At 41.3% G+C, this 72,089-nt stretch overlaps 3 protein-coding genes across 4 annotated transcripts; all 3 read right to left on the bottom strand.

The window, feature by feature from the left end:
- Positions 1-14,957: 14,957 nt before the first annotated feature.
- On the bottom strand, positions 14,958-19,577 carry SPTSSA (serine palmitoyltransferase small subunit A). The gene is made up of 2 exons (XM_056346241.1): positions 19,269-19,577; positions 14,958-16,815 (listed from the first exon to the last, which is right to left on the bottom strand). The coding sequence occupies exons 1-2, from the start codon at positions 19,369-19,371 to the stop codon at positions 16,712-16,714; spliced, it is 207 nt and encodes a 68-aa protein (XP_056202216.1). The 5' UTR covers positions 19,372-19,577; the 3' UTR covers positions 14,958-16,711.
- Positions 19,578-22,369: 2,792 nt separating this feature from the next.
- Positions 22,370-28,138, bottom strand: EAPP (E2F associated phosphoprotein). Its single transcript, XM_056346240.1, has 6 exons — positions 27,990-28,138; positions 27,279-27,460; positions 25,935-26,033; positions 25,447-25,570; positions 24,477-24,596; positions 22,370-22,969 (listed from the first exon to the last, which is right to left on the bottom strand). Exons 1-6 carry the CDS (start codon positions 28,061-28,063, stop codon positions 22,705-22,707), a joined length of 864 nt encoding a protein of 287 aa, XP_056202215.1. The 5' UTR covers positions 28,064-28,138; the 3' UTR covers positions 22,370-22,704.
- A 209-nt stretch (positions 28,139-28,347) lies between these two features.
- On the bottom strand, positions 28,348-57,755 carry SNX6 (sorting nexin 6). Of its 2 annotated transcripts, none has more exons than XM_056346661.1 (14): positions 57,649-57,755; positions 57,443-57,490; positions 51,968-52,072; positions 51,029-51,139; positions 49,354-49,475; positions 47,262-47,385; positions 45,858-45,953; positions 44,439-44,544; positions 41,335-41,410; positions 40,004-40,043; positions 38,737-38,823; positions 37,635-37,794; positions 36,506-36,591; positions 28,348-30,193 (listed from the first exon to the last, which is right to left on the bottom strand). In XM_056346661.1, the coding sequence occupies exons 1-14, from the start codon at positions 57,652-57,654 to the stop codon at positions 30,140-30,142; spliced, it is 1,221 nt and encodes a 406-aa protein (XP_056202636.1). In that variant the 5' UTR covers positions 57,655-57,755; the 3' UTR covers positions 28,348-30,139. The 2 variants fall into 2 exon arrangements, with proteins under 2 accessions (XP_056202636.1, XP_056202635.1); XM_056346660.1 differs by having other exon boundaries at positions 57,443-57,493; positions 57,649-57,710.
- Between the last annotated feature and the right edge of the window lie 14,334 nt (positions 57,756-72,089).

The raw sequence follows: 72,089 nt of genomic DNA, 5'->3' as shown, positions 1-72,089 counted from the left end.
ACTTCAAGTCAGGATTGAATCATCCTACCAAAACCACAGAAAATTAAGATGCATGGTTATTTACGACTGCCAATCACCCACAAAGTATAATAAAATGTCAATTCTGAAAATGTAGTTTCTATCTCCAAAATAAAAGGCATTAGGAAAATGTTACTTTTTTTTTTTTAAGAAATACTTTGATTTCCACAGGCCAATAAGAGCCAAGAAGTCTATACGAAAGACATGTTCACACAAAGTATCAAAAATTTACACCATCCTTTAGAAATGCCTTTGTTCCTTGGAGGAAAGTTTTGAATACTCCTCAGCTTGAGGTCCCACTTTAACCCAACCTGGAACACAGTTAATAGCAGCAGAAGGAGAGAAGGCACGGAACTAATTTGATTGCATTACCCAATTTTTGGCCCTTCGTTAAGCCAAAAGAGATTGTGTTTAGCACCGGTATAGACCTGCAAGAATTAAAAATATCAGATGTTTTTCCTTCTCTGTTATCCCTGGTTACCTTCTGCTTGCTCTGCTGTTGCCAAACTCCCCATTAAAATTAGAGGGAATTGATCTGCAGACAATGGTAAGCAGTGGAAACCTTTCTCCCTAATTTTCTAGGGCACGCCCCGGTCTCACTCTAGTTGCGTACACAGTGCCAATGGGGTAGCACCATCACCAGTGGTGTAGCACGGAGCTGGTGGTACAACAAACACCCTAGCTACATAAGGGCCAGGTGGAGTTTTATATGATTCCGAGGGTGAAACAGTGTCGTAAAGCTAATGGAAGTAAGTCCTACTCGAACATCTCTGGAGGGAAAGCAAAGAGCCTTTTCCACCCAACTCCCTAAGCACAGCCTAAAGGGCAATATAAATTGTAAGAAGGTTTTTAGGCAGATCGCCAGAGATACAGACTCATTACGAAGTACAGCAAATGGGCTTGCATCAGAAAATGTATTTTAATTGTATTCTTCACTGAAGTTCAATGCACCTAACTGCCCTACAGAAGTAAGGTAAAAAGCAAAACAAACCTCCCATGTTGCCGCTCTGTGCTGCCACAGAGTGAACTACATCCCATGCTGCAGTCAGGCCAGGCTGCCCGCAGATCCCGGTCCTGTGCAGAGCTGAACCGTTCGGCCAAGGATTTTGCATCAGCAGTTCCCTGTTGATTTGCCTTGAGGACAGAGAGCTCCAGCTTCCGAGACTTCAAACGGGCACACTTTGTCAGGGCTAAGTCCACTTCACAGAAGCATTTACACCGAGTCCAAGGCAAATACAAATGTTTATGCTTTGGGAAGAGACTTTTGCTTGTTTTTCACAAATATTCAGCTCCAGTGGGTTTAGGTGGCTTAAGGTTTGCATTTTAACTACCGACTTATGGAGGGAGAATAAGCAAGGGGTAAATACACTGCACTCGGCACACCACACAGTGAGGCAGCACAATCTTTCCAAACGGTTCAGACGCACAGAGGTGAAATCATAACACTTGGCACATCCGCAACACGGATCCCACTGACTCAATCGGGGCTGGGATTCCTCAGCGTTTTGGCCAGGCTAATTACTACTCTTTACACCAGAGTGACCTAATCCCTGCACTATCTGAAGACAACGAGGAAACCGAGGAGAAAAGGCAGTAAGAGCACTGGCTCAGGACAAGCGGAGGCTTGTCCTCTGCTCGTGGCTTGTGGTGATGCCATCACCGCCGAGGCACGGGGCTCAGGAGGTCCCAGAACCCCACTCCCTGCAGCACAGCTCCCGCAGCCGCGGCACCCGACCTGCCGGCAACGCGCACCAAGCACAGGCAGAAAGGAGCCAAGGGGAGGCAACGGGCTCCACCGCTCCTTAGAAGCACCTGAAGTGCCAGGCTGTGCCCCTACCAGCTTCAGCAAGGTTTCAAAATGAGCTGCATGTGTTCCCTAGTGAGAATCTGAACAAAATCTTCTAAAGAAAAAGAAGAGTCACAACATTATTATCTGCTGCTCTAATCCATACATCCTATGCTACCATTTCTCCCCCCTTACTCAGTTTCCTTTTAGTCACCAAAAAGGGGGCTTCCACCAGGCAGCATCAGAAGACCACCCAGGGGTTCCGTGGAATTTGTTGGCTTTTCAAATTTCGACGACAATCTGACAATCTTCCCAGCCTCAGTGTGCAAAGCTCTGCTCTCCACTCCGGCCAGCAGCCCAGTCAGCGTTCTGTGCCCCTCATCGGCCTTCAGCTCCATCACCTGTGTCAGGCAGCCTTAGGCAGATACGCTCGCCTTAAGGAACACTGAACCGCCTCATTTACTTAGGTCAAGAGAAGCCCTGCAGAGAATGTGTTCAGCTCGGGGTTTCTCACCAGCATGCCAATGCCCTCCTTATCTTCCCCCACCGCTTTCCATCTCCACTTTTCCCCTGCTCCACAAAGAACACATCCAGCCTCCGGAGATCTCAGCCTTGGCTTTGCCCTTTCCCAGCTTTGCCGGCTCAAAGTAAACATTGCACAGTTTTTATGCCTGCCAAGGAGGACAGCATTTGGGGGGAAGAAGAGGGAAGTACTTTCCTGGGGGCGGAGAAATTATTATCTCTTCCCAAACGTACTTCATAGTCACCCCAACTTCAATTTTGAAAAGCGCTGCTTTAATTCAGGGCTCCTGCCATCCTTCCACCACTGCTGTGCTGCATCTCCCCTTTAAAAGGAGGGTAAGGTGGCACGGGGCGCAGCACACAGCTCAAGATCTCCTCCTTTTCTGTACAATGCAGGCACTTTACTAGCTCAGGATGCAATCTGCAAACACTTTTAAGTTGCTTTTCTTCAGATATTGCACAAAATTGCTAAGATGCCTGTGTAATAACCTAGGGTGGGAAAACAGGTCCCAATCAATATTTCAAACCTCAGTGGCTGCAGTGCTGCGAGGGCCAGAAATGATCAAGCTTTATAACTGATTAGGCCACATGATCTATCTGATACATATTCAGTGGCCTTATGACACATGTCCTACCCTCCTTAATAACAGATATGCATCTCCTCTCTTCCCCGTCTCCTGCTCCTCCCATCACCTGGTATGGGTCAACACTGCATACAAGAGCTGTACGTGGCTCCACAAGAGTATGGAAGCATCTAAGGAGAGGTACTGCTCCACCAGCCATATGGTTTGCTCTATCATGTGCACGTGAATGAGCAGTTTCTTCTGGAAGGACAGGTAAGCTAAAAAGAAAAGAAGTTGCTGTCTTATTTTGAGAATGCTGCAAGGTCTAGACCACCTCAGGCATTAAACCTGCCCTGTGGTAACAGTGACAGCTAAAGAGGAAAAGAAACACAAAGATGTCACACCAAGGATTGATTACAGTTGCATGGATGAGGCTCACCACAAACACCACCCCCACCATTGGCAACGTCACCCCAGACACAGTAACAGCAGGGCATGACACCCCCAGGCTGCTTTTGGGAAGGGAGCACAGCAGGACACAGCCCTGTGGATGGCCCTCTGACACAGACGGATGGGACAGGAACGGGAGGAACGTCTGCCAGAGCTGGTGCTAACGTGTAGGCAGGGATCACCTGGGAACGTAAAGGTGACAGCCATCAAGGAGCGATGGACTGAGTGATCCTTTGGAATGCTGAGGAAAAGATATTAAGAAAATTACCCTCATGACAAGGTAAACTCAAAGAAACTTGGCTGTTATGAACCCCTACTCTGTATCAAAGAGGAAGGGGAAGGGGGGGGGGGAAAGGAATTAGGGTGCCATTTCCTCAAAGAAATGACATAAAAGCTCTTTATTGATCTCAGATAAAACCAGGGAAGTGTACGGAAAACAATCTAGGTCATACTACTGAAGATGAATATAAAAGAAAAGCAAGAGTGCCCGGGGACAAAATCAGGAATGACAAGACAATGTGAGATCTACCTAGGAAGGGACATTAACACAAATACTCCAGCAGATAGACGAACAGGAAATTCAGAACAGGAATTCAGAAAAGAAGATATCAAAAACTGGCACAAATCCGAAACATTTAATGTCATCATACAGGAGTCTTCACTGGAAAAGTCAGGAGCATGCAGATGGTTAATACAATTAACACCACCAACAAAAAGAGTAAGATTATATACAGCATGGTTACTTAAGTATTTCTTAAAAAAAAATTTTAAAAGTCATTAAATAAAAGCAGATTCACAGATTGCTTGATTTTTTAACCCAAAAGCCCCAATAAGAACAGGTTATAACTTGACCATCCTTCTCATATTTGTTGGGTATTATGTTGTTTGTTCTAGGATAATTAAAAATAAATAAAAAAGAGGAATTAATCCCAGAAGTGTTTATGGTCATCCTGAAGAACTCATAAGCAGTTTCTGGCAGACAGAAAATCTACCGTGCCTCTTACACGGGGAGGAAAAAGAGGAGCTGGAAATTAAAAACCTGTCATGTTCAATTACCAGAAAACGACTAGAATAAATCATACCATCTGTAAACCCACCAAAGGTACTAAAGCAGGTGTACAGTAGGGAACAAATCATACCAAACCAATCTAATTTCCTTCCACAACAGCCCAACATGCCTTATGGACAGGAAAGAAGCAATCGATGTCAAAACTCAGGTCTTTGATGTTACCTAATGTGACAGTCTCACAAGTAAGCTGCAGGAACAAAGATTAGATGAAATCACCACAGGATGGCTGCAAAAGTCATCAGAAACTATTCCTAAGGGGTAATTCCCTGTCAAATAGGAAAGATGCATTGAGGTGGATATTTCATGGATAAATGCACCACTTCCAACGTCATTCAGTGCCTTCACTAATAATTTGGACAATGGAATAAACCAGCTTATTAAATCTGCACGTGAGAAAGTAGGGAGAACTGCAAGTATACTGGATGGCAAACAGAGTTCAAAATAAACGAACTGGAGAAGCAGTTGGGAAAAGGAGGCAAAACGAGCAGAAGCTGATGGCAAGCATTGCATTTTCACAGTAACACCCCCTGAGTGACTTTGGGACAGGAGATGGCTGGCGAGGTAACAGCTGGTGAGACGAGGGGGAGGTCACAGGTATCAGCCAAGGCAAGTCAACGGAATGCCCTTGTGAAAAGGCAGACATCCGACAGGGATCTATGAACAGGATTCTTTCAGGATGTGTCTTTCAGGATGCAATTTTTCGACTTTAGTTGGCACTGATAAAGCCTCAGATGAGAGAACATCCAGCTTCAGAAAAGATTTGGCGCAATTTAACTTAAAGAAGATTGTTAATTCCCCACCTCATCCCTCCAGGCCTCAAGTATACAAAAACCTGTTGCAAAGAGAAAAGGAACAGTCATCTTTGTGCACGGTGGGCAGGACAGGTAGCAATACATGGAAGCAGGATTATGGTTAGAAATGAGAAAAAAATCTTTGTAATCCGAAGGGTAACAGCCCCACCCCACAACAGATTACCTGGGTTTGTTCCTTTATTTGTACAAGCATATGATACATCCAAAAAGCATCTTGAAAAGACATGTAAAGACAAGAAAATCAGAAAACCTTTTGGCTCCCAGAATTGTGGATGACCCCACTGATCATGAGAATAGACTCCCTTCTCTTCAAAACCATGCGCTGCTTTTTGCTGTGCTAGCAGTCCCCAGAACGAATTCCCAGTTGGAACAGAGCTCTACAAAAGCACACAGCTGGGAACAGCTGGGGAATCAGCCACTTCCAGACAGATGCCGTTTCCTTTTCACTAGTGCAAACTTGCCCTCTCACTGACAGCATCCTCGTCAAAGGATAATTCTTGGGAGGTTGTTGTTGGTTGATGGCTTTGTGAGAAGGTTGATTCGACTAAAAACCTTAAACTTGCAGCTCGTTTTAAAGCATGGCAGTTGTTTGATGCTTGCAATCCACTTGACATTCTAGCTTGTTATACCAGTACATCAAGCTGGTATGACAAACAAGCTAATTAAATGGAGAGCAGGGACTGTTTTCACAAGCTTCACCCACACCACAGAGGTGAGCTCTAATTCCTTGAGTGCTGTCACTTAAAACAAGTTGTTGCCAGGAGGGTTGCAGGGATCAGGTGTAGTTATCTTGACACATCAATTGAGTTGTCAGTGGGAAATCTCTGTCTCGTTCCAGGAGTGAAATTTTCAATCAGGTATAAAAAAAAGGCTGGAAGCTAATGCACTTGGGGCCAAACACATAGTGTAGATCACGGGATACCTAGCCCAGACATGTGCTAGTAAGGATGCTACAGTCTCCCTGATACTCTCCTAAATTCATTTGGATGTGAAAGCAAGGACTGGAAGCTGGGTTCCCCCGGGGGAGTGATCATGCATTTCAGCTATGTCAGTAAAGCTGATGCTACCCTCGGCTAGCAAGGGTAACCACATCTCTTAACCACTGAACCAGACACAGCAACAAGAGAAATTCAGGTGACACAGATCCTCATTTTTGCCAAGATCTCAGAGCCCTTATAGTCCAAGGAAGCTAAAAGTCACCTCTCCAAGAGCACGAACTCCCTCCCATCCTTTTCAACTACTGAAAAATGACACAAAATAAAGGTCTAGTCTCTGACTGAAGGCACCTGAGGGGCACTTTTTAAGTGTTCTGACAACAGCAACAACAACAAAAGCTCATTACAAAGTGCTTTTCTTCTTTGTGATGAACATCTAGGACTGGGAGACAACAAAGCATTCCTTTTTAACAATTCTTAACCACACAGCATTCAGGAATTCACAAAAAAAATCAACAGCAATTCTATAATAACCAAAAGGGAAGAAAAAATTACTCTGTAAATACTGACTGCAAAAACAGGCTTGTTTTCCCTGGTTTATAGTTTCAGGCCTTTCGTGAGAACAACCAGCTCCCATAAATAAGCTACTTTCAAGTTCCACAGGGAACAGCCTTAAACTGCATTAGTGGAAATTAGATTCTTTTTTCTGTTCCCTTCCAGGAACAATACTTTACAGAAAGTGGAGATGAGGCATTTTGATTTCTTAGCAGCAAAGTCATTCACGACTATGACATGTTAAGTCTCAAGTACAAAAGTCCTCGGGTGTGGATAAGGATGAATCAGCCTTTAAACCCAGAAGACAACCCAGGACATGCATTCCAAGGCAAAAACCCACACCATTAAAGTGCCTGTACCAACAACAACAAAGTACGGGACAAGTCCATGAGACACCTATTCTGAAAAGAGAGCTCATGAGAAGGGTAATAATTCTGCTCAGCTCACAAACTTTTCCGTTTTGGAGGAAACAGACTTCTGAAATATTGCAGCACAAGCCTCTCCTGATTCTTTTTCTCATTTCAAGCTCAGAAAGCAGTGTTTTCCATGCTGTTTTCAGTTTTGTTAACTATAACTTTTTATTGCCTAATAGCATTGAGGGAAATGCAATGCTGCTGTAAAGATCATCTTGGGCCCCTGTCACTACTGTCATCTCAGCACCTTCCCTGTACTTTCGCTCTGTCATCCTATGAGTTTCTAACGCTTTGGGTTCTGTATAATTCTCCTAATGCTTACTGCTTCAGTTGCTGTTATGATCCAGGTGAATTCTTTGGTATTAAGTCCTTCGCCCAACTTTTTCCCCTTAGTCCCTGAAGAACAGAAAAGCTGGTTCGAAGGGACTTCCAGAGATCACCTAGTCCAGCCTCCCACTGAAAGCAGGACTGTTGCCAGCTGCAGTTCCTATCAGCTTAATCATGGACTTGCCCAGCCAAGCCTTGAAAACCTTCAAGGACAGGGATTTCACAACTGCTCTAGGAACCCGTTCCTAACTCCTAACCATCTTTGCAGCTTCTTCCAGATAGTTCCTCACCATCTTTCTGGAACCAAAAAGCCCCAAACCAGACACAGTATTGCCGCTGCAGCCTCAACAGCACGAAGAAGACAATCGTTTCCCTCCATCTGGTGGCCACGTTCTCCTACTGTAGCCTAGCATACAGGCTGCCACATTTATGTTGTGAACTCATGTTGGCTCATGTTCCACACACGCCACTAACTCCCAGGATCTCTCTCAGCAAAGCTCCTTGTCAAACTGCATGAGGTTCTGCCAGACAAATCCCGAAGCCAAGCTCTACCTTTCAGCGTATTAACTCCCTCCCTCATTGATGAACATGGTCCAATAATCAGGGTCATCTATGAAGATACTGAACATCAGCCCCAGCGTCACCTTATAGAGCACTCCACTTTCAGCCACCTTACAAATGAACATTGAGCAGGTGATTTAAGCCCAGTGATCCGATCAGTCCAAACCAGCAAACAGCCCACTGGCTTTACTCATACCTCCCCTGGTCCAGATGAAAATGCTGTGGGAGATTGTGTCAAAAACCAATCTAAAGTCAAGGTACAAGAATATCCACCACTGCCCTCATCCACGTAACAGGTCATTTCATCATTTGCTTGCCTAGGCAATGCTTTTAGACATCTCCTTTGTAGCCTGCCCTTACTTCTTTCTGCTTCCACGCTCTTTTCTGGCCTCCTAGCTCACGAACAAGCTCCTCGTTTACACACGTAAGGTAAGCCTTCTGCAAAATAAATTAATTCTTTTCACCCTCACAGGCAGGAGGTCACAGCAGACCCTCGCCACAGCATCACCAGTGTTACTTTCCATGTGTTGCTCTCCTTCGTTACCATAACTCCGTGCTTTACACTTGGTAACTCTAGTCTCCCGCTGGCAAGACACATGTGGTAACGCAGCTGGTGAAACGAAATGGACACTGAGCTGTTTCTGTTCCTCCTGGCTATGTTTCCTCTTATGTCAACCATCCTTCTAATCTAGAACTGAAACTTTGTAAGAAAGTATACAGTGGTTGAAACCACTCTAATGCACAACGCAAAGGGTTTGTCAGTACCTGTATGGGGAGTTCGAATGTTGCTGAAGTATCAGGCAAAGGAGGTTTTCCCAGCAGGACTGCTTCTTGCAGTGGGTAAAGACATCCATAACACTGGTATATCATGGGATGCATGTATGTTGGCTTTAAAAGGAATAAATATTATCAATCAACTTAAATAAATATTATCAACTCAGAGACTGCCAATCAGTGCAGCATCTGCTCCCCAGACTGCAGGCGCCAGCCAAAGGAGGAATGGAAGGCTTGAACTACGCTGGCCACTCATCCGAACCAGCATTATGATTTTTAAAAGGCACAAAACAGAACGTTTGTGCTCACACATGCACATCACATGGAGCAGACACAGCACTGAAAACTGAGATGCCATGCAATGTCTCAAGGCTGCCTGCCTTCTGCCATGCAGCGCAGTGCAGAGACCAGAGCCAGCATCTCTGGGTGCTCCAGCTTGTGCAGGACTCCTCACAAGCATTCCCAATCTTTTCAATGCAAGCATGCCTTAACGTAACTCTCTTTGGAAGGAAACGCAGGGAAGTTGCCTGAGCCCTTCTGCAGGGTACTTTTGGATCTTAGCATTAGGCACCATCCCGTTGTGCAGGCATACCCTGCAGTTGCGTCCTGACCCAGAGCACCTCGTTCCCACAGCAGCTGCGTCCTGTTCTCTGGGTATAGACAGCCCCTTGATCTCTTTCCAGTGGAGCCCACCTAACCATTTGATCAGACGCCAGGAATGCAGCAGGCTGTCTAAATATGGTCCCTGTTTCTGTGGTCTAATACAGACAGCCTGGGCATGTTATCCTCGGTCACTCGGATCTGAGCACTGTACAAACACACAGGAGGGGGTCTGCAGATGTTTGGGGGTTTTTTTGAAACAAGGCTAACGACAAAGAAATAATTTCATATAATCACCCACTAATTCAATCCTGAGTTTGGGAATTATCTGCTAATTCTGATTAAAATTCAGCAAGTATTACCCAAGCATATAAAATTCTCAGGTCTTGAGATGTGATACAGGGGGGTTTCTCTCCAAAATGTTAGTTTTGAGCCGGTAACAGAACATAAGCAGAAGAATAAGCTGTCACGAGTCTGGCACCTGTAACTAGATACTCAAATTCAGACCAAGCGTGCCTTTGGGTAACTCCTCAGATGATCTAGGGGCACAATGCTATTATGTCAGCAAGAATATTACGCAAAGATGTCTTCCAGAATTTCATAACCTTAATGGTGTTATTAAATAACAACACTGAAAAACATTTTCTGAGGCATCACTTTCTTGATTTTTTTTTAAGTATACAAAGCAAGAACATCTTGGAGGAAAAACAATCCAAATGGAAGAGAGTACAACAACTAATCATTACAGAAGCTAGAGAGGAACACAAACCTCAGCAAGAGGATATTCGGTTTCAGTTCTTATGTGATCATAAATACTTAAGTTTTTCTCCCTAGGTAGACCCAAAACAAGCAAACAGAAGTCACAGAAAAGAAAACTAAGATCAATCATTGTCAAGACAAATTTTTTTAAAAAAAATTATTTGGGGGGCTATGTAGTACATCATCTTGTCATCGTGAAACATGGCCATGAAATATGCTGTCCATCTCAAAATGCAGGGAGCACAAAATGCAAGATATGCCAAGACAATTCCACCTGCAGATATGGGCATGAATAAAACCCACACACGTCAGATATGAGGTCATAACTGTATGGATATCAGTGAAGTGTTGATCATCTGTTAGTTCCAACTATCAGACAGCTCTTAGAGCAAGGAGCTTGTACAGAAACATTCAGGCTTACAAAGATTCACTTCCAAGAACTGTCAGTTTTAATGAGAAAGCAACCAGCTACAACGGCAAATTGAATCTTGGGCTTCTTCGTCAAACATTATCTGGGTAAGCTCTTTAATAGGATTAAATACAAGAAATACTATGATTCTTTTTTTTGTGGGCAGATAGCAGTAAGCTGTTGATTAATCACATGCTTCATTTCCAAAACTCAAGCAATAAAGACTGGAAGAGCCACCAACAAAATCAGTCAACTTTTCACCATTAAAACACCCTCAACGTAGTCCAGCCTAAAGAAACTTATTGCTGTGACCAGACTGATATTGTACACCACACACCCTTCAAGGTTAAGGGAGAGCAATAAAACAAAAGAAAATTAAAGGGGAGGGGGGAGGCCGTGGAGAAGTCTTCTGTTACCCTACAAAAGCATGTTTCAGCCAGTAACAGGCTGTGGCAGAAAATCACCACCCCAATCACCGACACGGAGGATGGCTGTTCCCTGCACAGACACATCATCTTTCCCGAGGTTCTTACGTTTGGTTTGTAGCTTCAACTGGTATGCCCTATATCCAATTTAGCAATTACTGCTCCGTGATTATCTGTCTGCAGCTGGCACATCCTATATCCAATTTGGCGATTACTGCTCCACAATTATCTGTCTAGCTTAAGACAGGTGTTGAGGCCGCAGGGTTTTCTATCAGTTTATTTCATCAAAACATCCGTTTATGTAACACAAGATATAATAGTAAAGCTTTTAGGATGATCGTTGAATCTCTAATCCCAAACACCATCACTCCAAACCTTTAAATAAATAATTACCATCACATCCTACCAGTGCTAGCAGGTGCCTTTATGGCATGAAGGATCTCCAACCCACGTGAAAGCACGGGTTCACATGCTCCAACCAACCAGTCTAAATCCACACTCGTACTACCAGGGCAGTACTCTCACCCCTTAAACCAACCCCTCTGTAATGCAAGGCTCCTAGCTTGATGTTATATTTACATGAAATATTTACATTCTTCTGTCTAGAACATTTTGGGGTTTAGCACAGGTATCAGCTTCAGATTTGAAAATAAGGCTACACTTTCTGTTTAGGGAAATGACTCCTACATTTCTCAAAACAGAAAAACTCATTTCATAAAGGTTTAGGTTTCACAGAAACCAGAGGCTTTCTGTAAGAATTTTCATCCCTCAGTTCATCCTGTTGTCTGTCCAAAGACAAACAAAATGAACATTTCCAGCCTCTCTTCCTTGGTATCAATTCCACTTTATACACCTGCTGTTTGATTTCACATAATGAACCAAATTGAGATTAGAAACACTGTAACTCATTTAAAAATTCCTCCAGAATGAAGAATGCCATTAACAGAGGGTCTTTTCCACACCAGAAAGTGGAATCTCTTTAATGGACTCCAAAATGCCGAGGAGGTACATGCTTCCAGGTCCATAAATCTTAGCGACAGCAAGACATGGGGAACCACTGTAAGTGTAAAACAAGTCTCCAGTACTTGAAGGGGCTCCTTCCAAAATAAAGCATGCTTCTGTACATTCGTATTACAAAGTCTAAATACCCAATCCATAAACAGATGCAGCTTATAAACTGTACATGTGCATCATCATCTTATTCACTATTAAAATAAGCAATACCTACCTACGAAATAAAGTGCTAGCCAGGCCTTAAAATCAGTTTGGTTTGGGCTTGTTTGTGGGGATTGGTGTTTGGTTTGGTTTTTTTTAATATGACCAGAAGTCCACCGACGAATACAGTGAACGCTGTGAAGTGCACATGCCGGGTCGCTCACAGAGCGCACAGGGCACTGCATGGCAGTGCAGCAGCAACACCTGGGCACAGCCTGACTTCCAGCCAAGGCCACCTCCCAGCTTTTGTACATCGTGTTAAACATTTAGCAATAAGGTATTGTGTAACCTAATTCCCTGTTTTATTTAACCGTAAGTACTTGTAACATTTGAGATAGAGACCTGCTGCCATTGCAAAATCACTGATGAAAAAGCTCAACTTCTAGCAATGCTTTATACATCGGATCAACCTTTGGGTCAGGTTTACATCAAGCCCTGTTCCACTCTTACCTGGCTAAACTCTCGGGGAGTGGATATGGGTAATTTCTTAGTCTTCAGCCATGCAAGGACAGTTTAGACGGACTGAGGATCTTGTGATGATAGACCGAAGGTTACTAAAAGCAGAGGAGTTTCTCCTGAAATACCACACTGGGGTCTACATCGGACGTACAGTGTCATCTCTCCCTATTACACAGAGGGGAAGTTGGATCCAGCTCTGGACTATGATGCCAGATTTTCCCCTTAAACTATCATTACACAAACAAAAGGCAGAAGAGACAGCAGCTGTTATGGTCAGTGATGACTGCTGTTTAACACTGACCTAGCAGATCAAACAGAGAAACAATGCAAGCCACATGGAAAGCTTCATGCTTTTGTCTTTTTTTAAAAAAAAAGAAAAACAAACCCAAAGCAAAACAAAAAAAACCCTGCTGGTGTCAGGATAACATGTCAGCAAGAGGGGAAGAAAGAAACTGTTTTCCTACAGTAGCCATTATAGAAAATACGGGCAAATTAGCAGGTGAAAGGATCTTCTGGCACTGAAAACCTTGCCTGGGGTCACAACTCCAGCTCAGATCTGTCAAGAGGATGGCTGCTGTCTTCACAGCATTGTGCACAGCCCACTAATCCCATGGTATCAGATCCCTTTAAGCTGTGTCTCTTCACCTCAATATAACCTCTGTTTGTTGTTAGCCAGCTGCAGGTACCCCTTCTTCAGCATTTGTGATGCACACTTCATTACTGCACCTGAATGAAACAAAGTCGTACCAGCTGCACCAACGTGCAGTAATACAAGGCACATCTGTCATGCACGATTCACCTCTACAGTGCTATGCTCCTTTCACACCTATTTCTTTTTAATACTGAATATTTACATAAATGCACAAATGGTTTTCTTGCTAAGTTTTGCCAAGAAGCTCTCAATTTAGGATCCCCTGGTGTTTTTCCTCATAGAGTAGTTAAGAAACCAGAAAAAAACCCCAAAACACTGCACCCTCTGTCTCCAAACTAATTGCTACATAGTGATTTCTGACAAGAAATGAACAGTTTATATACGTGTGTGTGTATATATATATATCAAAAAATATAACTGATCCAGTACATGCATGCAAACACGTTCTTCATCTGTTCCGGGCTCCCGACTGCCTTTCTGCAACGCTGTGCCCGTTTGCTCTTCTGGTAACGGCAGCTCCTCTCCAGGTTGCGGCAGAGGTTTCCCAGGGTTATTTCTGCAGCACCCCCGCCCCGTGCCAGCCGAGGTGCCCCCGCAGAGCCGGCTCTGGAAGCCAGCAGGGCCGCAGGCTACGCAGGCTCCTGCCAGGGCGCCCCGCACAGCCAGCCCAGCCAGACCTTGTGCCAGCCACAGGCGGGGGCTGGCTGATGGAAATGGTATTATCCCTCGTGCTATAACACAGTTAATGCATTTTTAAAAGCTTATTTCTGATGACTCAATCCAAACCCCAAGAGCTATTACTATTAAAAGACTAACAAAAAACCACTTGCAGGGCGCTCAGATATTTTTTTTTCTCATTTCTCACGATTATTTTTTCCAACTTTATTTAAATTATTGATGGCTCAATTATTATCACCCAGTTTAAACAGAAGCATAATTGACCAGCTGCCTCCAAATGGTATTTAAACTGCCTTCCACCTCCAGCTTGCACAGGAAAAGCTTACGGTTCTATCACTAGGAGGGTATGATCCCCCCAGCTAACATGGCAATAAAGGAGACTGCACTGAGAAAACAACCTGGTAGCCTTATGATTAATTTATTATTCAAATTTTATGATTAAATCCCTACCAATACCCTTACTTTAAAAAAGAAAGCTTACTCTGTTTCAAAATTATTAGCCCTTGAACCATCTCTTCACTAGATCCACTTTACGAAAAGGACACGGTGCAGAAACTTTCTTCTAGAAATTCAAACTCTAGTGACATATAGTATTTTATTAAGGAAATTATTCCATCTTTAACAAAGTATCCAGAATCTAAAAGAACAGTCCAAGACTGAGATTTTTGATTTATAATTAAAAAATGAAATGCTGAAAAAGACTGTAGTCACATTAGCAAATTGAGTTCAAGTATGGTATCAATCAAGCCCACTCCAACATAACACAATTGATTGGAGATTATGATTATTTGGGGGGGGGGGGGGGGGGGGTGTCAACAAAAAGCAGCTAATAAAAGCTGTCTATCAAAGCCCTTCTATAAAGCCTTTCGCAATTAAAAATCACGCATAATGTTCCTAATGCCACCACACAGAAGTGCGCCCCCCCATGCAACTAAACCCTTTTCAACCATCGATGTGTATCAATTATAGCAGTAGTCCACAAACATAACAGTAATGATTTAATCCATGAACAGCAGGAATTTGTGCTACATTACTTCAAAGAGAGTATGTTAACTTATCATTATCTCCATATATACTTAAAATACCCACATACAACTCTGGAGACGTGAAAACAAAACCAAAAACCACCACCCCAAAACCCTACCTATGTTTAGACAGCCAGGTATTAATAAAGGAAGGCACTAATTTAGTGGGAGACTCCTACCAACTTCAGTAAAGCTAGGGTTCGGCTGAGAAGTTTAAGCCCTATTGTTTATAGCTCCCAAGATGACAACGGAGTTTTTAATCAAATACACATGAAGTTCTTAAATACAGGGGAGGAAAACACCCTTTTCTCATGAGCGTGCATCTGAGAAAATTAAAAGACAGCATGTTCAGAGACCAGTTGAGTTGTATAACTTGGGTATAATTCCTGATTTCAGTAGAAGTTGCATAAAAGATCTAACAGTACCCATTATTACTGGGCCATTAAAAAAATCACAATTCTTTGGTCAAGTATAATTTTTACCCTTTTGGAAAGTTCTGAGAAAAGCAAACAGCATTCAGAAACACATTAACTTCCCAAATAAAGTTTTACATCAAAGTTCTGCTTTAAAGCTTTTATTTTTTAAACAACCAAAAAAAAAAATCCTCCACTTAGGAAAGTTATCACCATCTTAAATATCAGAATACAAAACTGAAAAAAATCCCTATTAAAAAAAAAAAGACAGGACTTCAGCCAAGTATTCAGCTACTTATTGCTGTAGTTGTAACTCAAGTCCATTTAAACCCCTATGTTTTGGTCGTTTGTAGCAAGAACATGTTTGGAATGCTAGCAGCAATAGAAAACCCCTGTAAAACCTAACCATAGTTACACTGTTGAGTGAAAATTAGCAAAAACAATAACCATTGGAACCTACGAAAGCATCTTGTAAAAGTACAATTGAACTGGTAGCTAGAAAAACAGGGTCGATTTAAAGTGCTATCCCAAAGTCTTATGTGGGCCTACATCAGTAAAGAAAAGTCCATTCCCCTCCACAAGATGAAGCCCAGAACCACAACACTACTCCACAGATAAGGAATGCAGCCTTCACTCTGCCTCAATGCCTCACCTCCCCCACCCTCCTCCAAGAGGTGGAATACAGACAATTGAAATAATTGCCAATTCCAAATTTAGGTGATATGCACAAATATACTGTTGAACAAGGCTTGGACAGCAAACAGTACACCTGAGTTCAGTCATACAAACTAACTTTGTAAATAGCGTTAGACGAATATATCCAGGTCTCTAATATGAATCTAGATGTATTTTCTTACAAAACGCATTAATAGAAATGCCCAGGCAAATACATACCATACAATAGCAAAAGCTTTAAGCCCCATTTAATAAGATGACTTTCCGATTAAAAATAGAAGGCAATTAAGATTTACTCAAAATTACAATTAAGAAAAGCTTTCACAGTGCAATATTGAAACTGTCACAAAGTTAAGAAAATACTGATATCAAAGTACAATCACAATGTTAAAGTAGACAAAACTACTATACAAGGGCGTATCTTGTAAAATTAAAAGGAATGAACACAACATAGGGGACATCTCGCGTCCCTGCTCTACATATCTCATTTCCTAGTCTTCAGAGTCGTAATTGTGTCTTTCTGCCATCAGTAGAAGTCTTGTTAAAACTAAGAGGTTCATTCTTCTTTATAGACCAGATTTCAAAGCCTGATCACTTCTTGCAGACACGTTCTTCGTCACTGCACAATTTCAAAGTAGTGCAATATTGCCATGATGTGCTGAGGCATGAACACATAGCCTGTGTACAGTGCCATTCCAACAATGGAAACTAGCATGGAATCTGAATTACAGTTGAGGAAAAAGTGTTTGAAAGAGAAAGCGCATCAGACATCGCATGACTAGAGCATTAAAACTTTCCTGGTAACTATCTTGCAGCATTTTTAAATCAGGCAGGGTCAACCGTATTCAGCAGTTACAGCTACAGGAAGAATCAACTGAACTCTGAAAAACAGAACACAGCGGTAGGAGCGATTAGCTGAATTACAGAAGGATTCCTGCAACTACCTGTGTAACACCGGTTATCTACTGCCTCATCATGAGCACAAGAGAACTGGCCAAAGTATGAGAAGCATGCTGGGGGAACAGAAAACAGGCACTGGGAATATACAAGTTTTCAGATGCATCCTCCTACAACCGGACTTTTGTCAAGCTGTAGGGTTCTTGAAGCTTTACCTACAGAAATACTGGCACCAGATTACTAAAAGATCACACCTTTAAAAATTCAAAGTTTCAGAAATTCAAAAGCACCTGAAATTAATAATAGCCTGTTGATTTCATTCAACTACCTGCAGAGATTCAGTAAACCCAGGACAGCAACACTATAAAAAGCACTGGAGATAACAAGCATGATAACACTGGACAGCAGTACTCAAGTTTCCACTGGTGAAACCAAAGAAGGTGCACATGCTTTGCATCTTTGAGAAATCAAGTCACCACAGCACACATGTAACAAATGCTTTATGACAGACTTCCCCGTGGCAGAGCAGAGGTTATTAGTTGTGCTTATTAGAGCATACTAGCTGCCTGATGTATTTTTAGTCCCGGAAGATTACACAGTAAGTTACTAAAATGAAGGTCAACTCACAGATCCACGCTTCTGTATCAGCGCTCACTTCTGATTCTGGAGCACAAGCAGCAGCAAGACACACAGCAGAGCCACGCACCATTGGTTCCCGAGGCCACTGTGTCTGCGCTGCATCCGTGCAGCACCTGGCAGACCTGGCCCACCTATGGCAAACGCACCCAGTTCGAGGACAAAAGCCAGTTTTGCTGACCTGAGACTGCAAGTGATACTTGGGCCACTCTTAACATTTTTAAGTTAAGTGGCAACTACTTCATTGCAATATGAGCATTTTACAAAAGTAAACATGCACACACACTTTCATTTACTTGAATACTCTTGAACAAGTGAAAAAGCTGCATGGTTAACACGGAAGCAAAAAAAACCAAACTCATGATTAACAGAATTGCAGGAAAAGCAAAGATGAAGTTTCTCAGCAATGCAACTATGGCATAAAGAGGAAGGTATGTTAGCAAGGAACACAACATCATGAACCTATGCAGCCCTACCTAAACAACTGTGCACAGTAGGTCTATAAATACTAGAAAAGATAAACAGTAAGTTACCTCCACCTCTACTGACTTTATACAGGGAAAAAAAATAATAATCTGATTGCACAGCTGTAACTTGGGCAGTCACTTTTCTGCAACAAATTTGAGTTCCTTTGCAAAAACGAGGAGTATCAGTAAAACCTCCTCACTACCACTTACACCCTTCTCTTTGTTAATGTTTTGGTTAATTTCTCTCTTTGCCTCTCAACGTTAATTGGAGATGGCTCAGGGCCATTCATATGAGACATCGTTTTAAGTCAAGATCAAAACAGCCACACTTAAAAGAAAAATACTTGCAATGCAGCAACACCTGGGAGAACATAACCCTGTATGGAAGGGCTCGGGAAAGAAGCAAACCTTAAATCGTCTTTATACAGATGCCTTCACATAAGCATCCATCAAATTCTTCCACTCAAAAAGAGCCAAGCAAACTTACCAGAGATTTAAATACTCATTTAATAAAAATCATGTAAAAAGTATCGTGCAAAAGTAAGCTTGCAAGGTTTTGCAGCATGCATGTTTACTTTCCACTAGGTAAAAAATACAGAAGAATTCATTAAAGACACCCGTGCTGCACAGAGAGCTTTAGATTTCGGTGCAAAAGCCAGGAGAAAGAACTACCGTAACTCTAGAGAAGAAAAATTAAAGAAGTAAGTTCGAGATGCAAACTTCTGCCCGCGGAGAGCCGCGCCCGGCGGCCCAGCACCGCGCGGGGGTTACCGAGCCCGGGCGGCGCGTTCGGGAGCCAACGTGAGGAGCCCGAGCCCCTGCCCGACCGGGGCCGGGGCCGGGGCCGAGCGGGGGCTCCGCTTCCCGGCCCGCCGCGGGCACCGGCCGCGCTCGGCGCCTCAGGCCAGCCGCCCCGGCCCTGCCCTCCTCCCGCCACCCCTCGGCCCTCACCCCGGCGGCCAGCCACCCTCCTCAGCGCGGCCACGGCCCAGCCGCTTCCCCGGCACCGGGCCGCTCGCTCGGCGCCGCACCCGTCCGGCGGCCTCGGCGCAGCCCCGGAGCCGCCGCCAGCGCCAGGCCCGGTGCGGCAGGGGGAGCGCAGCCCCCGGCCCCCCGCACACCCACCCCCCACAGACACGGCCGCCCCGCCGCGCCCCGCGGGCGGAAGGATACTGAAGACGGTGCGCTCCCAGGGCTCCAGCATGTAGAGCGCGGTGACCAGCAGGTACTGGTAGTACAGCCACGACATCTGCTTCCAAGCCGAGCCCAGCGCCATGGCCTGCGCCGGGCCCAGGCCGAGCGGAGACGGGGGGCGGCGGCAGCCCGGAGCCCGCCCTCACCGCCGCCGGGCCCCGCCCCGCGCCGGGCGGCCGCGGTCCCCCGGAATGGAGGCGCTGAGGCCTGGCCGCCGCCACCCCGAGCCGCACGGCGGGGACACGCACCCGCGGTACCGCCGCCACAGCCCAGCGGGGCCGGTCGTGCCCGCGGCTGGGCGCGAACCCGTGGCGCGCTGGCGGCCCCGGTCACGGCTGGGGGCCGCGGCGGCGTCTGGACGGGCGTGGCGGGGGAGCCGCGGGCGCGGGGGACGGGCCTGGGCGCCGCGCGGCGGGGCCCTCGGTGCCTCCAGCCGGCGCTGGGCGGGCCCGGCTGTGTGGGACCGTAACAGCAGACAGCTCCTGGCGAGATTAATGGCACAGAACAGGAAAAATAATGAGGCAACATGTCAACTGTTTAGTGTAAGCGTTGCTAGCTTCCCGCTTCCCTGAGGCGCTTGGGGCCGGGCTGCAGATTGGCCTGAGATAAGGAGAAATTCCCAGAGACTGGCCTGGGCCTGCGGGGCTGGAAAGGCCGCTGGGCCGGCAGCGTAGGCCGGCACCCCGGCAGGCCCTGGCTGGGGACCGGCTGGGCGCGACCGAGCGGAGCATGAGGTGCAACCGCCGGGCACCGGGGCCAGGCACAGCGCCAAGCGCACACACCACGGGTTGGGAACCGGCACTGACCCGCCTTGCTCGGTAAATCCATTCGCAGTTGTGCTCCTGAGCAGTGTGATTCTGCGCTTGCAGCCACCCCACCCCTGCCTTCTCCCGTGCTGTACAGTGAAACACAAGGAAACGCAGGCACAGGAGGATGCGCATCCAAGTTAGTTACACCGCTGCAAAATACAGTGACGGTAGCAGGAGATAACTGTGAGAAATAAAACCTGCTTAGAGGCAGAGACAACTTAGGACTGTACTAAAATCTGAAAAGGGATTTAATTCAAACAAGACATTTAGACACAATCTATGCGGATTTATTTTAGCACAAGAGGAGGAAATGAGAGCATTTACGCTATTAATACCCTCACCCAACTGGATACAGGAACAGTTGTCCCTATCCAAGACTACTGTTGCTTGTTGCATTCACTGCCGAAGGAGTCTTGTGTTGGTTTCTGCTTGAAAAAGCAGTGGTAATCATGAAAGCCGCCTTTCTATGTCAGCACGTACAAAGTTCAAGGACAAGAGGGGCAATCAGCGCAACGAAAGCATTACTCCCATTTAAAGCTGCAAGAACATTATCAATATGGGACAAACGAGGCCCAGCCCTGGCTGCTCCTATGCTTCCCAACAAGAAGCTCTGCAATTCATGTGATAAGGCAAGCAAGAAGCAGCAGCAAGAAAGTTCATGGGACAGTAATGTCTAGAGGCATGCCAGCTTCAAAATCTCCCACCACATCTGCCCTAACCCACCAGGTGGTGCCATAACCAGGCCCCTTACACCTTTTCAGTATGGTGCACATTCATGAGACAGGTTTTTTGGCTAATCAGCCCCTTAAGAAAATTGACAACATTCCTCTGTATAGTTTCCCCTCTTTGGCCAGCTCCATTCTAGCCCTGCTTAGGGACTGCCACCACCAGTTGTTCCTTCTGTACCACACGCATTGACACCTGAGTCCTTGAACTACAATCCTGCACACTCCTGTTTCCAGTAGCTCGATGCAAAGACCCTGGCCACATTGAGGCCAGCATGCCCTACAGCACAGACAGTATCCTCTATCACGTCTGCTCCTCCACGCTTCTATTTAGAAACAGTTCTTTGTATGTTAAAAATTTTCCATATACACCTCTGGACTCGTAGCACAGTTACCCAGCTCTAGATGATCCCATAGCTATCGGTATGCAAGTTAGACATTCCACTAATCAGTCTGACTGTATCTAAGTAGAAAAATCTTACCTCAGGCAGATCCCAAGCCTTAAAACAAGTATGGCTCAATTTTGATTGCAGGCTGCACGTGCAGAGGCAGATATACCATACTAGCCAACCAAGTGCTCAGCAGTTGCCTCAACAGTTCTCTACTTTCTCCAGCAGAGGTTAAGTTGCTGCTGACTTGAAAATAGTAAGTCCATGTTTTCCTTGTGTAACCCTGACAGAAGAACCAACATATTTTTTTCTTCCCAATCTCATGTAACACTGCATAAAATGAGTGTGTGTGAGTTAGTAATATACAGCGCCAGGGACTACAAAAGGTAAACCAAAGAGTCATAAGATTTTATTATGATATGAAGCACAGAAGTAGTATGTTCTCCAGATTCCTACTTCCTAAATTTAAATATTTTTGACAATTCCTCAAAGCACATACAACGAATTATTCCTAGCACTGCTAAAATAAAAAGCGTAAAGATGAGATTTTTTTCAGATACACCCTTGTTCAAAGTGAAGTGCTAAAAAAATAACAGGCTATAAAAAGGAGATGTTACTTGCTAATAAAAAACAAGAGTTCACCTCTTGGGAGCACACCTGGAGGAAAAGAGGGAAAATCTATTGTTAACATTGCAGTGGTTTCATAGAATAAGCAAGAAGTCCAACTACCAAGTAGCAGAAACTCTTTATGCTTCTATGAAGAAGCTGTAAACGAACTAAAAAAGCATACAAACCAGCTTCATGGTCATAGATCTGACCACAGATTTCTTCTTAAAATGTGTCATCATCATAAGGAAAAAGGACAATAGAAAAGTCCAATATTTGCTTCATGTACATATTCACATTTAAAACTCTTAACTGTACTACTAAGCATTAATATATAGATTTAAACAATCCATGCCAGAAAACTTGATATAAGCTAATCTTTCACTTTGTATGAAGTTTCCATTTTTGAGATCTTAACAGGCCCAAACCCCAAATATGATTCCTTCATCATACCCACCTGTGTGCAAATCTACCAAGAATACCAGTCTAAAGAAGCCCAACATCCTGTGAGTTGTTTACCACGTGCCACAGAAATGACCAGTGCAGCTATGTAGAACCAGTTACTATACAGTATTTATTCTAAGCAGTTCTAATACACGTTGAGATAATGGATAGCATATATACAGGGAATGAGCAGAATACACAGATAATACATTATATTTACAAAATTTTAAATCCTCAGTGATGCAACCACCTGATGGTGTGAAAAGAGTATTGTTTTCAAATGCACTGTACTCTGTTCAAACTTTTCAAAATACCAATCATTAAAAACTTCTCTGATGAAAACGTACACTAAAAGACTGTATTTGAAAAAGACTAACATGCCTGCATTTCTGACACTTCAGTCTTAAAACAGTGCATGATTTTTTTCTCCTGCCTTTACACATCAGCAGTGGCTGGCTAGAACATTGAAGAAGTGAAAAACTTCATCTTTGTCCATTACTGCCACCTCAGTTGAACATTCAGTACATAATACTGGATGATACACTTCCTCCTCTTCTTGATTAGCTTGTATAGAGGTAGTTTCTTTGCTGTGCTTCATTTTCTTACTTCTTTTCTTTATCTTCTTTCTGTATTTCAGAATTTCCTCTTTGTTAACAATGCAGTTCATCACAAACATTGCTCTATACTGTGTTTTGTAAGATTCATGTCTGTGGAGAAGACGAGAAAATGGAAGTCATGCAATTGGTAAAACACTGCTGCTAAAAAATCCATTACTGTCACTGGAAATGGAATTAAAGATAGGAAGTACCATGCTAGAGGGCTGAAAGCCAAATATAAAGTTTTATAAATAGAAGTCACAACTACAAAAATCCTAATTAAAAAAAAATTAGAATTGTAGCCATGTGTATTGTTTTTAAGGCATTTTTTAAAAAAACACTGGTTCTCGCTGAAATAAACACCCTGGAGTACAATGGTATTGATACAGAATTAAGCATTGCTACATATAGCTGATGATAGACAAAAGATCATGAAGTTTTGAGTGCAAATGACTCACTACGGCATTGATATCCTAAAATGTCTTGCAAGGTTGAAACTCCTTATTTATAAATAACAAGCACTGACACATCACACTTGAAAAAGCACGTCAATAATAAAATATAAAATGTATTTTCAGCTGTCATCAGTGTAACAAATGTGTAGCTGGAGTATGTAGCAAAATTCAGAGCTGCTGTTCAATTCAATTCAACACAATGTCCCTCGGGCAGCAGTTTCACAGCAGCCAAACCCAACGTAACAGGTGGCTGCAGAAGTCCCATCTCAAGTTCTGCTGGCTTTATTGCTTGCATAATGCTGTGCTGAGCTATTTCAGTTTATTAAACCCACAAAAGACCAATCTGAGAATAAAAATGGATGCTCTTCTGTCAGCTTAGCAAACTGAAATACTTCCCTATTGAACAGGGTCAGGGAGTACCAAAGCCAGCAAAGGGAAGAGAGTGAGAAACACCACCAATACTTTGATGATTTCAGGCTGCTGTGGAATTTCATCCTCAATCACCAATAATACTCAATGAACAAGAGGTAGTTTACCCCTCATTTCACAAAATTTCTTTCTCCTTTACACCCAGTTCAAGAGCCCTCTCCTTAGTACAGGCTAGCAGTACTAACTAGGTTTGCAGTACACTTAGATACTGGGTAGCTGCAAAACACACTAGATTTTCACCTAAATGATTTCCAGGCACTTTCAAATGTAACTATACTCAAACCCACACTGCTAATACTGAAACCAAGTAAGAATATGCTACATTGATTTTGCTTTATCCTCGCCTAAACAAGGCACTTTTGCACAAAAATAACCTGGATTAATTTTAATGCCTCTAAACACCAAGCCAACATATTTAAGTAAAAAATAAATCACCCTGAACTGCCTGTTTAGTATCCGTGAGTTTGTGTTTTTTTTAAAAAATAGTTTACGTTCTCCACTATGCTACAGTTCTACTCTGTTCTTCCTCATGGCTACGTTGTAGGTTAAACTGATCATCACTCTTACAAACCAGCATTCACCCATAAATCTGATTCACATATACCTGCCTTCTCTTTATTAGTACCACCTTGCAAGACAGTCGGTAAAATCAATTGATCAAGGATTACACTAACAATACTACTGACTGAAAAAAAAAGACATTATAAAGAGACCCCTTACTGTTCACTAATTACCTCTGGCAATCCAGGCATAATGTTGTCATGCAAGCAGGGCAATTCAAAACAGCATCACTATTTGGAACAGCTGAAGGTTTTGTCCGCTGCTGTTGAGGCACTCTTCTCTGATTACGATACCTACCAATTCAAGAAAAGAGGAAGGAGAGTCAGAAAGTGAAATTACATGCCCTTGCTGTTGGGCATATCAATTCAACCATCAAACCTTTTTTATACTAAAATACACTGGTTAATATTTGGCTCCTTCCTAACACCTTTTTCAGTAACTCAAAGCACATAAATAAATAAAATGGGGGCAAAAAACCACATACTAGTATCTATTATCTTATTTTGTACAGAGAATTTTCACTTGGTCAGACAAATAGATCTGGCATGAGAATTTGTGCCTAATAACCCTCTCCTCTGATGAAGCAGGTATCTCAAGTGCTATCTCTGCAGGCAACGTACATTAGTATTATCCCTTTCAACAGATGTACATGGAGAATATTACCTCTGCTGCAACAACCATTTTTCTAATTCACCATTCAAAAACTCCTCATTAAAGCAGCTTTGCTGTTCCTATTTTATCTGAACATTTTGTGGCTTGCTAAATTCAAAGCTTCCAAAAACTAGAAATATAGTATTTAGCAGGAACAGACATTAATTTAGCAATCAAAGTATGTCACAACTTTCTCAGCCACAGCACGGTTATTTAGATGGTATCTACAGTCAAAACTGGCTTACAGAACTAGGAATTTGATTTTTAAAACTGCAAGTTTTAGACTTGTGTAATTTTGAAGACTTAACTTCCATAACACACCCATAAAAATTTTACAGACTTTGAAGCTTCATATGCTGTAAATCCTAAATAAAAAATATTTTCACTGCATGGACTTGACAGCATAGGCTTTTCCTCTATATTCACCATTTTCATTTAAATTTCTCAGTTTATGTTAAGCATCCTACACTTCAAATGCTTACGGTCTCTTACCCCCTCCTCTGTGAGTCTACCCACTCTTGGTCTCTGCTGTCTTCTTCTGGGTCATATAGCAGTTCATCATTTGAGAGAATCTGACGTTGCTGCTGTTTTCTTTTTTTCCGGATGTCCTGTGTAACTGGCAAGATTTGTGCAAGCACATGTTACATCCATCAGACATGTGATGACACTCTACTTAAATAATAAAAAATACCAGTTTTTCAGTCTTCCTTGTCCATACTCTCAATAAATCAAAACTGAAACATAAAGGCCTAGCTCATCTCTCCTCCAAATGTACCACCCCAAAGCATTAACACACCTTACATACATTGGGATACACCATAAAGTTGAGGGGACTACACTCTGATTATATAGGCTGGTAGCCCCCCCCCCAAAAGGCCGCCGTCAGGAACAGCCCCTTGACCCCCCCCAGAGGATCTGACAGGGTATGAGAGAGTGCTACTGGAAAGATGTCCTCTTCTCTCCTCTCCTCAGACATGTACCTGTTTTGTCTTCATCCTCTGAATCAGAATCAAAGTAGATGTCATCATAATATTTTGTAGTGGTGGCAGGTCCAGTCTGCCCAGTACTTGAAGAAGTGCCTACGTGTGAAATTCGAGAGAGCAGTGGTAATAACAGCCCACCAAAAGGACAGTGATTGTACAGCCCAGAAGAAACCTTCATTTTCAAGTCACTCTATCCAAAAGTGCTCTACTTTACCTGGGTATGTATAGTAACAGCTCTCCCAATTTATTCCAACGTCCTGATCACCCACACTTCTTCTGTTATTTCATTTACAGGTGCTCTCTCAGAGTAAAGCTGCTCCCTCCCGCTCTGTGATGAGCCTCAGGTATAGTTTAAAGGAAAGTTTCTCCCAGGGTAAACTCCCTTTAGGCACAGAGGACACCACATCAAATATACCTGCCTCAACCTTACATAATTCATACAATCTCAGACACTCCACAAATCTTCAGTCACATGACAGAAACACAGGTGTGGCACACTGTTTCATGAAATCTGACTACAATAACATTCACCGAAAAATTCCCCCAAAATTTCAGGGCTGCAGAAGTTCAAAAAAGATCTAGACGAATTGCCAAGCACGTGTCACAGCCCTTCTGCACCAAAAATCCTATTCTGTGCTGGGTGGGTGCGGTGGTTTAAGTATCACTACATCTTAATTGCACAACCGAAACCTAAAGATCAGATTTGCCCACTAACACAGATGAAACTAATAAACCCGCTGAACGCAGAGTTAAGTCCCTACTACATTGATTCTCCAGGAAATTAAGGACACTTCGCTAGGTGTTTTGTAATAGCTAAAAAGAACATATGCTCTACAAATACCAAAGCAATCCATAAACTCCAGAACATGCATCTTTAATACTTTTAGTACTTGGTGTAACAATTATAAGCAGGTATGGAAGAGATTAATACTTTTCGTAACTTTTTTCCCCCAGCTGATTTGGGATTTCAATCTACCATATGTGATTCCTTTCTTCAAAGGCTCCAAATCTTGATAGCCACCTGGAGCCAGCAGTCAAAGTCTCACAGACCACAACCTGCTCAAAAGACTTCTAAATACAGGTGAAAGAACCACGTAAAGAGGTACTGGGAACAAAAGGGGACTGATCTAACAGGTGCATTCACTGAAGCGGCAGCTAGTGACCATTTCTGCAGATATGATCAGCCATTTGAAGATATTTCGGCGGGCTTCAGACAGCACTCAACTGTCACCACCACCCCGACAATACCCAGTCATGAGAGTAATACATCAACTTCACACCTTAACTGGACCCCACTTAACTCGCAATTTCACCTCCAAGCAGATGTTAAGCGCGATTTACCCATTTCTGGTGATTTCCATTTGACTTCCATAGTCCTCATGGTGGTGTTCAGTTCGGCTTCCATCTCCTTCTGGAACTCATCGTCACTGGAAGACTCGCTCTCCCCGGTCAGGCACTCCCGTATCAGCTTCCGCTTCTGGTCCGGAGTGCCGTGTAAGAGCACGTCGACCTCATCTTCTGAGCTACAAATATTTATTAAGCGTTACACGCCTAATTTTTACAACCAGCTTAAAACATGGATGGAGTCACTTGGAAAACGTACATCTGAATTGTGTGGGTACACGAGGCAGCACTTGCTCATGTATTTACGGGAAACGTATTTATTAAAACGTTTTATTAGCTTGTTGATGTTAAAACGCTGGTTTTAATGTGAAGGGGGTGCAGCCGGCCGGCTGCGGCCTGCCAGGGCGCCTCTGCAGCGCTGCCAGCGCGGCTCCGTGCGGAGCAGGGCCCACTTACACACGGCCGAAAGCAGGGCTACGAGCGGCAACGCGCCGGTTCCAAGGCAGCAAATGGCCGCGGCTGCCGGCGGCGACTCTCCCGCAACCCTCGGCGGCACCGCGCGGCCCAGCCCGGGGCTCTGTGGAGGCACTGCGGCCTCGCCGCCCGCAGGGCCCCGGTCAGAGGAGGGCGGGGAGCGGCGGCCCGCTGCCGCCAGGGCGCAGCCCCCCTCCCCCGGCAGCGCCAGGGCCGCCCCGGGCCCGCCGGCACCTGCTGAGCGCTCGCTCCTCGTCGCTGGGCTCCTCCACCACGTACGGGTCGTCCTCCTCCCGCAGGCGGCTCATGGCGGCCGCTCGCCGCTGCCAGCCCCGCTTCCGGCACAGCGCCCCGCCCCGCCGGGGGAGGGGCCCGCCACTGCCAGCCCCGCTTCCGGCACAGCGCCCCGCCCCACAGGGGGAGGGGCACGGCGCCCGGCCCCGCCCCCCCGGATGGCCCCGCCCCCCCGGATGGCCCCGCCCCCCGCTCTGCCCCAGCGCCGGGGGGGTCCCGCTGCTGCCGCCGGACCCCGTTTTCCATCGCGCTGCGCGGCTGCGGAGGCGGGCGCTAAGAGACACACCCGATACCAACAGGCTTGGAAAAAATTTAATGAGCCAGTAACACTGAACAGCGAGGACTAATCTAAAAACTGTTCCCACGGCCTACTTAAAATATTTACAATTTTGTTCACTGTATATACATTGTAATCTTTGTCCCTTATAGTCTATTTATAGATGAGTTCCTTAGGAATTATACCTGTTATATTTGGAAAACTATCAGCACAGCATTATCGTAGCAGCCACTGATGGAAAACATTTTATGCGCTGGGAGAGTTGCTTACAGCCACCAGGCACTGGTGCTCCAAGCCTGCGGCTGGTCAGCTCAGAAACTTCTCTGCCTCTGAAATGTTCTGATGCACAAGGCACCAGGGGAAGGACACCACGCTGTGCAATTCACCCTACTTGAGGGGAAAAAAATAATAAAAAAAAAAAAAGCAAAACCCAAAGCACACACCTCTGTGCGGCAGTATGGGGAGTCTGTTAATCAGAGGCGTTGACTTACGTGGATCTGCACCTCCAAACATCCCATTCACCCAAAATCCTACTGCTCCGCAGGAGGGCCACAAACCCATATGAAGCAGCAATCCCACTGTGAAGAGCAATTTGTCAAGTAAAACCTAATTTTATGACATCTTGAAATTACACAACAGGACAGCACCTCTTGGAAAAGTTTCAAGGTTCAAGTAAGAGAGACAAAGCAATACAACAAATAAAACTGGATCCAGAGCTCTAAGTTTTAAGTCTAGTTAGCCGAATGAGATCCTTCTCGGGCATTCCTTTACTGGGGACACCTTAACTTTTTTTCCGAAGCAAAGCTTCTTAACGGTATCCACATGGGGCAGTATTGCATTTCATTGGTATTTTATGCACCTTCTGAACTCCCTTCCGCTACTTTTATTTCCCCTTTCTGGAAAAAGAAACCAAAAAAGTTCTCTGAAAAGCATTTCTGCCAAGGAAATTGCAGAGTCAGCCACCAAGCTCAAAACAATTTAAGTACACTGGGTAGGAAAGTAACAGACAAACAGATAAACCTGAGAATGCAAGTGAAAAATTACTGGGTGCGAAGTGTCAGACCAATCCAATACTTACTCAATGGTTTTACAGGGTGACTAGAGAAAAAGCTAATTAATCTGATTTACTAGAAAATATTAAGCTTACAGATGATACAATGTCTGCATAATTTTAGAAAAATCATCAATTTCATGGTTTATTTTACAATAATTGGATTAGTCTACAAGTTAAGGCAAACATACTAATGCATTTGCTTTTCTTTTTAAATCATAGTTATAAAGGTTACACAAAGTTCTCCAAAATTTCTAAGAAATGTTCACAATTGAAAAAAAGATTAAGTTTCTTGATATCAGTACATGGAAAAAAACCTAAAGACAGTGTATACAATGCCATTATAGTAACAATATTCAAATATCTAATGGTAATATTTAGGCCATTTGAACAATGTGCTTCAAATGGTGAACTTCAGAAATTACTTACAAAGGTAAATAAGGTTGGTAGCCGTATCATAGTATTCATAACATGAACATAATTATATTGGCTATTTTCACAAAACCAGAGCATTTGGTTTCTGAACAATGAAAGCATATAATGATTAAATAAACAGGAATATGTATGTATAACAAGTATGCTGTTGCTTCATATAGTCTGGAGCTACTTTCAGAAGGTTTTTTTAATTCTTTTGAAAGAAGGAGCTTGCTTATGTGCACTTTGTCAAATGTTTTCTCCAGTGAATTGTAAATGCCTACGTGAAGTCATGAAAACAAAATCCAGAGGAGGGCAGCCCTTGTTAGTGGGAGGATGGAGTGTAGCTTATGTGTCACCATTTAACACCGCCAGGCAGCTCTGCAGCAGCTGTAAGTTACCCTGTAAAAATAAAGAAAAATATGACCACATTTACCTACTTTCTTTCACACTTGTGATAAAAAGATGTTCTTTTTAAATATCAGTGGCACCACTAAAGGAGAACAGGCAGGTACTAAGCTTATGTAGAAATATTTGTGTAAGTAACTTTTATCTCAAAGAGTTGTTGGCATGTAGGAGCATTGTGTCATGGAACTAAATGGAGCCAACCTGAGATTCAAAAATAAGCATTTAGTACCCTTTCCACATTTCTTCCTGAGGATCTAGCCTGGCCATAAAAACTATTCACTGCAGAGCACCCTTTTAGCAATGAAGTTCAAAGTTACAAAGTTTTCCTTTTTTAATACAGTATTGGCATTATTGGAATATTACTCCCAAAGCAGAAGTATTCATATATTATACAGAATACTGAATTCATCAAGAAGTGTTAACCAATTGACAGCACTCGGGATCTCCTTGCTAGAGCAGCCATCTAAGCTCCTAGCTCTGTTCAAGGACCGGCCTTGTCTGAAAGGCAACAGACTGATTTACATGCTTAGCCAGGCACTTAGCCATTAGAGCTGGAACTACAGAAGTGATTATCAGATCATTAACTAAGCCTTATCTCTAAAGGCCAAGTTCTGCCATTCTTTTCAAACACCTGTACGTCAGTTTTTAATCTTATTTAAAGCAATCTAACTACCATAAAAACATACAGGCTGACTTTCAGATTTCTGAATGAATTTACAGAACTGACACTTTAAAAAGACAACCTTGTGAATTAAGCAAATGTGATTGACAAGTAAGACAGGATTTCCCTGGGGGGGGGGAACCAACAACAAAAAAAAACCCCAACAAACAAAACCAACCAAAAACCCCAAAAGCAACCTGATATTCACATTATTTTGTGCACTCCTTTATGCTTAGATAACTTTAAACTATTGGCTACTCACTATGAAAGAGCTGTACTAGATTTGTTCCCAAATCTGAAATTTCGGTGTAAGAAACAACGTTAGAGGTTGTCAACAGTGTTAAAAGTACTTCCTATCAGGTTCAGACAAAATGCAAGAACAAAGCAGTCCAAATGCCCAGTTACAAACATGGGAGAAACTGCTTCCTTCTAAAAAAAAATTTTGGATCAAAAAAGAAACATGTAAAGAAAACTTCAAACAGACAAAAGTATGTAATTAAACTGTATCAGTAGCTGTGATCTGCATGTCCATGACAAATAGTCTACACAAGTACTAAAGAATCTGTAATTCTTACTTTTTCAGTTGAAAGCATTCTAAGTGACCTGTGGTATACAGGCATAAAGACACTCAGCCCTCAGCCCACAAAGGTAAGAAATTGTAATTCTATCCCTCATATAAGGTTCTTATAATCCAGATTAAACCATTAACTGAATTAAAGGCTTCAAAGCAGAAGATTCCCAGTTGTGCCTACTGAATCCTTTTCAGGCTTATCCAGGAGACAATGACTTCAGTTATGGCTTCAACTGCTTTTTTTGCCCTTTTATGCCTATACTGGCAGAGGAGAGTCAGAAGCTATTTAGATGGCTTGTAATTCTGTGATATGAAGAAGTTCAGTATATGTGAGATGCATAGACTTGGTGGCCCATCTTTGTAGTGTACAGAATTCATAAATTTAAGGTCTTCGTTACTGAACAGCTGATTACTGGCTGTAATGAACAAAAAGGAATGCTTCAGTCTTCAATCTTCAAATGCAGTACTTCAGTCTGAAGTACACTTGTTGCAGGTAACATGCATGCAGTCCACAAAGTGTGACAGTAATCTTCTGGTCATCTCCTTGCAGCCCATCAGCAGCGTGAAGCATACTTGCAATTCACAGGCCACTATGTGGTACCAAAGATGTCCTTTACACACCAGACTCTGCCAGTCTACTGAAATTTTCTAAATAGGCATATCATGCATTTTCATTAAATCTAATTTACAAAGTTCATAAGAACAACCTTATTTAAGTTATAATAAATGAAGGACCACAAAGGCTGCGAGCCGTTACTCTTTTTGGCTGCAACATCTGACATTTGATTGAGATCAGCATAGCTCGAGAAAATCCTATAAATTCAGATTCAGAAAGTGTTTCTTGCCAGCTCAGACTCCTAAGCTCTGGAAATTACAGTTCTTGGCAGAACCACGGTGACAGAAACATCCTTTCCAGGAAAGAAAGAATTACTGACAAAGCATTTAACCAAATCCCTTAGTGCTGGATTTTGCTTACTCCCTTCTTCTGTCAGTTCCAAACAGACATCTGTTGCTAGTAATGCAACAAATTCTTTTTCCACAAAAACCCAGAGGGGCAAGAACGTACATATTACTACTTGTGGAAAGAGATGTTTAGATTTTGGTTTTTTTTTGAGGAAGTGGCTGTCTTAGTTACAATTCATATGTCAAAATACTCTGAAAGTATAGCCAAGGTTATAAATACTTTAAGTATATGATTATAACCTTAGCAGTTTCACTAACTATAAAACCTCCCTTCTTGAACATGAAGTCCAACACAGGAACACCTCAAAATCCACTGTTTAAAATACTGAATAGGTTTAAATGCAGCCTCTGCACTAAATGCCCACACACTTATCAGGTCTTACGTTAGCTACAGCTGCATGAAGTCATGAAGAAACACAAAGCGAGCAACAGAGAAGCTAAACACTACCTAGCGGGATAATCAGACAGAACGGCCATAGAAAAAGAAACATCAGTCTGTTTAGTATAGGTCAGAGACCACGCAGAATCTAAAGTTGCAGTTTGGCAGCTATTTTAAGTAAATCTAGGGTACACACTACTGATGAAGTGGCAGCTCTCTTTTATTCCCACACCCTCCCAGCCAAAACTGTGTGCTTTGACACAAGGGATGCTGTGAAAACAAGACTGAAAGTAAAGCTCAGAAAAACCCAGAGCAATTTTTAGCTCCACCTTACTACGCAGCTGAACATTTAATAATGCCAACACAAGGGAAAGGGAGAGTCATGCATCATCATCCTTACTGGCAGTAGTGTATACTTGCATCAACTTAAAGCAATCTCAACCCACAGTCTAATTTTTAGCTTTTTCAAAAGACTTGAACTGCAACCAGGAAAGGATAAGAGAATATTAGCAGATTAAAACAAGTATTTGTAAAGAAGTAGTACCTGAGCAGAGAGAGTGTATTTAGTATTTGTATATACAGTGTCCTTGATCTACTAAAAGCTTGACTTCCCTATCTTGATTCCTTATTCAGTCTTCTAGAGCCACACGGCCAGATACAGCTCAGGAAATTGAAGCTATGCCTCAGAACAGTCTCTCAATCCACTGGGCATTCCGAGTTCTTCAATGCAGCGATCTCTGTGTTTTGGGATTTGTGTTTTTCATTCCGCACAGAGCAAATAACTTTTAACAGTAAGAAATTCAGCAGCCTTCCCTGTGGCTGAATTCCTCCCAAAGACAGCCTCTCAGGTGAGTGCAGCACCCACTGCTGCATCAGATTTCACCCCTGTGGTTTCTGTGCCAGGCCACTCCACATCCAGGAGACACACAGCTAGTCTGATTCACAGACAGATCCACCTGCATGCCATCTAGTCTGGAGGCACTTGTGCCAGCAAAACCCACACAACAGAAGGCTTGTAGCAAGTCTTGCAGCAGTGTTATCTGTTGCCCTCAGCCAGCATTTTTGCTGGAAAGAGCACTTAGACCTGAGTAACACAACCTGTTAGGAAGTCTGGGAGTGCTGTGCACCACATGCCATTGACAAGCCAAGCAATTTCCAGCTGGGGGCTGCTAAAACGTCATCTGCCTCCAGTAGCTGCGAAAGCATGAAGACAGGGACTGACACAGCAGCAGGCTAAGCACTTTGTCCAGAACCTTAAAGCAGGGGGGTTTTGATCTGACTTCATTAATTTATTGCCTGCCTACATGAAAAAGTAGCTTGCTTTTTGCTTCTGCCAACCCTCTTGGCTCTACTGCAAGAGGGATTGGGTGTCTACAAACATCCCAGTTTAGCCCAGCCAAAAGCAGGGCTACTTGGCCTTCCTGAAATGGGTGCATTGCTCATGATTTGCATTGCAACAACTATAAAAACATCCCCTCCGGGACAAGCATAAACCTTCATGTTCCTCCCTAACGTTGCTCTTCACACATCAGGGCACAATTCTCTCTCAAAAAAAATCCCATGTCTTTTCATATCTTCCTTTGACAGAACTACCTCAGAAAGTTTCCACCAAACCATTTCATCCTTCAATACTCTCTACAGACTAATGAAAACCTATCCATAAGACTATCCTCAAATACACTGCTTATAGCATTAACAAGAAAATTTCCCATCATATAAAATTGAAAAACATGATCTATTGCACTTGTAGGAATTGTAGAAATAAAAGCACAGTAACCAAACTGATCCATCTGTGGTGGCTTGTTTTGATAAATATGAAACACAGGCTTTGAAAAAACAGAACTTTCAAACCTAGTGAGAAACAAAATACCCTTTCATTCAGCAAGTCACAACATTTATTAAAATTTCAAGAACTGTCACCCTCAGTCAAAATGACCTTTTATGTTGTAAAGCTTTAAATATTCCAAACTGTCTAGTGAATCTTACAGTGTTCCATGATAAAATTAGGTGAAAAGGGTCAGGAAAAAAATAGTTCATCTTCAAAAACAGGACTACAGTTCAAAGTTTCTATTACTTGTTAGTGAATTTACTAAGACAAGGTAAGTCACAAACTGAAACAGACCATCTGAAGAACTGTCTTAAACACGGGCTGTGGTGACAAAGAAGAGTGGCTACAAAAATTCAAGCTCTTCCAGGTAAACTGAGGACACCAAAAAATACCTATCAAGTAAGTTGAAAGCTACAGAAATTAAGCATTTTCCCCATCTTCCAGAGTTATTAGCTGTCAAAATTCACGAGAATACATAACTTCGATTTGCACAGAGAGTTAATACAATTGACTCTTTAAGGATACTTTAGAAGATAAAGACTTTTTTTTTTAAGCATTCCACTCCAGGGCATGTGGGGACTTCAGCAAGGGTCACTTACAAGAGATGATGAAGAGTCAGTGACTGAAGCAGGACAGAAGTGCTGTGGATTCGTTCCCTTATTGAAGCATGATATGGCAAATCAATAAAACCTGTTGCATGTTTGACTGTTAGGACAGGAAAACCTGTAACCAGTACATTCATGACCAAACATGGGCATTTCTGGGAGACGCAGGGCTGGATATAGACAGCTGTTACACACAGAGAAGTAGGAAGGCTGAATAGTGCCAATGTATTACGAGAAGTTTTAAGACTTTGGGGGAAATACAGCTGAATTTCTGATATAGCACATTAAAGTAAGCACTGTACATCTGAAAAGGAGTATTCCAGACTTTATTGATTACTTTACCAGCTAAATGTCCAAACAAACTGAACTTATACCTTCAAAGATTAAAAAAAAAAAAAAAAAAAAAAAGAAAAAAGGTCCTCAAACCAGCCCTTTTTACGGTGCAATAGTTTTCCAAACAGTGGGTTTGGCAGAATGAAGAATGACACCATCAACACAACTGAAATGAGTGTAAAGTAGCAACAAGTTAACTGAGCAACACTATACAACTCTTAACTAGTCTTTTCAACAGATCTATTCCGTGTAAATTCAAAGCTTAGTAGTTAACACACTTTCAGATTTGTGATGAGAATGAGAAATACTAGAGTTGACTTCTAAAAGAAAACTACCTCCTACTACAGGGCTGTTAGTAAAAGACTGTTGTCTATGAAATCAGAGGAGGTAGTTTGATTTAACCAAAACCATTCATCTCATGGATTAAAGGAATCAAATGCATTGTGAAATTTAAGGACAGTACAGTCCCTTTAAAAGTTTTTTTCCTGCAAAAAATTATTTTACTGAAAAGACTCTGTGACATTCTTCTTTTGTTAGCACTTCACACTTTAAAGGTAAAAAGGTTCAAAAACCTTACTCAGAGTAACACTGCTTTGACTTCAGACAGGCCTGTGTGATCTCATGCTTAATAGTTAGCCTATCCTATACATCAAGTGACCCCAACATCTGCATGACAGGAGAAACTACTTCCTATCTCACACTAAAATGGCAAGATGTGCAGCTATGAATACCAAATAGCTAGATAAACACAAAACTGAAGCCAAAATAGTCTTCAAGATTTTTCCAAAGGCACCTCAAGCACACTAGTCCCTTAGAGATACTTCACTTGTACTTTCCCCCCCTCTACTATTCAAAGTTCTCCTGAATGTGAAACGTGTATCACACAACAAATGCAGCCATTCTAGTTATGCAAGCATATAATATTTAAAATCAGTTTAAATACAGACCAAAAAGCAACACAATTACCTTAGCATGCTTTAATTCCAGTTCTGCTAGTTCCACCAGATTTTTTCTGAATGCTGCAACTCTTCTTGTCTTAAAGTCTATCAGTTCTGTAGAAAATAAAAATGGATTCATTAACAGTATTATTGCTAGTGCCCTCAACTGTTAACAGTTTCCTTCAGGATGGAAGAGCTAAAGGGTGAAAGAAGGCAACAGGAAAAAAACTCAAGTATAATCTCAGCACATTCCAGGCTCAAAGATAATGCTACACCACTGGATGAAAACAAACCACCATTGCATCTGTGGAAGCAAAGCTCTTTTGAAAGAAAAGACTGTAATGTGGATGCTCTTAAACATTTAATTCTCTTATTCTATGTGCACTGCTCATTCTAGGCTGATATGTGAAAGTCTTTAGGGAAGATGCCAAGTTAAAACTAGAATGAAGAACAGAGAAAACAAGTACGCATTATGCATATACCTTTATGACTAAATAGGATCATTCATTTTCCACTGTCTCATTAATAGGAATCATTAGCCAGATTTACAGAGTCAAAAAACTCTTAAATGATAAAAACAGAAGAGCACTCTGTTTAAACCTTGAACAAATCTGCTCCAAATGAGTCAGATTCCTACTAATTCACAACAATTTTAGTGTAATAAAAAAGAAAAAAATGAGAGTAAGGTTCCAGGAAAAAGGCAACATGTAAATAACGTTCTATTTCTGTAGTACTATTGTAACTCTGCAACTTCAGTGAAATCTCATTTCATGATCTCTCCCTTTTCTAATGTAGCGTCATCTCTGTGACAGACTGCTGCCTTCGCAGAAGAATGCATAAAACCAGAAGGAGAAATTTCAACAATACTTTAAAAGATTAGGTTTGCCTTTACTGATAGCAATTATAATTTTGTATCCTATCTTATGCATATAAAAGAAAGTGGTTAACAAGTAATTTGCATTTCGACTTTGTTCTGCCTAATGGAGCTACGAGAAGCCAAAGGAAAATATCACTGGAACTTTCCAAAATAAGTAAATGCTGCTTAAAAGATAATAGTTCTGCTTAGGAAATGGAACAAAAAATCTGTTTTCGTTAAAAATATCCTAAAATCTGTTAATTTTCAAGCAGTAACGTAGGATCAAAGACAACCCAAATACCTTGTTTTGCAGATTCAGAAATTTTCTCAAATTTCTGACAGCATATTTGCTGAGTAGTTTCAGCTTGCAGCACATCTTTATTTTTTGCTCTTGCTTTATCCAATGCCTTATTAGCATTTTCATAATCCACTAGTGACCTAGATCTTCTATAAAGGAGATCCTATAAAAAAAAGCATAAAAGGATGTATAGAGTTTACGAGGATCTATCCAAGGATTTTAGTATATACAAAGTAATAAAAAAAATAAGAAATATCAGATTCATTTTAGTCTTTCCTGCTGTATTTGAGTTCTTACTAAACTATTTGAATTCACTTTTATTTCATCCTGCAAGTCACAGGAATGTCCACACTGGATCAGACTCGCAATATAATATTGTTTAGGCTGCATCATGTCTGACAGAGACTAGCAACAGATGGCTTAAATGATATTCCAAAAAGCCTACACAAAGAGGCAATCACGGGAAATTTCACAGCTTCTTAGATTAGAAACAAACTATGTTTATATTATGTATTTGAAATACACACAGGGCCCAAAAACCAGCAGTAGCATTTTTTGTGCAACAGTTATTGCTGTCATCTTCTAACTACAGACATTTTCTGTCAAACACTTCCTCATTCTGTCATGTCACTTTATCATCTTACATCAAACAACACTAAGAATGGAATTTTCTGTAGGTATAGAATAACGAATTTGGCCCATGTGTGTTTGTATCAGCACTTGGAAGTCATCTGGAGTATCCAATTTTAATTTTTTTAAAAAAGGTAGAATTGTTTGCAGCCTACAAGCAGCAAACACATTGCAAACACATGAACAATTCACCAACAGCTCTTCCACTGTTTCTAATCATACTTCACAATTTGGCCTGATAAGTGGATCACACAGTTCCAGTCAGTCCCACAGTCAGCAACTGCATTGTTACTCCTTACATACAACAGAGATGTATATATACATACACAGTATAATACAGTTGAGGGAGAAACTGCAGGCTAAAGGTGGCAGCATTTTAACCTATCTACTGTGTATTTCTCGATATGATCCTTTATCTCTCTCTCTCTTTTAAAAAAGAAACATTATTTCCCTGAACAAAACCCCATAGATTCACCTTAGCAGCTTGAGATTCCCTTAAGTAATATTTCAGAAGATCAGAAAGTTTAAGATCCTCATCAGCAGATACCCGGGCCTCTATTTTCTGGTAAAACAGTAAGTAAAAGCATCAGTTTAAAAAAATCTAGACTTTAGGTATTCGTTTGTATGATGCAAATACAACATAAAATATACAACAGTACATGACAGATTCTTTTTCAAAAACTAAGATCATTTGTGACAGAATACTTAAAGATGGATCATAAGAAACAGTATTAGAATTTTGTATTAAAATGTAAGCAATAACCTACTGTGCGAGCAGTAATTGAGAACTAGCTTCTACATTAAACAGCACTTTCTTCCCAATTTCAATTATATGTATCGCATATTAGAAAAACTGCAGAGAAACAAACTTATCTAGTATAAAGAGTTGCACAAGAAGTTGTGTTGGTTTTGAGATCAAAGGAAAACACATTTTTAAGGCACCTTCGCAGGACAGTTATGCAACTGCATCTATTAAATGGTCCAAAAGATCAATAAAGTTACTTGCTTGTATTTGAAACAGACATGTATACGAATTTAGAAAGAGTCTGCAAGTGCATTTTTTAAATCTTAATTTTTAATAAAATTTCTAAAAGGCAAAATTTTAGGTCAAAGCAAGAAGTTCCAATAACTTAATTTTCTTTAAAGTATATATTTATGCAGATACAACTGCCTGCATTTATGAAATGCACACGTTTTTAATTCAAAACTCTTCCTGATATGTGTGGCATGCATCTTCTGCTCTATCAAGCCAAACAAATAAGGCAGAAGAGACAAAATATCTGAAAATCTGGCTAGGCACATCAGCAGTAGTATTTCTGAGCCAATTAATTGCAGAAACAGATCTTGGCTCCAGAAAAAAAGCTTCATGACTGACATTTTTTGGATTGAGGATTACATTTCTTCATTTCTTTTTTCCGTAACAAATTCTGTGATACCCAGTAACAAGTATGGAAGGCCTCCAAGCATTTTAGAGGAACAGCAACTTTACTAGTGTATTGCACAGAAGACAGGAAGACTGCCTAGAAATGTTTAGTAGACTGAAAGCTCCTAAAGATCTATCATTTTACAAATCAGATGACTGAAATCTCATGCTTTTTCATTGCCTACCATACACTGCTCAGATGCTTCATAGAGCAGCATCCACAAAACATCCACATATTAATGTCTAGTTGACACAAGATGTCCTGCCACTTCCGGGATGTACACAAAAAACTTATCTAAAAAGTTTTCATAGTACATACCCTTGTTTTGTCAAATAACTCTGACACCTTCAGAAAAAACCTGCACAAAGGAAACAGCTTATATTAAAACATTAATTTGAACAGTCTCGTTACTTTCTAGAACTCAAAATATAATCTATGACTGGCAATAAAGACTGTAAAGCCACTGCTTAGACTTGTGATTCACACAACTCAGACAACATAATAGTTTCAAATTGTAGCACTTCAAACATCAGGGAATTGTACAACTTCCGAAAAGGCAAGGGACAAAGCAAGCATAATGGATGGATGTTTTTTACTAAAGAATAACGGCACAGCTCCTCAGGGATTCTTTATGCTTCTGTGAATTAAACTCCAAACACCACCACTCTGGTTAATGTAACAGTCCTTACACTATTATCAAGCATCCTTCACTCAAATTGGAATGTACTTCACACAATAAACATGACGCGTACCCTACTTCAAATTCAGGGAGGCTGAGCAACAATGTGGCACATCTTCACCACAGGAGACAATACAAGGGCTCAGCGTAACAGCAGCCTGAATTACAGTCAAGTCGTACCATGGTGACACAAGACAGACGCAATTGCTGATGGACCCTAACAAACTACATCGACTCTCAATACTATAATCAAAGTAATTGATATGTAAGCTATCACCACATTTGGAAGTATATCACTGTAATTCAGGTAAATTAATAAAAATAAGTTAACTTTCATACTATTCTCTTACCTGTCATCACACCAACTCTAGTAAGTGTACATGTTCACAAGCATCAACATCTTTAAGCTAGTTAACTAAATTCTACTTTCAGATACACCAAGCTTCATAGTCAAGCAAATCACTGAAAGGTGGGAAGACAAACACCTGTACATACAGAACCTCTTCTATTTTCAAAATTTTAGGGATCTCTGTAGACTTCTTTCTTTTCCTAAAGGCAGTAAAATTGCCAGAACAGCAAAACTATTTTTCAAGATGTTGGTACAGGGAATACCCACAAAAATCAGTATACTCGGGCTGAGACCTGTTCTTGCTGCACATGTCAAAGCACTTAAAACACTTCAGCTGGTGAAAGAGTTGGGTTGTTTTCTTGTTCTGTGAGGACTGCTCCACCTTATCTGTGTAATTTTCTACAAACTGCAGAAAACAGCATTTTTTCCAGACAAATGTTAAAGCAAAGTTATTAAAGCAGACAGTTACAGAAATTAAATACTAAAGAAGAAAATCTCTTAATGTGATACAACTATAATAAATACTGTTTTTCTCATAACAAGAGAGCTACCAATCTCAGCATGTCACCATTAAGACTGCTACTTAGCAAATTCCCCCATAAGTTATTAACAGTATCTTACTTGCATATATCTGTGGAGTCCTGCGTTCCTAATGCATATAATGAAGAACCAATTCTATTATAGTCATCTGCCACATCTAGAAGAACAAAAAAGCACTTGTTTTACTATTTCATTCCTCTTATTCCTGAAAATTTTGAAGTTCCTCTCTTTCTTCAAGAGTAGATGTTTTTCTAAAAGGAATATGCTTTAACATAAAAGCAGAAATAAAATTTCAATCATGTCACTTATTATGAAGGATAACTTCACACAATAAATGTGGTGCTCTCACCAAATCATGAAGTCCGTAATTTATCTAGAAATATTTAATATAATGAGCACCTGCTTCTGCTGGGTAAATTTATTGTGCAACTTTTATGTTTTATTTTGGTGAAAGGTGTACAAACTCGATGGCTGAAGTCTGAACAGACATCTGATTCTAAAGCCTAAAGCTATTTGGAAAAAAAACCCACAATCTAAGAATAACAAAGGATAAGTCTGTGTACCTGAGAGCAGAAAACTGAATGCAAAATCCAAACTGTAAAAATACAGTGCTATATGCACAACACCTCTTCTAGCACACACCTGATTTTCAGGAAATTCTTACCTCATCAACAAGCGGTCACTGGTTGAAGCAGCATTAGTGTTCAAGCATTTTAAACAATGAAATAAGAAGCAGGGTTTATAAAGATGGCTGCATAATTTGATCGGTGAGGTATTGCTATATAGTAATCATAAAAATAAAATCTTTGCACTCATGGCTTTTTTAAAAAGCATTTAGTATAAACTCAAGTGGAAGATGAAAATGCTAACAGAGCCATGCAATGACAGGAAAATATATTTGCTCAATATTTTTGAAGTTTATATGCCTTTAAGCAGTTTGGGTTTTTTTTTGTAAGTACCACAACCTTGTTTTAACAGATAAGCGGGTCACCTTCCAACCAATTAATTACTCCATACATCCCAAGGGAATCAGTGCAGTTGGTTACAGTGAATGGTATTAGAAAGCCATTAGCCTCCCCTTCTATTCCTCCCATTTAGACATAAAAATAGATTTTCTGCCGGAAATAGGAAGTCAGTATCTTTGCGAGCCCTGCAGCTCTCTGTCAGTCCTAAGTTATCCATAAACTACAGATTGCTCATTTCCAAAATAGGATTCCCAGGCCGTTGCTCTACTCCCCTAGCCAGAATTTCAAAAGGTGCCATTTGTCCCAATTTGCTGTTTGATAATATCAAAGTTGTCAATAAGCATCCTAGGCGATTTGAGTCTGAAAACCAGTAAAGCTTTGTCATGAGTTTGATCAATCCTTTCCCATCTGATCCTCTACAACCTAATTTCTAACAATTTTCTGGGTTCTACAACGTGAAAGTTTCTCACTGCCTAAATTCTGGCACCTAACTACCTGTGAATGAAGTTCAGTTTTCATTTTAAGAAAGCAAACACCAGAAACCATTTCAGGTGGGAACTGAATGAAGACAACACAGGGTCCCTTAGTACTTCACTAAGCCATAACAGACTCCCTCCATCTCCTACCACAAATACTAAAGCTACGAAAGACTCACTCTTCACACAACAGCAAGAGAAGCATCTGGAGAGCTTAGTAAATTCTTGGTTTAATACGTCATTCAATATCCACTTTAGAGTCCTTACCAATGGAGATTCATAAAAGGTTTGTGGTCTGGTTTTGTGTGAACTACATTACTGCATATCGCGGTTTAACCCTGGCCAGCAACTAAGCACTGCACAGCTGCTCACTCGCCTCCCCCCATCTCCTGGGGAGGAGAATGGGGAAAAAGGCAAAACTCATGGGTTGAGATAAGAACCGTTTAATAATTGAAATAAAACAAAATATGGTAACAACAACATTTGTAACGAAAAGGAAAAGGAGAGGGAGAGAGGAACAAAATCAAAAAGGAAAAAAACCAAGTGATGCACAATACCAATTTCTCACCACCCACCGGCCAATGCCCAGCCAGTCCCCGAGCAGCGATCCCAAGGCCCCGGCCAACTCCCCCAGTTTATATACTCAGCATGACATTCTGTGGTATGGAATATCCCTTTGGCCAGTTTGGGTCAGCTGTCCTGGCTATATTTCTTCCCGATTTCTTCTCCCCCTCCAGCCTTCTCGCTGGCAGGGCCTTAACAACCAAAAAGTCCTTGACTTTGACTTAGCAACAACTGAAAACATCAGTGTGTTATCAACATTGTTCTTATACTAAATCCAAAACACTGCACTGCACCAGCTACTGAAAAGAAAATAACTCTATCCTAGCTAAAACCAGGACACTGTAGATAGCAAAGACAGACTCTGTGAATCAGACAGAAACTTCAAGAAAGTAGACAGAATCTATTAGTTCAATTTTGCCTTATCTGGGCACAAAAACCTAAAATCATGCGCAATAAAGGTCAAATTTTTCCTGAGCTTCTCAAAACTCACTAATTCTAAACCAAAGATTTTCCATTTTCTCAAATAAATGCACTGCACATGAGAAAACTATCCAGAGTTTCCAGAAATCATGTTAGTTAGCACTCAGCTCAGGAGGAGAAATCAATGGCTAAATGGAAAATTTCACCTCAGTAAGAAAAGGGAACCCACAAATCAAGCAACATACACATTCCAAGTCTTCATTCTAAAAGGCTGCAAAATGTAAGCCTGGCTTCCCGGTCTAGAACTAATGGCCCAAATAGGAGTTTGCTGCTCAGCAAGGTAATGCAATGCCTACTGTGCCAAGAAATTGCACCCTGATGAATGCAAGCTCATCCAATCAAGAACAAGTTTGTTAGGAGTAAAATCACATATACTGTTATATTACCTATCTTTACACTTTAAAAACTAAGAGTCAGACTTCAAAAAAAAAATATTGCATGAAGCGCGTTCCTCTTCAAAGAGACAGCATGAAGAATCAAGATATCTTCAGTGTCACATTAGGCTTTCCTACTCCATCCAGTCTATTGCAGCAAAGGCTAAACTTCGAAAGCCAGATTAAAACTTAGACTATCCAAAGACTACACTTGGAGAAATTAATTCCCTTTTTGCATGCAAGAAGAAAACTAAAAATTACTGCTCCCCACAAACCACTTCTGTACACTTTAACTAGTATTATTTTCACCCTATAAAAAAACTCACTTTTATGTGATCTTGTCATTTTATCAGATTTGGCAGAGGCATCTTTGACTCTGTTGTGATATTCTACAAGGAATGTTCTTTCATGTTCAAAGAAGTCATCCACATCCTACCAAAAAAAAAAAAAAAAAAAAAAGAAAAAGAACAATTTAAAACCCAGGATTTCACTCACTCTGTACAGAGCAACTGCAGAGTAAATTTGCCTATACTGCTGTAACATGAAATACAATCTATTTTTATTGTCTAAAATGCCATTTCTGTAAATTGATTACTTATTTTATCACAATCTGAAGTTTTACGAAGAATTTCGTAAGAATTAAGAACTCGTAACAAGCATCTTAAAGGTCTAGATAACTAAACCTGAAGTGAAGGAAATAATTTCACTACTAACTACCACTTCAGTGACAGAAAAATAGAATAAATAAAAAGACATCTACCTAGAAAAAGGGGAGGGGGGGAAGACAGACACCCTGTGTCCACACAGATGCTGCAGACACAACAAAGACAGTATGAACACCTAGCTCAGAAATGTTGATATTGATGACAGATTTCTTTCAAGTTGGTAAACATAGGTAAATTTTAATATTTTCTGTATTACAATGAGATATTTGGTTTGTATTTATTTAAAAACCCCTCTAAAATAGCACAGATGCTCAATACCACAGAATAGCCTACAACATGAGCTTTGAACAATGTGCTTAGGAAAACTGCTGGTTATGTTGAGTTTGTATTTTTCTCCAAGTCATAATTAATCCATGGTTATACCCACTTCCCAGCAGTTTCAAGACTCAAGATTTTACAACTAGAAACTTTAGCTCCTCTAATTTGCTTGCAATTGTAAAGTTACCACTAGAAAGAAAGGAGATAAAAATCATCTGCAGATTTTATGCTTGTTATAAAAATAGTCTTTCGACTTCTGGAAAAGTCAAAATGAAATTGAATTTTCATTATTTTTTTTTTTCTTGGTCTCAGTTACATTCTGGCACCTACTGGGAAAAACTATCACCACTACTGCTGCTCTTAGCTTTGAAACAGTAGAAGCATACTACAAGGCTGGCCAATATTTACACTGTTCACAACTTCTGAGCTGCAGCAGTTTCAAAGCTAGTGTACCTTCCCACTATATAAAATGACAGGCTAGAACAAAAAACAGATTATCAATTACGTATGGATTCAAAAATGCTTAACTTCATAAAAAAAGTACTGAAAGCCCTCCCTCACAGAAACAATCTAATACCTCTCAGTTATCTCGCATCCAGGGCCACAGGTCCTTTCCTATGCTCTGCCTCTAATTCTTAAGCTAGATATCAATACAAAAAAAAAATATCCCTTTTTTGTAGTTATGTAAAATTCTTTTTCACTAAAAAAAGGGGACAACAATGTTAATACATTTTAGATCTTGATATGTTAAGCAGTAATCACCTTTACTCCTGAAACAATGACACCATCTGCTGATTTAACCATATTTTTAAAGAAGTCTTCAAGTTTCTCTTTCTTATTTTTCCCACGAACACTCAACTGAAAAACAAATTCATTTATCAAGTTAGTTCATTTTCTGGAGGCAAGAAAAGCTTTAAAAAAAACACCCAGAACTATATACCACAACTTGCTACTCCTAAACCAATTTTCCTGCTCTCTGCGTAGTCTTACACTCTGTATTAATGGGACAGGGCACCATGCACCCAGAATGACAGACTAACTCATTTACTGCACTGTTCTTTATCACCTAAAATACTATTCCAGTATATAAATATTTTTTTAAAAAAGCCCACACCTTCTAGCACCTGCACATAATACCAAATGTATAAGGCGTACATTTCAGTTATCAATAATACAGTATTTATCATACATGGTATAGCTGTTGAGCTAACCTAGTATAACCAGGTTTTTGCTTTTTTAAGTGTAGAATAGCAGATCTCTGATTTTCAGACCACAGAAGCATTTACCCCTCACAGCACTGAGGATGATGTTGGCTTCAGCCTCGTCACTCCCTTCCTGTCCATCTAAATTTGTCCAGTTTAGGTAAACTGAGTTCCTGAACCAGTAACCATTTCTACATCGAGCAACAAGAGGATCCTCTGTTAACATACTTGGAAGTTAAGCATGTACTCAATTGAGCCAGTCTTTGCAATGACTTCCTCATCACTCAATGCTGATTTCTGCGATTTTAAAAAGCAATTAAAATGTGTTTGCACAATATTAGCAACCACTAACTGCAACACCAAAGAGCTGTTATAAATCCAGAGTCCTCTCCATTACCTCAAAATTAGATAGTAACTCAGTACGTAACATGTGGATAGCCAAATTAGTCCAATCAATATCTAGGAAAAAAATTAACCAAATTTTCACCTACATTACTAACAATAAGGCTTTACTTATCAGAACATTTAATTAGAAATCCTCTCCAGCTTTGTTAGCAACAGTATTTAAACCATCGTTCCAAATCCTAAAAATTAGCATTCCATCTTTGTTGCATCATCCTTCCCCACAAAAAAAAAAAAAAAAAAAAAAAGTCAGAGTGGACAAGTATAACATCACACAAAATCCCCACCAAAAGCTAACATTTGTAATCCAAAACACAGTGGATTCACATTAGTATTTTTGATGCTGAGGCTACAGCACATAGTGCATTTGGTTCCCCAGGTGACAGGAAAATGAACACCTACAGACTAAATGAATTTCTAACTTTTACAATACAAGTATGTCTGGTATGAAGGAATTGATGCAATTTGCTCCAGGAGGTAAAGCCCTCTTAATCAATTTTCCATCCTACCATAAAAGTACATCTTGATTTTTCTTGCCAGCAACTCAGTTTTCAATACTCACATCCTGATTATATTCCAAGAATACATGGAAATTTAAATCTTTTCTCAAAATAGGATGTGCTGCCACGCGACACAAAAACACTTCATGCATTGCAACTGTCTTCTTGAATATTGCCAAATATTCACTGAAAACAAGAAACAAGATTTACGTAAGAATTTCACGTGAAGCAATTAAGTTTGATAAGCCTACTGAGCAGCTTTTAGAGACCCTCAGTAAGGATACAAAATTATAAGTTGATATAGTAGAGGTTATCACTACAATATTTTACATATACATAAATAAATAGTACAATGTTAATACTAGGGGGAAATTTGAAGCCCGAACATATTACAGACTTTTAATGAAGACTCAACAAATACATTCTAATTTTTAAGGCTAGCTAACACAGACTGGTTTGCTCAAAGTGTAACCTCATTTAATTGTCCTTTCCCCACACCCCAAAAAATCAAGAAATTAAGATACAGACTACAGTCACTAAACACTATGTAGCTGATGTGCAAATTCCTTCCTCCCCATCTCCATCCCCTTGCCTATTTGCACCCTCCTTACTTATTTAAATGTTCACGTAGTTTTGTTAGCTGTTTAGATAGCTGTGTTTTATTCCATGTTAAAGCACCTAGCCTTTTTGGGCCGAAGCTTACGTGGATGACTTGCTTCATAGTGGTTCTAAAAGTGAAATTAAATGCTGCATTTGGTAGGTACAACCAAAAAAAATAATCAAGTTTAACCATGACAATCGCATAGTTGCCCATTTCAGCCAACTCATTAAAGCAATTACTCATTTGTGATTTAATTAAGAGGAAGGCATACTTATCAATACAAGTTTACTAGAATTAATTTTGCTTTGCAAATTCATTAAGACGTAACTTGTCTAGAAATGAGGAAGGGGCTCTCTTCCCCATTCTGACATCAAATGGTGAAATGATAATCAACACTTTTGCTTCCACTATGTGCAAGGAGGGTAAGATTTACATACCAGCAAAACAGCAGGGCCAGTGTTGGGAGATGTTTGATCTCAGTGAGAGTAGTAGTCATTCAGTGAAGACAAAAAAGGAGGATGCAGAGGATGGAGGTGGCAGTAGAAGAAACCCAAAGTTTTCTGTGTTATCCAACCCCTAACCAGACCACAAGAGAATCATGATCAGGGCCGCTGGAAAACCACAGATTCTTTAAAATCTATAGTGTTTTGCTAATTTCCAGTTTTCTGCATATGAAGTGTATATCTACTCTGCCATAAATTATGTAGTACATAACACTAACACAGAGCTTTTTCAAGACATTTGCTCACAGCAGCTGGAGTTCGGAGAGAAAGCAGCAGTTCTAAGAGTTCTATGTACTTTTCTTGCCAATTCAGAGCTCTTGATAGACGCAGTCTAGAAGCAGCGTAAATATACACTTGAAAACTGAAACCAATGACAGGAAAAAGATCAAAGAAGTGAATGCATGATAAGGAAAGTGGATGAAGCAAGGAGAAACTTCACTGTGTAACTCAATATGGAACAAAAAAGCCTTAGAGCAGATATTTCAATATACATTAAATTCACAATAAGGGAAAAATATTATTTTCAGGAAGTATATTCTCCTTGTGCAAAAAAAAAAAAAGGGAGCATCAAAAGTATTTTCTAGTAACCTCTGTATTTCTTGAGGATTAGAAAGTTGGCATTTATGTTTACAGTACCAACCACATGCAGAAATCCCTAGTTCAATCACAGTATGTATAAACCTTAAAGTCTCATTATGCTTCTAAAATGTGGAACCAGAGCTAAAAAAGATAGAGGTTACCTCCTCCCTTTGCAGGTGTTCTGTGAAGAAAAGGATCTAACTAGTTTTTCCCTTATGAAAGGATTGCTCAAGAACAAGCTGATTTTTTTTCCTGTTTCAGAAGATCTTCCATGAAATTATTTCTACAATTTTCCTAATGGCTCTGATCATGATCACTAAGATAACCCTGGTTATGCAACAACTAGATTCTCAAGCCTGTCCCTCACAGAGAACCATTCCAGTGAAATCAGAAACACAGGACAGCAAACAGCACTAAATGTTGAGGGATATAAAAAAATACAATTAAAAAGTAGTAATCAAGTCTACATACGCCTCCAGTTCTTGTTTCATCTTGGTGAATTCTTCTTTAGTCATTGATCCTTCCCCTTCTCCAAGTTTCTGCAACTTCTCCCTTGAGGCATCAAAGTCAGGCCTGGGTGGTGCTGGTGGAATCTGGAATTGAATCACATTTTTTTTAATCGCTCATCTTCTCAGCCAAACAACATCCATTCAGTACAGGAACTGTAGATTGCCTGCAGCTTTTTAATATATAGCTCTCTCTTTCATCACGCATTACAGCACTTATGAATAAAGTCATGAGTCAGACATGCTGCATTACTATACCAATGTTGGCCAAGTGTCTGTGAAGATTACTAAAGTATTAACTAGTGGCTTCAGTAGTTTAATTACCACCTAGCTTTCCCATTACAATGAATTAAAACTTGAAATCATTACTTTATAATTAGTTTTGTTTTAGCTTATTTGGTAAGGACTATTTCTTGTTCAAAGAAAACAAATTAATTTCACAATTGTTTTCACAATTCGTAACTCCCCAAAACTTAAAACCAAAAAACCATTCCATATTGTTTGCAGGCACTAGCTCTTTCTTGCAGCACCATTCACATTAAAGATATATCTGTGGAAATAACGAAGCACACAGTAAACAAGCCTCTAGGTTGATCTTGTAATACAGTACATTAGCATTGAAAGAGAAAACATTGCATTCAAGCTAATCCTGAATTGCTATCGGTAAAAGGGACACAGAACAAAGCTAAAATATGCTTAAATTTTAGCTCACCGATGTTTGTCCATTACATTAATGAATTAAGAAAAGAAAAATCCAGCATCTACAGTTAACTGTCTGAAACTAGTTATTACCCCCCTGAAGGTCTAGTCACTTAAAATAGCTTTTCTGACTAAAAAAAAAGACTAGCTCAAGAATGGTATGACACATCACAGATTACATTGATCATAATGTACCCACTAGTCAATGATAAATATGTGTTTACCTTCCAAGTCAGTAGACATCCCCCCAAACACAAAATGAATACTTGACTTTCACACCAGGATGACAAACGTTCCTATTTGCAATTCAAGTATGAACAGCAGCACCCATTTTTAATAGGAAGTATCATAAGGAGACAATTTTGGGACCTCTGTTGCCCAGAGGCCTGAAATAAACTTCAAAACATAAGTTTTTGTGTATTAAGGTTCTCTGTAGTTCTAGATGGTATTTGTGTTGGTTTTTTTCCCCCTCCAACTAATTGATGGTAAAATGATTCTGATCTTCATAATGAAAACTGGAAAAGTCTAATCACTAGAGTTCAGTTACTGCACTCTGCTATTCCAGCTAAAACAAAGGCAACATGAAACTTAATTACAAGTTAAACATTAGCTTGCAAAAACAATATCACCAAGTTATACAGTTCACCTATCTCCCACACTTTTAACAGACTGGACTAAAAATACACTTGGATACAGAGTAAACTACTCACTCCTTGGGAGTGAAAGACAAGAAAGTATGACAACCTACAGGAACTTTCCTCCAAGCTTGCTTCAACTATTAATTTTGTGTAATTGCATAAAATGGAGTACTGGAGATCTGATCTTAGAAGGAACGAACATTTGCCATTTCTATTGCACATAAAAGCACTCGTAAGTACTTTTGATACAGCCAGCCAACAGAAAACAGTGTACACAAACCAAAAGAGCTGCACGATACTTACGATATAGCCAGCATAGTCCTCGTTCTCAACAAAAGAATCATGAAGCCAAATGAACTCTTCATGTTGCCGGACAACAGAAAATTCATTTTGTTTGAAATTTGGTAAGGAACTCTAGAAGGGGAAAAGGAGTAAGAATTACAAAAAAGAAAACCAATCACCACCATCACCACCCCAAAAAAAAACACAAACCAACAAACCCAAACACCAAAACAGAAAAAAAACCCACAATGTTTTTCAATACCATAAGAAAAACACCTTAAAGGAACAACAAAAATATCCCTGTAAAAATAAGCCAATCATCCAAGTAAGGATTTGACAAAAAAAAAAGTTCATATAGCAGTAATTACCCATCTTGATTAGTGCAGCAATCAATTGGAATGGGCTGTCCAAAGAGGCTGTGGAGTCTCCAGCCTTGAAGATATTCAAAACCCAAATGCACAAGTCCTGAGCAACTGCTCTCGTTCCCCCTGATTTAATAGTGGGGACGGAACTAAATGATCTCCAGAAATTTTATTCAACCTTAACTATTCTGTGATTCTGCAATCAATAAACATTCAAAACAAAAAAAGCAGCAAAACCAAAATCCAGCAGTAGCTAGAAATGATTCTTCAATGTAATTCCATTATGAAATACATCTGAAACTATGGCTAATTAATAAAAAATATACTGAAGAATACTGAGGTATATTAAAAATTCTACCTGCAAATACGCCTATTAATAAGCATGGGAATAGCATGACAACACATCAGTACAAAAAGCTGAACATCACCTTTTTCTAAATAGTTTTTTAACCTCAACTTTTTAGCGATCTTTTTCTTAAGCACTGCAGCTACACAGTCTCTTAAAACATGAGATAATGCTCCTTTAATTTCCTTTGGATTGTGTTACACTTTTTTCAATAAGCAGAAGAAAATGTTTAGCACAAACCCAGGCTTTTACCTTTGTATGGACGGTGAATTTCACTTTGTCCCTCTCACTGAGTGCATCTGAGATATCCACTTGCAGAGCAGCATCAGTCTGGAGATCTACATTTATTGCTCTAAGCTAAACAAAGAAAAAACTATTTAGCTTAGATTTTAAAAAACAAAAAGTTAATTATACTTCCCTTAACATCCCTCGAGAAGAATCCTGATGCTGTAATGCTGAACATCCTTAAAAGACAAGACAGATTATAAAAGCCCCAACATTAAAACATTATTTCCAGCAGAAAAAGAAATACCAGCAGTATTCCTTATGGCACACATGACCATACAAATAATTTCCTTTACCATACTCCTTGTTAGTGCACTATTTTTGTTTCTGTGTATGGTCAAGACAAAGTACATGTATGGACAGCAGCAAATTCAGTAGTTTTTTCTCTGCGTTCCCACCACTCCCCTGAACTGACAACCTGCTTTAAGTAAACATTCTTGTAAAGGTACTAACAGTTGGAAAGGTACTTTTAAGGAGAAAAGTGGTCCTGTATTTCAAAGAAGCAGGAGCTATTAAAGACCTGGTTTACTCACATTGTCTTACACTATTCTTTTGTTTAAGATGTCCCATGATATACTGAAAAAGCTTAAACAAAATGATATCCTGAACTTCACAGAGCTACGTCTCTTGGAAATATTTTTCCACAAGACACGAAACCTGAACTCTCTCACAAAATAATTCCGAAGTTACACTGAAAAGAAAATGAGATAATGATCAAATGTAAAAAACCTGAAAGATTATCTCAGCACTGCAACGTTTGGCAGTAACTGGGCCAAAGACTTCAACAGTAGTTGGTGAAACTAACTCATCTAAACCCCAAATTCAAATCCCTTCACCTTTGCAGCATTGTTGTGCTAGAGCAATTTGTCCCACGACAGTTTCATTATCAGGATCAATAGACATTTAGAATATGTTTACAAGTACTAAGGCTAACTGAAATCTTCTCCAACTGCATTGTCAAAAATTATTTCAATGTCATGCTCATGAATAGTGAGACACTGTTTTCTTTGATGTTGCATTTTTTTCTAGAAATATCACATTCTACAGTACAGAAATGCTCTTCCATACAAAGATACAGACTTTTTCCTGCAAAATTTTTCAGGACTGAATTTTGAAGTCCGTGCTCAAATATCAGCAACACAAAGTACAAAGGTTACACACGAGCAGACTTTGAAGGTAATGCTGCAAGGTACTGTAACAGCTCTAGGAGAGAAGCATCAACTGCCACATCTTGTTTTCCCAGGTTATCTTAATCCTGATCTTAAATCATAGTGGCCAGCTCCCACTCTAGTTTTCTTGTTAACCTCAATACATGGACAACTTTGCTGCTTACATAGCAGCAACCAGACTAATATATCTTAGAATTAGCATATTAAACCAAAATCATACAGTCTAGCATATTCTGCTAGGCTAGTAAAATGTAGCAGTTCAATAGCTACTACACAAACAGTAACAAGCTTTTCCATACAGCAAAGCTGGAAATCATTAAAACCACCAGGGTAACATATTCACACGCATGGTTCAGGAATCCCTTTTTGTTTTGTCTTCCCAAGGTTTAGGGGGTCACTGCCTCACACAAAGGCATATTATCATGCAACAATCCACTGCAGATCACTTCTCAGAGGCAGAATCTCTTAGCTCCTACTGTGTTTCCAATGTGCTTAACGTCTAATTTAGGAAAGAAAAATATAATCTGACATACCGATGTCTGCCTTATGCCATGACACCACATTTTTCAGCTTGTAAAAAAGTTTTTAGTGGTTACATTGTCGGGGGCACTGTTTGTTTTCTCTGGTCCTCCAGAGTACATTAATCTCAGCAAATAATCTGGATTATCTAAATGGTTATTTTGTAGTATTTCACAGGTCACAGAAACTAATAAAATGCTTTTTTCTTCTGTATTTTAAAAAGTAGTACAATCCAAAATTCTAACATTCAGTTTAAGAGCTGTCAAGTTTGTCACTGGTCTATATGCAGTCTCTAGTGCAGCACACCCTGGCCATACACACTTCTCACAACTTTAGAAACAAAATGCTTATCTGTGCTGAGAAAATTAATAACTACCTAAACACGACTACTTCACTCATGATATACAACTGTAAAGGACTGTTTAATTTATACTGAGTTAAGTTTGTAACCATTTTGAAGAGCCTAATCATATGTTAAATTATGCTGTGTAGCCTGACTGCCAACAGGGAACATTTTCATCTGCAATGGTAATGAAGCATTTATGAAAGGTGTCAAAGACAATCAGAAAGTTGAAGGACTTTAAATGTATTCATGTGACACAACGGTTCAAGTTGCGTTACTGGGAATTAAATTCACAAACATCATCATCACACAACAAACTTAAGCAATCTCTTCATCACTACTTCCAAAAGAAAACCACCTCCAATGCATGGTTTTCTAGTCACGATGGGAAAATGAAAAAATAAAATGCTACAAAACCTGATCTGGATGAAAACTGAAAGTACCTTAAATTCTGGAAAAAACGGAGGTTGCATAGAGTCCCTTTGTATCTACCTCCCTGCTCCTCCCCCCTCCCCAGGTCTAATACATTCAACACAGCACAGTAATTTTATGCTTAGATACATACTCTACGCCCATGCTGAACTACTTGCAAAACAAAAGCCAATTTAGTTTAGCTGTTTTCCAGTTTCCTATGCTATACCAAGAAAGTATCTGTTTTATTCAAAGGGTCTAGAAAATACCAGAAGCCAAAACCAGGGCTAAGCAGTATCACAGTATTAAAAGAGAACACAACACAAGGAGAAGCTTTAGCACCTAAGCTCTTACTCAAGGATCAATTATACTTCAGATGATAGTGGAAGGAAGCTGGAAGAGACAAGAGGAACAACCAAACATAACATTCCTCTGTAAAGTCATCTGCCAACAACAGTAACTTCTGTATTCTAAGCTCTTTCAAAAGTGTTAGAGAAAAAAGACCCTTTCTTCAGTGGGGTCTTTACAGGCAGATAAATACACAGAGCAAAAGAAACAAATTATACTTCTACAAGATTACAAAGTATCTTCACAGCATTAAGTTTCTAGCAGACCTGTTGTAAAGGATAGCTCATTTCCTCTAAGCGAGTAAAACAAGCGCATTAGCCAAGCCCTCTAAAGTTTATATAGATATAAAATACACAAGACAGTACTAGCAGAACAATACTATATCACCTTTCAAAGGGCGTATTGTTTACATTAGAGACAGCACAAAAAAAGGCCTAACAGGAACAGAGTTACTCAAAGTGAACTCAATACTATGTTGCTAAGTGAGATTTAGAAAAGCAATTCCCTCAAGTTCATTTTAAGCCAACCATTTATAATAAGTTCCTTCTACAGACCACCCACTGCTGCTTCCTCAGAGATGATTCTCAGTGCTCTGTTTTACAATTCTTCAGAAAAGGCTCCATATGGTATAACACAATTGTTTGAGAATTACCGTTCTGTGTGGCATCAGCATAATTTCAAGCCCTCTTTTCATCTCATCATCCCCACATCAAACTTAACACAACTGTAGCTGACCAACATGATTCTGAAGAGTTAAAAATGCAGTTGTCATAGCAATACCTAAATTCTAGAGGGGAAAGAGTACTGATTTTCAAAACTAAAAGCTCAACTACTCTAACCAGAAGTTGCCATCCACACTTTCAAACAAAGGCTTGACCTGCTCATTTTTTAATCAGAGGAAGGTGACAAATCAGAACCAGGGAAACACTTTATGAAAAGCTGTTTATTTTTACTACTGCTACTAAGAAACAAAAAAAGTTTTTTTTTTTAAAGCACAGCAAATCCATTCATAAACAGAATAACAGTATTGCTTTTGATGAGATTTTCTGTATCACAATCAAAATCATGCATATAAAAAGCTGGGTTTAACCCCAAGGATTTACAGCAGTGAAAAAATTAAAACCTCAGAGTGATTGAAAATAAAACCTAAAAAAATTAGGGAAAGGCAAAGGGTGCTGTTGTCGTTTAATTCCTCAGTGCTGGATGAAGATGGAGGGAAAAAAATAAATAAATAATAATAAAAAGGCTGCACTTGGCCAACCGAGATGATGTAAGTTGTCCAACAGCACAAACAAGACTGCTAAGAGATTTCTTAAGGCTTTCAAATTACCCTGTGAACTCCGACTACCTGTAGGTTTAGAGGGAAAATTGATAACCAACCAATACAACAAGTTTCACATGAGATCAGATCTGCATTGCTATGTTCTACCTGCACCTTCAGACAAAGACAACTGCACTTCAATGCCTGTTCATAAATAGCAGGGACAACCTATGTAAAATACAACTCCATAGTTAACAAGTTCTTCAGTCCTTGTTCTGAACACACTCAAAGGACCACAATTCCCATATCTCTTTTTTAACCGGTGTTCTTACTAAAGTAGCTGTATAATTAAAGGCAAAAGCTCTACAGTGGCCAGCATTGGCCTAATACAATACTAGAATTCCTCTTTTTGATTTCTAGTCATAAACTGGAGCATAAAATGCACTGAATTTCTATCATGTGCATACAGTCAAAAAGTACTTAACATCATATCTGACACCTGAGTACGGCACCCATGACAAAGGGGTATACCAACAGAGCGGTTTTCAGATTTTGTATTTTTAGTAATATGCTGGATGTAGTCACTTTACTACCCAGCAACAGCCAAGGCAACCCAAGCCAACTCAGAAGTCGCTCTCCTACCTTGCCCAGAGCCAGTCTTTCTGAAGAAACTAACTGATGGGGGTAATTGGTCTGAGTAAGTTATACAAGATTAGCTGATTTGTTGCTTAAGTGAGGCAGGCAAGTTAAAGATGGATGCAGCAGCCAGATGACAACTGAAGGCCACAAACAGCAGGGCAGAGAAAAAGGTTTTCTCAGCAAGCAACATAATTTGTGGCATCCTGTCCCAACAAGAGAACTTCTTTGCAATAAAGAGTTTATTATGCAGCGTGTGCCTGCCATGTAGACGTCCCATTGTTATCTATGGGAGAGCCTCCAGGCCCCAGGAGAGGAGGGAGGGCAGCAGTTCCACCTAGGCCCTGGCCCTCCATCAAAGATGGAACCCGGTGCTCCCCGCACGGCTGGCCGACCCGCCAGCCCCACAGCCCCGCCGGGGCGGGGGTCCCACCCGTGCGGGGAGGGGCACGGGGGGCGCACACGCAGCCCCTCCGGAGCCCGAGGGAACTGCCCTTCCAAAACTTGGGTGACAGAACAATGAAAGACCCAGGGCAGAGCCCCCTCAGGCCGGCAGGAGTTCCAGAGGCTGCGCTACTTCCACCTTAGCGGGCAAGGGGCCCGCAGCCCAAGTGCCCGCCGCCGCCCGGCATCCCGGCTCCCGCGGCGGGCTCGGGCCCGGCCGCGGCTGAGGGGCCTCCGCCGGAGGGGGCCAGCCCTGCCCTCCCCACCCAGCCCCGGCGCCGGGGTCCCCGACGCCTCCCCGCGGCACTCACCCCTCGGTCCTCCTCCGAGAGGAAATCTGGGCCGTCGTCCGAGCCTTCCTGCTGGGGGCGAAGGGGAGGAGGCGGAGCGGGCCGCGGGGGCGCGGAGGGGCACGGCCGGCGGGCAGAGGGGGAGGGGGGGAGACAAAGCGCACAGGTTAGCGACCCGGCCGCACACGCCCGCCCCGCCCCGGCACCGCGGCCGCCCCGAGACCCACCATCATGGCTGCTCGCAGCGCTCTGCGCCCGCCGGCCCGCCCGGAGCCCAGCGCCGAGGCGGGGCTGCGGCGCGCGGGGGCGGGGTGGGGCGGGGCGCCCGGGCGCGCGGGGCGGTGGCGGCGGCGGCGGCGGGGAGCTGCACCTCTCGCGAGGGAGCGGAGGGCGCGGGCCGCGCGCGCCTAACCCCCGCCCCGGGGCGGGGGCCGCTGAGGGAGCGCGCGGGCGGGGCAGCGGCGGGGAGGGGGCGGCCGCCGGCCCGGGGCTCTCGGCGGGCAGGGGGGAGCCGCCCGCCGGCGGGGAGGTGGCGGCCGCCTCGGTTTCCCCAGTTGCTGCCGGGGTGTGCGCTGGCCCGTGCTGCGGCGGCCGCGCTCCTGGGGCTTCGCTGCCGGGTCTGGCGAGCAGCGCGGCCCTGGCGGGCACAGCGCGGCCGCGCTTCGGCGGGGAGCGCTTCCCCCGAGCGCTGTGCACAAGCGAGAGCTTTGCACAAGCAGAGCTCGGGCGCCTGGCACGCCGAGAGCGAGTGTGCAAAACCTCCGAAAATGCGCGTAACGGGGACAGATGCACTGCCGGCCCTGGGCCTTAATCACAACCGATGGCTTCCGTGCTGGCCTGTGCCTCGTCCCATCGTTCCTGTCAGAGACGCACTTCGCAGCACCAGCCCTTCGCCAAGCGTGTGTGAAAGACACTACGCAATCACACAGTGCTAGAAATTAAGTGGTTTCTAATGTGCCTTTGATTTATGGGCAGCTACCTGACTCAGATTGATGACTGCCTTTCACTCAGACCAAGAAATGGAGGCATTAGAGGCCCTTTTGTCTAATGACAGCAGAAAACACCAGCATCTACAAGCTAAACTGAACATACGCGTGGAGGGTGGGGAGTCCGTGCCTGGGACTGCGTTTTGGTTTGGATCAGAGCTAGAACAGCCAAGAAACAGCCTCAGGGTGGGGTTTCATGATCATTGTAAACTGATCTAAGTGTGTGCCATTGCCAAGAGATGGTGGCAGGTGTGGACATTAGCGCTCCCATGGGCATACAGTCAGACAGATGAGGATGTTGATCCAGCTGCAAATTAATCCTGTAACAAATTATTGGTTTCCATCAGAGTCCACTCCATAATCCAGCCAAGCCCATAGTTACACAACCGCTATTGGGACAGGACCACCACTTGCCACAATAGCATTGTGGATTTAGACAGGGCTCAGCCGATCAGGAAACTATACGTTGAGAAACGGTACTCACGCAGCCTCAAGGTAAGTGAAGAGAAAGCTTTGTGGGCTCTGTACTGCTTCAGTGTGCTTTGCAATTTGGAAATGGAAATTGCCTCTTGGAAACTGCTCTTAGTACAGGTGCAGAGAGAAGCCTTTGAATATGCAAACTGTAAACAACTAAAAAACCTGTTCTCTAAACCGTTTTCACATACGCTGTCTGTTTCTGTCTTGATACAGACGCATGCAACATCATCCAAAGTACTGACCTACTACTCAGGTCAAGAGAAGTAAAAATATTTTAAAAGGTACTGAGGAAGTGTATGTGACCTCTGTTTAAGCACTGATCTTGTCATGCTGAAGGGGTAAAGACAAAGTCACACAGGGAACTGATTTCCTGGTGTTCACCTGCATGTGTTAGCATCCTGTTCTGCTCACAGTCTGGGCTCAGTACCATACTATCACTTCATCTGGCAAACATCTTTTTTTCTGGAAAAACTAAAATCAGTGACAGAACAAGCACGCTTTTTTAATGTTTATTGTTAGTACATTTTTGTAGGACCAAAGATCCCAAGTCAAAGAGTTGAGAAAAGGCTTCACAAGTAATAAAAAGATAATTAATTCCCTTTTCCAGGAGACAGCTAAGCAGTCCAGCTGACTGGCATGAATCTGTCAGGATGACTGTCTCAGGTGCATCTACAAAAAGTGAGGTTATATTGTTTTCCAGTGTGGCTCTGGGAGCAATTTGGTCATGTTTTAGTTGACATGGAGGCTGATGAGGGACATATCGCAACACAACAGCAGTACTGTGGCCGTAAAGGTGGTCTGTACCAAATGATACCAAATCATTAAAAACCAATACTATCCACAATACTCATCTTTTGTCCTGCCCTGATCAACTTATCCCAGCTCCACATCTTGCCCTACTTTCATCCCATGCCCCTCCCCACTGGCAGACCAAAGCTTGCTGCACACTGTTTCTGCCTCAGCAAGTGAGAGATGGATCATATATGCCATGGGGACATCCTAGCTAGTAGGTGGGAGAAGAGCACTACCTCTTAGTGCTCTTCTGTCAAGACTCAGTTTAATAACCTGGCTGAGAGGCTGCAGGATCGCATTCAGCTTCCTTTGACAGCTGAGCTCACCCTACCTACGAGGTTTTTTGCACAGTGTTTGCACACTGTCCTTTATGTCTGCATAACAATAATAAATGAGGTCAATGAACTAAATATAACCCAGCAAGAATGAAATTACACGTCATCACTGGGGCAATCTGAAGCCCTTTGGTACCATCACATTCCTCCCCTCCTCCACACACCTGGCTGTCTACTTGACACCAGCTCAAGTAGACAAGACACTCTTGCTGTCAAGGGCGGTTCCAAAGAATGTTTATCAATATGGTGGTAGGCACTTTATATATATAAATATAAATATATTTTTATATATTTTATATATGTATATATATTAAAAAATCAGGTCTTTAGCAGACCTTGATCCCAGTCAACCTGCTTCACCAGCAGAAAAATTATGTGGGATAAAGAGAGGGAAAACTGCTGGGATGGGTGAGTTGCATTGTCTCCGATAAGCTGTAGCCCAGAGGAGGATGCAGGAGTCTGAAGCCAGAAGAAAGGAAAGTCTTGGGGCTCTGAAATGACATCTTGAGAAATTATTCCCTTTACCAATGACAGCTCATTTTTGCTTGAGGATATACTCCAAGTCACTGAGCTACTCATTTTTTCACTCATTTTTTTCCTCCCTATCATCTTTTCAGCTACCGTGCTTTATTCTATCTCATTCCTAGCTGCTGACTCTTGAGGCAAGGGTCATCGTTATTCTGAGTTTACAGAGCCGTATGTATAAATTAATTATGGGAAAACTGCTGCACTATTGTCACCCACAGGTCTTCAGATTTTTTAACATTCCCCTGCAAAAACTCATAATGGCAGTAGATGGTGCTGTATACGTATTTTTAGGAACGCGTTTCGGCTGAGGTTTACCCAACCAGTCACATTTTCTTTGTGTTTGGGTGTGATAGCCCTGGAAATGTAGAAGCCACACAATTTAAGAAATATTTGTCTTTTATCAGGGAATCACTGCCGAGATCTAAAGACTTTCCACTCCAAGGCATCATGTCATATAGTACTACCTATACTGTGTGACTAATGGAATGATTCAATGAATGCAAGCACTTAATGTATGCAAGTGCTGTAGTTCTGATATTTTGTTAGCTGATACGTATTTTTAAAAAGTGTGAAGAACTATTCTTCACCCACTTTTCATTTTTGAGAAGTCTCTTGACTTCCTTCTGTAAACCTAATTACTCTCAGTTTCCTTCAACCTCATATATTGTTCGTGTGGAGCTGAAATACAACATCTCGCAGACAAACTCTGCTCACGAGGACCAGCTTTCCCATATCAGCGCCAGACTGATTCCCTTTTGTTTCATCTTTGAGATGAAAATATTTTATATTCCTTTACATACTTCATTTAAATTTTCTGTACTGCTGCTAACTGAATCTGTATCAAGGAACAATATCATGCAAGCTATATTGCAAGGCTTTTTTTGCGGCAAAGCAGATAATTACATTTTTAAAAAATGAAATAATATTTACCTTTTATTTATGTGGGAAACTAGAGCTTTTAAGTGCAATGTTTTCAGATGATTAAGTCCGAAGGAGAAAAAGGCTTCAAAACTTTATTATAAAATCAGTCTGAAACCCTCAGCAATAGAGGCTTTTTACTTGTTATGGAGACAGATCACTTTACAGCACAAAATACTATCAGGGTGATCATATTCCTTTAGGAACACAAAGAGGATGTGAGCTGTAGGATTAAAAGAACAAAGAGGGAAAAAAGGTATAATATTCTAGAAAAGAAAGTGAAATATAGCTCAGTACAGTATGTGCCTAGTAACTTTTAGCCACTCCGAACAGCAATAATTTCCATCAGAAAAAAAATTATCTGTTTCTCACTGTGGAGTAGACTTCTGTGAATTCCAAAGCATAATGGGGCCACATGCAAATAATAAGGATGTGTGGGTTTCTATTCAGACTGCAGGGACCCTGAAAAGCCTCACTCTGCAGTTTTAAAAATCCTGGCCTCCTTGTACCAGATGCTGACTATATGTATGCACATACATTGTAATGCAATTTAGCACACTTCTTCCCTAGGAAAGAACTAGAATTTTTTTTTTTTTTTGCCTTTTTAAAATTCATTTACGTGGCATTCTAGACGCATTCTGTCCTTGCCTGCCTTGAATGACTTAATGCCCATACACAGCTACACTGATGCAGAAAGTTGAACTATCCAAAGCCTCGTTTTTCACCAGTGCCATGAACTAATGCCAAGAAACTGTAAGGGAAAGAATATGTTATAAAGTAAATAGAGATAAAAATCACTTCTTCTGAGCTCTGAACCTTCTGAGGGTTTTTTTCTTCTTTGGATTGCATACTGTTGTTAACCTAATCATTATATTTCTATAACAGATTGTAGGCAATCATTCTACACAAATACTTCATTGTAAATGGGTGCACAAGGAGACTGCATCTCCCATAGCTCCTATAGGATCGTCTAGGAAAGAATCTGTGAAGAAGCCCTCTCCTTCCCTGGCACATGGGGATGCATATAAATGTTTATAAATAAAATCACAGACAGATCAGCTTTTCAGCTGCCTACTCCAGATTTAAAGCCATTGAACTTATCTCTTTTCCTAAACTCCAGATCCTTCTCCTTTATAAGCCAGCTGAAATATGTAGAACTTCAGAGAATATTCTGAGATAATCCTTTTTTATCATTCTTTCTCAATTCTTAATATGTCTTTCTGTAAGAGAAAGTCAGAATTTCTGGCCTGGCCGTTGCTCCAGTCTAAGGGGTTTACTTACACCAAGTACTGGCACAAAATCCTTTAAGTTACTATAACAGAATTTATTATTATAGCAGCAACAGAAAAAACTTTTTGTTGACGTCATAGCTGAAACAAGGGAGAATTCTTTTGCCACAATGCTTCTAAGGTTTTTAATTTTAGAGCTGCCTGGTTTAATACCTGGGTTGTGGAGGGCAGTAGGAATGCTTTGGTATATCAGCCTAACAGCAGAGTCTTAACTCTTACCAATCAGTAACTGCAATGGTAGGAGCATTATGGGAGACTTCTCCAAAGCAGTTTTATTACTCTTTTCACATCAGATCTTGACGAGTCTGAGGTAAAAATACCAGAAGTCCATTTACAGTAGTGTTTTCATCAAGGCTACCACTGATGATTCTTGTCAGGGCTAGGGAAGAGTAAAATACATTCAGGAAAAAAGCTTAAGTATAAATAAGGCTTTGTTGATGAAAGTGTGAGCAAGAAGCATAAAAAGCAGATTTGGTAACACTGACCTCATACACGTCATTCCTCAAAGGCCAACTCTGCTCCAGCAGGGCAGCACCAGGCAGGGCAGACAAAGCAGCTCTTGTCATGTCTTGTCACTGGTACAATAATGGGTATCAGGAAGGACTGCACAACGCTGCTTATTTTGCCAGAACAGACTGAATGACACTTTCTGCCTAATTCAGTAGATACCTATTGTTGGGGACTATTAGTCATTATTCTTTGTCTTTTGCTCCCTGTTACCTTATTTCTTTTTCTCCTAATACTTTTTGTTTTCTTTTCAATTATTTTTCCTTCTTTTTTAATATTTAGTGTTTTTCCTTCCTAATCTCTCATTCCCCTTCCAACCTGTCTTTTCCATTCTCTTTGTTGACCACTCTGTTCCATGCCCCAATTTCCTTTGGTCTTGCCTGAGGGCAACTGTTTTCTCCAGCTAGTGGCAAAATGACACCTCTCCCCTCACTCCCAAGCCTTCAAATTCCTCTCTGTAATCACTCCCAGCTCCTTCCATTTTTGCCCCTTACACTCAGTCTTAAATTCAGTCTTCTGCTCTCCTAACATGTTCCTCGCTGGCTTCTTGCTGACTTGAATTTCATTGTTGCCCTCCTTCATATCTGGCAGGTAGCTACACTCTTCTAAGTTCTCCCCTGAAAAACTTGGATGTCTCCTGGCATATCCTGTGAACGCCAGTAGTACTGGAGCATCACTTGCAGCATGAGAGAATGTGATGACTGTTAACCTGGTCTGCCTAAGACTAACTTTCAAAGGGTTACCAAAAAAATAACTGGGTGTCCTTTGTTTTCCTACACTTACCAGGTGAGCATTACCTGACCAGCATCCTGAAGAATTTCTGACCAAACAGGTCCCATTCAAAATGATCAAATATAAGCAAGAAAAAATAAACAACCACAAAACACGCTCTTTCTGATAGGTTTACTAGAGAAAAAGCTGAGTTCAATAGGTGCCATCAATCAGCATTAAAACAACAATCAGCTGAGGCATTATTTAATGGCATGGGCAGCTCTGCAAACATGCTGATGACTGACTCAAAAACAAAGCTGCTTCCATCTCCTGGTGAAATACATCGTGATACTCACATTACAGCATAGCTGCATGGCAGCAGCCAGCCTAAGACACATCCTGTGTTTCATTCACCGCCTCAAATACCTGTTTGCCCAGCGGTCCAGCCAAAAAGAATTCTATGCTGCATCCAAATGTGTTGCTTTCCCTGTAGTATCTTCAGAGCCAAAGACCTTAGGATTGACTTGAGGGGCAGTCAGGAAAAAAGAAATTTAGGCCACATAGACACTGGCGGGCCAAGCATATCACCCTCTCGGTTCTCTTTTCCTGACTCAACCGCTATGGAGATGCAGATAAGAGCCATGGGTTAAGATGCAGCCACACAGAGCACTCACTGTTAGGCTTCACTGCAATTTTGCTTCCAGCTGTCTGCTTTTGAGTTAACATCTCCTGAGGCAGCTTAGTTTGACTGATGGTGCTCACTGCAAAACAGCCAGGATGTGCAGGGCAATTGTAATGGCTGCACTGAATAGCTGATTCCCACAGTGTGACTGCCAGAGCTTGAGCTGCAGCCCATGCTTCCAGACAGGCTCGTTCTGTCTGGTTCATCGCACCATCTCTCTGGATCTGGAGATGCTTAACATGAAACAACTGTAGAGCACAGTTTGATTAAGCCCATCAAAGGCTGTGCTGCTGCTGGAGGGGAAGTCACACCTTCCCTATGCCCCTAATCCCTCTGTGCCCCAGTGCTCCCTCAGTGCCGCCCCAGGGGCCAGCAGTTGAGGGAGCTGACCCAATTTACCTGCTTTTCTTGCAGGATCAGTTTCCAGCCCCCTCACTTGAGCCAGCATGATAGGACCGTAGAGAGAGTATGAAGGGTAGCACTCAACTTTTCAGCAATGCTGCAGTTTTAGATTGGCTTAAACACATCAAGAAACCTCTTGTGGCATTACTAATGGATTATTTCAACCTGTGCTTCAGCAAAGATGAGCCCACAGGTACATTACTATAAAGTACCCTGCTGTGAAAACCAAGTAAGTGCACCAGGAAAAATTCATGTGGCTCCTGCTTTGGTGTTTTAGAGTAGTGTGGTGGGTTTCACTGATGGACAGGACACACCATCGGGCAAACACACTGAGGCTGTCTCAGCACAAATTCAGTTGCAATAGCTTGCATCACAACGGAGGTCTGCACAAAGCATGCGTGGCTACAGATAATGGAAGCACTTGTCCATCAGCCTCTAGCCAGCACAACATTATGATGTTGACTGGCCAGGCTATAATCTGGAACGAAGGCTAATGGAATAGCATTTGGATCTCCATTAGCACCGTATTGAGTTGCAACAGTCCCACAGTCAAGGCCAAGGTAGTATGACGCTATGAGAGGTTATATCCTTGTAGGCTGAAATTAGAACTGTAATTCTGTATTTGAGAGCAAACAAGCCTTGTGTTGCAACATAGGGAACTGAAGCATTTGGTATTTGAGACAGACCTGTACTGCATGTGCTCCAAAAGAGAGATACTTGTGATGTTCTTGAGCAGATCCAGGATCAGCTCTTCAGAGAAGACCTGAGCTCTGTTACAGGATCAGAAGAGTCAAGCTCTGTTACAGATGGTTTCGTCTCAGCTGGTCAAGTTATGGTGGAGAGAGGAAAGGAAACCACTGGTGCTTTGACTTTGTTTTTTCTTGTTCCACACTCATGCCTTTTGACTTAGGGATTTTTGCATCTGAGTGGATGGATCTGATGGTGAACAGGTAAACCACCCTCACTGAGAATTTTAAGTGTCCAAAGGGAATGCTGGGCCACGTGGGTGGCTCTGTGAATGGGAACTGAGCAATGGGAGCCAGCCTAGGAAATGCTTCCAGTCCTCCTACTGGGAGTAGACTCTCTTCTTCGCAAGGTACAAAAACAAATCCAGAACATTAGTTTGGGTTTGGGAAGGTCAGCTGTATCAGTTGTGAAGATCATAACTTCTGTGTTCAGATCTGTCCACAGAAGGCAACTGTGACATGTAGGGCCAAATCTTGCTGATACATGGAGTAACATGAGCACCAGAACTTCTTCTTCCAGGGCAGTGTTTGATTCCACACAAAAGGCAGGAGGTTCAGTGTCCTGTCCATTGCTGCTGAGTTCCCAGGCCTCCCTGTTAGCTCTATGCCCCTGTGGTAGACATTGTACCAGTTTACAAAGCAACACATTCCAGGAACGGAGCAGGGAGCTGTGCCTCAGGACTGGTAAGGCACCCTCATCCATGGCAGGACAAAAAAAAATGATAAATTCAAACCCTGCTCTGGAGTGGTTTCCTTGCACTTTGTGCAATAGGGCTCTTAAAGACAGCTTTGGCACTGAAAGGACCCGCAGAATGGAGCTACAAAAGAAACACAGACCCTTAATAATCTTTATTTTTGAGAATTATTTTAGGGAGATTACCCACATGAGCAAGACAGTCAGGAATGCACCTCCTTCCACTCAGCTCTTCTGCTAGTGCAAATCAATGTTTTTCCATTAAAGTCAATGGAGCTTTGCTGATTACATGAAGTCAAGATCATTATGTACAATTTATTGGCTCCAGTCATTTGATCATACTCTACAATGGGAAATCTTTTACCTCTGCTGCTTTTATAAAACACAAAGGACTCATACAGTTTCTGATTATTGTATTTTGCTCTAGTCCCACCTTCTCAAAAAAATTCCTTTTGTTATTTCTCACTTGAGGGGGCAGCTATGACTAAGTGGCTGAACAAAACCTTCAGATTTACCAAAGCTGCAATGCATCTCATTTCCCACCATTTAAGGCAATGCTATTCTTGGAATTTGCACTTTGAAATCTCCCCACCCAGAGAATCAGTGCTGTAGGACAAAGGTAGGCACCAGTGTAAAGCCAAATTGCAAATGCACCAAATAAAAGGTTTAGGTAAAATTTTGCCTTTCACATCTCATAGAAAAATAGTTTCTTTGCTGTATTTCTGATTTTATATCTCCATATAATCACCCAACTGTAGCACTGAAAACTGAGGAGTTCCAGTAGTAAGTCCTAGCAATGCATTTCCCCTCCAGTCTGGGCTGACCCTTCTTAGCTCTGGACTTCCTGTAATCTTGTCTCCCAGTCATACAGTCACAAAATCAGCTCTGAGCCACTAAAAGCTAAGCCTTTTGCTTAATCATGACTACTTTATCTTAGAATATACATTAATTTCTGCCCCATAAAACTCCCCAGTGTGCTGTAATGGTATGATACTGTATCAAATCCTGTAAGCACAACAGAAGGGAGTTACACCAAGTTGGTACCTGTGGGACAAACTTACGGGAAAGGACAACAAAAAGTGTCATACTGGTCATTCATTAGGTGACACTCTTCCCACTATGACGATTTTGAATCAACGCCCTAAGGTACATGGGGCTCTGACTTCCACATGATTCATAAAATATTTTGGCTGCTTGAGATGCGATTGTGTGTGATGTGCATAATCTTTGTGATGAGCTAAAGCAAGTAAGAGTAAGGTTCACTCAGGTTCAGTAAGGCTCACTCATCGCTACATCTACACACTTGCAGCTCAAGTCCCCTTGTAGCATTCCAGCAATTCTTCTAACCCCCTCCTCTTTGGGTCACTTGCAGTTCACATCTGGTTCTGGATCTAAAACACATCAATGCTGAAATTTATTTCAAGGATGTGCAATGTCACAGCTTAGTCTGAAGTGCTGCCAGCTATTGATTCATGTCAGGCAGCAAGGCTATCGTGTAGGGCTCCAGAGTAAGGTAACAGCATGCCCCATAGTTGAAAGTTGGCTAAATGATGCTTATAAAATTTGTAAATGCCACCCACAATAAAATTTATAGCTGTTTCATTGTTTTCATATTTCCCCTCTTTTGTACATTTCTGAGACGCTATTTTACAATTATTAATGGAATATTAGAAAATCACTTGATTTGTTCTAATTCTTGGCAGTTTTGTTTTTCACGAATTACCAAATATTTGTAGCTGAATTTATTAAAATAGAAGTGAAATATTGATCTCTTAATATTGTTTTTTAGATATAGTCAAGAAAGAGAATAAGTGAACCAGGCAGCTGCCAAAGCATGCACAACTGAGCTGAATATGATTAGGATTTTATGACACACTTGGAAGGGAAATGTAATAAAAGATAAAGAGGGTTATGGAAGTGGGATAAAAATACCTACTTATCATTGCCAAATTATTCTAGACTCATTTGATATATTTATTTTATAAAATGATTGCCTGTTCTTTACAGAGGTAGACACTAGACCTGATCTTGCTGGACTCCTGAATGCATTTTTGCATAACATTAATTAAGATTAAAATCAAGACTAACATATGAACTGTAAAGTATATAAGAAACTGACTGAAGAGGAGTCTTCTTTCAGAAGAAGAGGGAATTATTTCCCTTTCATAGTTCATAGAGCTTCATAGATTCACTCTGGGAACAATCTTATTTAATCTTCTCATTAAAGAATAAAATATAGGATTTTTTAATAAAAAATAAAAAATAGGAAGGAAATGAGCTAATGAAATCTGATGACAAGACAAAACTGGAAGGTACTACTGATACAGAAGAGGACTGGAGTATCATGCAGGAAGATCTTCATGACCTTGAAGACTGCAGTAACAGAAATAGGATGGAATTCTGTAGTGAGTAATGCAAAATGATGATCTTAAGGGGCCAAAAGAAATTTCTGTAAGCATGAGGAAAGAGCAGAGGAGGAGAAAGAAGCAGATGTATCAGCCACGTGGTATATATCTGACTTAATGGAAGAAGGCATAGGATCCTGCAATGCGGAGACAGCAGTGCATTTATATCTTCATAAAACATAGTGATAAGGCCTGGTCAAACATGTTCAGGAAAGATAGATTCAAATGGAACCAGGTACCAAGAGGTGCTGCTGGGACAATTAAGGGGGTGAAGAAGGCTATCTTACTGGAAATATCTTGGTGTGAACAAATAAAAGAAGAGAATATATCAGGGGATAAAGGAAGGGAAAGGGAAGGCTATTCAAAGTAAAGAACAACACAGATACAAAATAAAATGCCCAAGAATATATTTAGGCTGGAATTAAAATAAGGCTTCAGAACATCAAAGCAGGATTTTGGAACATCATCTCCATCATAGTAGTAGAAAGAAAAAAATCTTTTTAAGGTGAACTTGCTAAATTAAAAAAAAAAGGGGGGGGGGGGCAATAACAAATGGTTGGAATTAAAGCCCCATTGGGTGGCATCAGGCTCTCCATTCCCTGTCAGCCAGATTTGCATAGAAAAATGACGTGCAAACTTTCACATGCACAGCATGGAGTCCTGACCTGTACCTCATATGCTTACTGCAGGTTTGGAGCTCTGCGATCAGACTCGCAGGCATTTTGGGTGCTGTGGAACATCATATAGCCAGGGTATGGGTAGGGAAAGTCTGTGTTCCCTTGGCTGCGGCAGCCCTATGCTTCAGCAATGCACAAGGCCAAACAATTCCCACATGGGAAGAAGTGAACAAAATAGCTTTGTTCAGCAAGTTCAGCGAGTCCACTCTGCAAGCCCTGGCAACATGGGTAGTGCCATATTTGCAGCAGGAATTTATTTTTATAGAGGTAGCTTACAGGAACACCTCTCTCACTTCCCAGGCTGTGAGTGTGTGCAAATATTTCTTGGCATCTTATAATTGGAGCTTAAGCTGAGAAAAACATGTTCACCTCTGATCAAAGACAGTGATGGAGAGATGGTTTCTGCAGGAAGCAAATTAAACACACAGTGATGTTACGCCGTAAAAATAAATAAAGAACTCTTCTGACAACTGAATCTCATCCTTCAAAAAAAACCCACCAGGCTTACTAAAGAGAAGTACTAAATAGACAAATAACATGGGTAAGGCAGATGTTAAACATGGAGACAATCTCTAAAAGCTCAATCTACAAAGTGCGAAGGGAGCTGGATGTGATGATACATCACCACGATGCTACAGACACTACCATGTCTGATTTCTAGATGCCTGCTCCCTAATCACCGACTAGTGACTTCTTCATACAAAACGTTTGTACTGTTCTGAAGGAAGAAACCAGGCAAACAAGACCCTAACCAGTAATCAGTGTCCTTCAAGATGTAAAGTTCTGCTGCATTCCATCTGAGGGTGACTGTGTTAAAGCACTTGAGAGGGTGACATTTGAACCTTGGCAGCATCAAAGGATGAGTCTTGGCCATTAGGCCAGGCTGACAGACAGGAACACCAGTGAAACCCCTAACCTGCAGTCCAGAGACTGGAGTCCACAGATCTGGTTAGGGCACTGACATGTGAATTAGAACCATAACTAGTCAAGACAGGTGAATTCAGGCTTCTTCCATAATCGGTGCATTTTCTAATGTTTTTTCTTGTGGTTTTGTGTAAAAAATGGAGAGGACTCACCCATTTTCTAAATAATATGACAGTAAGACTGGGCTGTGCAGTGTTTGTGCTGAATCCAGTGCTGTCAGAGTATGCTAGTCACATTTAGAGTACCCTTACTGCACTGGGCCACCGGGGACACTGAGGCAGGAGAGCCCAGCTTTTGCCTTACAAATGAGCTTTGATGTCAATGCTGGATTCTGAACTTAAAGTCACAAAAATGAGCTGCGCTTCTGTGCACATACAGAACACAAGGAGACAGTACATGGTGCTGATCCAAAAAGGTCATTGTAGATAAAAATGGCCACATGATAAAACAACAGCATTTATGATTGCATTCTGTACATTTAAAAAGTGAGCACTACTAGGTTAAATTAGTAATGCATACTTAAAATAATCTTTTAAGAGGGTTATTTGTTAGATTATTAAAAGAATCATGGCTGAACTTCTTGTATTCAATATAATATATATTAGGACCCATCACATTTCAGTCTGGACTATATTACCTTTGTTGTCTAAAGCTGCAGATCTGTGACGCATGCTCTGAAATATGCATATGCTGGTAAAGTATTTGTCTTCATCTACTGTATACCCAGAGCACTCCCCTGCTGCTATTAACATCACTCCATACTGTTCTAATGATTCTAGACACTAATGAACTTGTAATAAGCATTCCTAACTTCCATTGATTTTAATGGAGCTACCTCTGATTATCCCTGGATTACAGCAGCCCTGACAAAAAAAACCCCAACTTCATATTAGAGCACTCATGTACTGGTTGAATCCCAAATACACATCAGGTGAGCTATTTTGCCTATTAGTCTTGTTTTCTAACTAGTATGTAGTAAACTCATCATCTACTTTTCCACTCAAAACACTACTAGATACAATTCACCTGGAATGCTAACAGAATTTGAGCAAACAAAGTTTGTCTCCCTAATTAAACAAACAAAGCAAAACCGAAACTTTCTAGAAGTGCTGGCGCTTGGATATTCAAAGCTCTGGGATGTGTTGTGGATGGATCATGCTTGCCTACACCCTTAGGAATACCATGGCATGGCAGGACTCCCAGTCTCTGAAAAGCTTGTAGTCAGGACTTCAGAATCTGAGGAATCCAGTTAATTCATATCGCGGATCTTCATGGGGGAAGGGTGGCCAGAACACTGTTAAAAGGACTGAATAGTGGAAGCAAGAGCTGGAGTCAGTCATGCATATGTCTGATGTAGTGTAACTCCAAGTTTCACCTTAGGTTAAACATTAAAATACCCTTACATGTCTTGTGTGGCATTATCAGCAGCTGAGATTTGATGGACTAAATTTCACCAGTGCTGTACAGGGATCAGAGTACTGAAAAATAGGCAGTTTAATGTATGTACATCACAAGAAGCTTAGATTCAAGTGATCGTCAGGTTTTCCAGATTTTGGCCTGAGATTTGCCAACAGAGACACATATGCCTCTGTCAG

This window comes from Falco biarmicus, chromosome 7, assembly GCF_023638135.1.
Source record: "Falco biarmicus isolate bFalBia1 chromosome 7, bFalBia1.pri, whole genome shotgun sequence".
Lineage (NCBI taxonomy): Eukaryota > Metazoa > Chordata > Aves > Falconiformes > Falconidae > Falco > Falco biarmicus.
The sequence above is the reverse complement of the archived record's forward strand: the minus strand, read 5'-3'. Positions and strand labels throughout refer to the sequence as shown.

Bases quoted from the DNA above. Each gene is read 5' to 3' on its own strand.
- EAPP (XM_056346240.1), bottom strand. From the start codon at position 28,063: ATGAGCCGCCTGCGGGAGGAGGACGACCCGTACGTGGTGGAGGAGCCC. The intron at 27,461-27,989 runs GTGCCGGCGGGC...AAATATTTGTAG, and splicing joins GAGGAGCGAGCGCTCAGCAG to CTCAGAAGATGAGGTCGACG. The intron at 22,970-24,476 runs GTAATTAGTGAA...TCTTCTCCACAG, and splicing joins TTATGCCTGGATTGCCAGAG to ACATGAATCTTACAAAACAC.
- SNX6 (XM_056346660.1), bottom strand. The intron at 40,044-41,334 runs GTAAGATACTGT...TCCTTTGTGCAG, and splicing joins GACTCCACAGATATATGCAA to GTTTTTTCTGAAGGTGTCAG. The intron at 36,592-37,634 runs GTATTTGGGTTG...TATTTTCTACAG, and splicing joins TTCTGAATCTGCAAAACAAG to AACTGATAGACTTTAAGACA.
- SPTSSA (XM_056346241.1), bottom strand. From the start codon at position 19,371: ATGGCGCTGGGCTCGGCTTGGAAGCAGATGTCGTGGCTGTACTACCAG. The intron at 16,816-19,268 runs GTATCCTTCCGC...ACTGTAATTCAG, and splicing joins CTGGGAGCGCACCGTCTTCA to ATTCCATGCTAGTTTCCATT.